Here is a 72,089-nt window from a genome sequence, read left to right as displayed (position 1 = left end):
GAGGTATGATATTTTTTGTTTTCAAAACCCCATTTTTTCACCCCCTTGGCCAATGGTTGGTGATATCAAAAAACTTTACTTAAATAAGTTTTAGGTCCTTATCCAAAGAATAGTAGGAACTTTAAACGAATTCGATATTCTACTTAATAAGAAAGTTATAGCAATATCTTGTTTTTTTCGTAAAGCCCTCCCATTTCCACCCACATGGTCCGATTTTTCCCATTAACGAACTCGATCGAGATTTTGGGTCGTTATATTATATGTATCAATTTGAAAGTGATTGGCGCATAAATTACGGCAGTTATCGTGTCCACAAGAAAGGGAAATATATATAAATATATAAATACATATATATATATATATATATATATATATATATATATATATATATATATATATATATATAAATGTATATATAAACTTTTGAACTGACGGTGGTTTTGGGGTCTGGGGTTCTGAAACGCGAAGATATATCGAAATTTTCCGGAAGTCGAATCATGGTACCCGTTACAGTAGGTAGCTTTCTTATGAAATCTACCGAAAAATCGTAAGAATTATATCAAATTATAAATAAAAGTTTTGTTTTTCACGTTGCTTGTGATAAATGCAATTTTAACATTCATCACAGATAATATAATTATCAATTACATAGTAAATATAAAAAAATCAAGTTATCAATGAGAAGTCTAATCAGTCTTTTCCAACGAATATTCTTATTATTGTTACTGTTCCCTCAATTATTAATTCATTTCTAACAAAGTAATTATTTCTAACTTCTACTTACGCTAAGTTAATATTATTTATTTATCTCGTGTTTTGGAGGTGTTTTTATGGCATATATATTTTTTCAATTATTAAAAATGTAGTTTTTCCGCCATTTTGGGGTTTTAAACTTTTTTTATTTTCCTAAGGTGTACGCTGCAATCTGTTCAACTAGTAAACAATAAGCAATCCCCCACGATCCACTGAGATAAAGGTGATATGTATGACATTTAAATGAGGAGTAATCTACCGATATCCACTGTAAACCGAGTACATCCGACATCCACTGTTTAGTATTCAAATCCGTATAAAAGCATTTAACTTTTACTAGGATTTGAATGTGTGGATGTTTTCTCCCGGTGAGGGATGGACTGCGTGTGCCTGGTATTTTATAAGGATGCTACAGCATCAGGATATTCGTCTGGCTATCGGGGGCGTGGACGTTAGGCAGGTGAAGAAGGCCAAGTACCTTGGGGTCTGGATGGACAGTAATCGTTCATTCGGGCCCCACGTCCAAGAGGTATCATCGAAGGGCGAGCGTCTACTGACGGCTATCTCTCGCCTAATGGCCAATACAGCAGGGCCAACTGAGAAGAAGAGAAAGGTCATCGCGACGACGGTGACTTCGGTGTTGCTCTACGCGGCCCCTGCGTGGAGCAGGGCCATGTCTGTGGACAAGTACAGGAAGCAACTGGTGTCGATACATAGGAGGCTGCTCCTGCGCACAGCCAGTGCGTATAGAACAGTCTCCTATGATGCAATCTGTGTCGTCGCGGGATCCCCGCCAATAGACCTACTAGTAGAGGAGAGGTGTCTGCGGTTTGGCGGGGTCTCAAAAGAAGAGGCGAGGACACAGATTCTAGATCGGTGGCAGGAGCGCTGGGAGGTGAGTCAGGCGGGCCAGTGGACCCGGCGTCTGATCCCGGACGTGAGAACCTGGGTGGGGAGGCGTCATGGAGAAGTAAATTATTTCCTCACCCAGTTACTCACGGGCCACGGCGGTTTCAACAGTTACCTGCACAGGTTTCGGCGAAGAAGATCAGCAATGTGCAGGTACTGTGATGAAGAGGACACAGTCGAGCACACTTGGTTCGATTGTGTCCGGTGGGACGCCGAAAGGAGACGGGTAGCGGCGTTCTCACCCGACGATGTGGTCAGACGCATGGTCCGGTCCAGAGAAGAATGGCAACAGATGGAGAGTCTGGCTCACCACATTCTGCATTTGAAGGCCACAGAAGAACCCCCTCGAATGCGGGCACACCTCTAAGTGCACCGCAGACTGGTCGGTATCGCAAGTAGTAGGTTAGTCATATTTATTGTAGTCATAGTTATTAATTTAATGGTTAAAAAAAAAAAAAATTATGTGCTTAGAATTAGGATTTTTTGTATATGTATTAGGATTTAATATATATGTTAAGTCGTTCTGGTCCGGCATGTGTAGAGTTGCCGGACCTTTGAAAAGATTTAGATACTTCCTGGGTGCGGGATGACGGGAGTGTCATCCCAATGGGAAAAAAAAAAAAAAAAATTATATGCTTAGAATTAGGATTTTTTGTATATGTATTAGGATTTATTATATATGTTAAGTCGTTCTGGTCCGGCATGTGTAGAGTTGCCGGACCTTTGGAAAAGACTTAGATACTTCCTGGGTGCGGGATGACGGGAGTGTCATCCCAATGGGAAAAAAAAAAAAAAAAAAAAAAAAAAAATTATGTGCTTAGAATTAGGATTTTTTGTATATGTATTAGGATTTATTATATATGTTAAGTCGTTCTGGTTCGGCATGTGTAGAGTTGCCGGACCTTTGGAAAAGACTTAGATACTTCCTGGGTGCGGGATGACGGGAGTGTCATCCCAATGGGAAAAAAAAAAAAAAAAAATTTATATATATTAATAAAAAAAAAAAAAAAAATAAAAAAAATAATAAAGCCTCAAAAGATTCTGGAGGCTGGGTTGAAGCGTGGCGACGTGTAGGGCCAAGGGAGGTAGCCTTAATGCCTAGGGTGTTCTGGCTCCACTGGCAAGTGTAGTGGGGTCGGGGCTCCCCGATGATGGCATCATGGACCCTCAGGTATGTGAGGAACGCGTGGGGGTAGCGGTACGCGGAAGGCGTGCCGGCTACATGTAGGTTAGGGACGGGGAGGGTAGCCCCATTGAAGAGGGGGGAGTTAGCTGCCAAAATGAGGTGGTTGGCTCACCCCGAAGAGGCTTTGGGGACCCCGGCGGGAGATCCTCCGTAAGGAGGCAGTTAGGGTGGGCAGAGACTGCTGCCACGGCACTGCAAGGCGACCATGCTATGTCTTAACAGGCGGAGGCTGGTTGCCTTCGGGTGCTTAACAAGTTATAACAAAAAAAAAAAAAAAAAAAAAGGATGCTACAGCAGAAACTAATAGAGGCGGACCATCAGGAGGACAAGGAGAGGTCAATTGAGGACGGCGATGGGCGCCAGTCTTCGTAGGCGGGTGGCGGAGGTGCCTTGGCATTGTCGTCATCAACGGCTCCCGCGGGACGCGTTGCTGTTGTCTGAGGCCGGCATAGCTATAGTGTATATATTCTGAGGTGTATGTGTTATTAATTATTATTAATTCTGAGCTGTGTATATTATTAGTAAATATTCAGTGTAAACAATGTCTGAATGTGTTATGTAAATATTGATTTGAATGAGAAGTGTACCAGTGACGCGGGTGGTGCTGATGTTATGCTTTTACTTCAATTCCAGCACCACCCTGCGTGAGGGAGTGAGTTTTTAGTGGGTCCCACCTCATAGGCGGTGAAGCCCCAACACCCAGTATGTGCTGGCTGCTGGGCAAATTTTCCCACTTCCTACGGAAAAAAAAAAGATTTGAATCTTAGAAACTTCAACTCAAAAATCAGCTGTTAAACAACTGATTTTCAACGACGCATTAACCACTGACCAGCCCGATTATGTCTTACACTTGATTTACAAAATTGATATTTATATATTTTATGTATTGTGTAAAGCTTACATTAGTGCATTTGAAACAACTTGACAGCTTAACACCGTTATTGCGTAATGACTATTACAAAATTTTATATTACAAATTTTTATTGTTAATTCTTTAGATAAGGAATGATTTTGTATAAATTCAGTTATAAATTAAAGTCGTTATTATATCATAAAAAAATTTTAGCCGCGGGTTTCCGTCATGGAGTTATTTTTATCAATCTATGAATGAAGCAGTCAAGAAATAAATAGAACAGAAATTTTATTTAATGAAACTTCATCATAAACTAACATTTAATTGATTGGCTTAGGCCTGTAGTATAATGGCAAAGTTTTTTTTTTTTTTAACAGCTATTTCTATAATTAATTATTAATAATTAAATTGTTTGTTATTATTACACGCGTGCGCGCGCGCGCACGCACACACACACACACACACACACACACACACACACAAAGTGGTAAAGGTATGATTTTCTACAACCATCTAAATTTTCTCTTAAAATAACCTTGACTTTGAATTCTCTTAAACCAATCTCCACTTTAATTTTCATCTTTTCTTTCCACTGAGAATTTTCTTAGAATAATTTCTATGAACCGCAGCCCATTAAATCCTTTACCTCAGATAAGTAAATATTACTCTGACCTTTGAAATTAACGACCAGTTTTCAACTACTTAAATACTTACACAGAAATCTAATAATACTAACAAACACAAACAGAATAAAAATAAGAGGAAGCAAGAATAATTAGTTGCATTATACTGTAAGGAGGAACAAGAGAACGTAGTAGGAAAATAAAAATAGTAGTTGGAAGATCGATAGAGATGTTAAAAAAGTTTAATTATAATAAACAAACTAAATAAGGTAACAACAACAAAATGTTTATTTGGAATGGATTTAAAAAAATATAACCGATCCTGGAATAATTAACAGAATTTTTACAGAAAATATGGGATAACTTGTTACAGATAAAGGTGATATAAACTATACTGATAACTATCATAAACAAGAAGGAATGTTTAAACCTTTTTGAGAACATACTAATTTTAAAAATTTTAGATGCAAAAGATGGCTACTTAAAAACAGAGCATTAATGGTTAAAAAAGGAATTTGTAACACGTGTTCAATTTTCCAAGTACAAATTAGCAGGACGGGTTAAAGCTGAAAGACCTAAAATTTATTGTAACAATTTATTAACATTAAAGAGATTTTTAATTATTTAATTTTTCATTTTTTTTCTAGCAATTAATGTTCCATTTCAGATAACTTTCCTGTTCGGATCACATCAAAACAAAAGGTTATAAATATGCGTTATGAGCAAATTTTTTTCATTCCCTCGACCCAACCGACACATTTTGCAGATGCATTTGCATTTTTGTTTAAATTTGTTTTCCCTAAGTAGGCAAATTAGGCAAGTACCGGCGGACGCCGTCTCAGTGACGCACAAGCTTAGGAGGATTGCACGGAAGGACTATGGGATGTCTGGCCGTCAAATCTACATGGTATACCGAGGTATCTTCGAAAGCATGACCTCTTATGCGGTACCTGTTTGGGCGCATAGGTTGGATATGAATAAAGCACTTATTCAAAATTTAAGGAGTGCCCAGCGCAGAGCCTTAATTGTATGCACTGGTGTTTTTAAAACAACCTCCTACGAGGCTACCACCGTACTGGGAAAGACTCTCCCAATCGATTTAGTGGTGAAAGTTTGGGCAGCCATGTGGAGATTGCGAAGAGGCCGGGAGGCCGAGGTATTTAGAATGCGGTTTCGGGCCGGGCCAGTACCGGAACGGAACGGTGATCACAATGCACCGGATCAAAATTTCATTCAGTTGCCCATCTCCCGCCTACGGAAGAGACTGCAGAGCCTCGCAGTGGAAGCATGGCAGCTGGAATGGGACACTACGACTAAAGGAAGATCCCTGAACAAGTTTATACGGGATCTGGGGGGGATGGTATGCCTCGAGTTCGTTTTTATGGCCAACGGGTGCCCAGGTGCTCACCAACCATGTTAATTTGAACCAATATTTGTTTCGTTTCTGCCTGGCAGCTGATGAGCTGTGCGTCTGCAGGGAGGTCCAATCAAATGAACACCTGATGTTTGACTGCCCTGCTGTTGGAGGGCAAGAGACCGGGCCGTCCTGGAACTCAGGGATCAAGGGGAAAATTGACCACTCACAAGCGGCGAGTCAATATGGCGAGAGCCACATAGCAGTTGCTATGTTCAACCGACATCAGTACTTTACTTAAGGGAAAGACTCCTACCGCACTGCTGTCGGAAGCTAACCTAGAGATATATGGCTGACCACCAGCTAATTAATGCTCCAAGCCCTTTAATAGTTGACAGGTATTTGCTTGCATTCAGCGGTCTAGGCGTGGCAGTGAATTGCTGTCTTTGACGAGATAAATTTAATTATTGATTGTCATATACTCGTATGTTTTAGTAGTTGACGCGGTGTGCCTACCCATTTTAGTGATATGAAAAGTGGGCGGTGGGACACGCAAGCGAGTGGTGTATGATACCATGCTTTTTCCGCTCACGCTTTTAGGTTAGCTCTATTCAGGACACTGATCGCTAAACTGTTTCGAGGCTCCGTCGCCATTTCTGGCACAGACAATCGGTCTTATGCTTTAGCGCGACCGAATGGGGTGGTGGCGAGAGAAATGCTAAGCAAACCAAATCCCAAAGTAGTTTTGGAAAATAAGTATGTCGAAAAATACATGTGAATAAAAGTTCTTGTTTAATTTTGTAATCTTGGCCTATGTATTGTAAGCTTATACCTCCAAAATTTATGTATAGGTGGCCAGTTATGTTTTGGAAGAATAATCGTTTGCAACGAATGACGTTTGTCTTAATGTACCGTAAATTTTTTCTTATTTAGCATCAAAGTAAAATTTATAATCTTCCCAAAAGTCCTATTTTTTAGAAGTTACTTATAGTAAAAAACGTATTCTTTACGTACTTATCTTTTCTTGCCGTTACGGAATTAATTTACACAAATATTGTGATTAATATGTGTATTTAAATATCTGATTGTTGCTTATAATATCGATAACAAAATTTTAAGATAAAATTGTTTCATAATAGTTAATTTTTTATTCGGGCGGATTTTGTTAAATGGAATGTGTATAATTTTATTTAAGATAACACGAAATATTTTGATTGGCTTATCTTTTCTCTATGAAGCAGCCTTTACCTTCTTTACTTTTTACTCATGTTTGAAAGCGCATTGCACAATTTTAATTGTTAAGAAAAATATATTATTCCATATAATGTATTTATTAATACTTTTTTTATTACTGTGTTTTATTGCGAACTCATTTGTAAGTATTTATCATTAATTTTATTACTTTTATTCATTTACTAGAATTTTGTTTAATACTTCTGTACATTATTTTTACTTCCTTGTTCGAAGTAAAGGAAGTGATCGCGAAATATTTAGGTTTTCAGATTTCAACGGAAATATCGATTTTGATCATCTCTGAATCCATTTTGATTAGTTTCGGCGTGACGTCTGTACGTACGTACGTATGCACGTATTTATCTCACAACTCAAAAACGATTAGCCGTAGAATGTTGAAATTTTGGATTTAGGACTGCTGTAACATCTAGTTGTGCACCTTCCCGTTTGATTGCAATCTACTGCACCAAAAGTGTCCAAAAAAAGCCTAAAATCCCCAAAATCTGGATTTTGGAGTTTTTCTTAAGTGCAGTAATTGAGAACTTTTCAACGATACATCATAAGTGGTACTTATTTTCATTTCATTGGTTTCAGAGTTATAGCCAAATAAAACTTTAATTAACGAAATATTTGGATCTTACAAGGGAAGGACACATCGGTTCAAATCCAATTTCGTTTCCTTTTTTTAATTTAAATGTATTGATTTATTAATATTAACCTCTCATTTAAAATTATTAATATTAATTATTAATATTAATAGAATAATTTTGTTTGTGATTGTAGGGAAAAGACATCGAAACGTTTGCTTTAGGAAAAAGCGATTACACTGCTGTTGTTGAATCTCCTGCTTTTGTTGATAAGTCCTTGATGATAAAACAATTTTTCAGCAATAATTTTATATTAATAACAGCGCCTCAGCGCTTTGGGAAAAGTACCAATATGGACATGATAAGACGTTTCTGTGAGATTGCGGTGGACCAAAATGGAACAAGGGTACCAAAAAGTGAGAATAAAAATTACAGAATCTTTACAAATAAGTATGAAAAAAATAACAGTTACGACTATTTAGATGTGTATAAGGATAATGCATTTTTTAAAGAACATTTCGGACAACATCCGGTTATCTATGTAGACTTTAAGCTGTTAAGTGGGAAAAGTTGGGAGAACTTTATGAGAAGTTTTAGAAGTATGGTGAAAATAACGTATTCTTTGCACAAATACTTACTGATTACTAATTGTTTGAATGAAAAGGAAAAAAGTACATTTAACAGTTATTATTTTCCTGATCTAAATGTTAGTCTAAATTCTGTCTTCTTAGAATGTGATATGGTAATGTCTTTAAAATTATTATCAGAGTACCTTTATTTACATTTTAATAGAAGGGTAATTGTGCTCATAGACGATTACGATGCTCCAATTCAACAAACCATAATTAATGATGGAAAGGATGTAGACAAAATTATTTCTTTCCTTTCAAAATTTACTTCGACATTGTTAAAATCTAATCAGTACGTAGAAAAGGCGCTTCTTAACGCTTGTGTAAGGCTGTCGAGATTTTCCATAATAGAAGCAAATATCATCTGTTTTCTTTTTACCGAGAAACATCCGTACAATAATTATTATGGATTTACTGAAAATGAAGTAAAAAGTTTGACAAAAAAATTTGATATTTATAGTAATATGAAGAAACTTCAAACATGGTATGGCGGCTACAGCATACCTAATAGTAAACTTAAGCTATATGCATATTCTGTTGGTAACTTCTTATGTTTAAAAGAATTTAAGAATTACTGGATCAGGTCGGACTCTATAGAAAATTTAAAGTACATATTTTTAAACGAAATTATCATAAGGAAAATGCGTAATCTTTTTAAATATAGAACTGTTGAAATAGGAACTACATATAAGATTACAGATACAGAAATTATAATGTTAAGTAAGGCGGTTAACAAAAAAAAGGATGGTATGTTTAGTATCGAAGAAACACATTTATTATTAAATTTTTTATTAGATTTAGGGTATTTAACAGCAACTAAAATAAATTATAATAATATGGGTTATAGAGTTACAGTAAAAATTCCTAATAAGGAAATAAAAGAGGAATTATTCAAAAAAATATTCTCCGTGGAATACTTTAAAAGAAAATTAAATTTAACTAATAAGGAAGTCCGTCAATATGTTTATTCATTATATGAACTGGGAGAAAGTAGCAGAAGCTACATAGAATTAGGTAAATGTATATTAAACTTGTTTAATCATATCGACATGCCTGAGCAAGAAGCAGAAATTCAGGAAGCGATGGCTGCTTTCCCACGTTCTTATAGTAGAGAATTTATAAAAGTTGTAGCGCAGATAAAAATAAAAGTTAATGATACAACAAGAAGAAAATCAAAGAAGAGTAATAAAACAGTTATTGTGCCTGTGTTGGATTACATTGACATGATAATTATAAGGAAAGACTTTACAGGAATAATACTTGATCTTAATTATTTCAGTACGGGTTCCAAATCAAAATTTTCTCTTTACACAGGCCTCGAAAAAATCATTAATAGAAAATATTTCAAAAGTTTTAATACTGCTAGGTACACTATTCGTAATAAGATATATGTAGGAGTTACAATAAAACAAGAAGGTTCAAAAACTGGAAAGCTACAATGTATAGTTACTGCTTTATATAATAGTAATGATTTGAAGGACAATCAAACATATATAATAGTTTAAAAGAGCATTGTGTAGCTTTTAATTATTAATTACTGTTGATCAGTTAACCCACCGGGTTGGTCTAGTGGTGAACTCATCATCACAAACCAGCTGATTTTAAAGTCAAGAGTTCTAAGGTTCAAATCCTAGTAAAGCCAGTTACTTCTATATGGATTTGAATACTAGATTGTGGCTACTGGTGTTCTTTGGTGATTGGATTTAAATTAACCACACATCTCAGGAATGGTCGATCTGAGAATGTACAAGACTGCACTTCAATTACATTCATGCTTAACATCCTCAGTCATCCTCTGAATTAATACCTTACAGTGATTCCAAAGGCTAAACAGAAAAAGAGATAGGTCTGGTGTTGATCAGTCAATTTAGCAAATCATTGAAGATCTTAAAGTGTGTTAGTAATTTTGTTATATTCTCCAGAGTAATAGTGGAATATTTTGTTATCAATTTTATGTTCTATTAAAAACAGACGTAAAAAGTTAGTTTTTTAAGTATTGTTTAACATGTTAACAAAAGGTAATTTTTCTCTTTGTTAGAAGAGAAATTGCAATAGAAGAAAAGTTTCTATTTGATAAATAGTAACAAAATATACAATGAGATTTGTTTCATACAGAATAGGAATAATTTTGCATACAGTTAGCAATAATGTAAGTTTGGATAGATAGTATATAGCAACAATGCTTAGTATAGTATATGTGATTTTTCTAGATTAGTTTGTAGAAATTCTGGTTGTGTGATCGTTGTTTAATATCTTTTTCTTGACCTTAAGTTACCATTAAAGGTTATTATTTTAGTGAATAGTTAAAAATAATTTATCATGCTTGTGTGTGATTGATTTTAAATTGTCATTTTATTTTAGGTAAATATTTTAACTTTTGACAATTAATTCATAAAGTATCAATTAAATTTTCACAACTATTTTAAATGTTTGATTACATTTCACAAAGGAACTTATTAGATCACACGTAGATAATTTTCCTTTAATATAATTTTGCTCTAAAAATTTCATCTTGTCTTCCTTTGTTTTAAGTTCCCTTTTTTTATTATATGAATATAATACATCTTGTAGTAAAATTTTATATACTTTAAATGCTTTTACAATTTTTTATGCAGTTCTAATAATTGTGATAAATCTGCTTTTCCCAATATCTTAATAACAATATATTAATAACAGATAGGATTGCTGTAAAAGGAAAAAAGTGAATTTTTTAATATTTCCTCTTTTGCAACAATTAAAGTTTTTTGTGTGATTTTTTGTGTTTAATTACTTTGTTTACATGCAGCTTAATATTTAACTTTTTATCTATTATGCAACCTAGATACTTGAAGGAGTCAACAGTTGTAACTGTTAGACTGATACATTTCTTGTCAGTCGCAGTCATAATTATATATTCAAATTCTTTAATTATCATAATCTTTAGAAAAATATGTATATTGTGTCTTACTTACGGTTACATTTAGTTTACTGGCTTGTTGCCAAACTTCAATACTATTTAAATCATTTATTGTTATAGAAAATAAGTTTTTGTCTGCTTTAATAATTAAAGCTATATCGTCTACAAAAAGTACAATTTTCCCATTTAAATTTAAATTTGTAATATCATTTATATATATATTAAATAATAAGAGCCTTAAACAGGATCTCTATGGAATTCTGAAGGTTATTGTTTTTCCATTTTTATACATTATTTTTAATTCTAGTGTTATAATACCTTTCATTAAATAAATGTAAATAAATTCCAAGCAATTCCTTTAATACCTTTCCAGTTTATCTGTTATATAGAAAAATTGACTGTACCAAATGCTTTTTGAAGAAAAAAAAAATTACAAGCATTTTTGAACTGATTTTTGAAATTAATGAATCTTTTGTATGTGATTTTTCTCTAAAACCGAATTGAGATTGCTTCTTCTTCCTTTATTCCTTAAAATGCAATTTAAATTAATTTAAATCATAATATTTTAATTTTGGACTGATAGAATACAATTAAAGAGATGTATTTTATGATGGAATACATAATATAATTTATGAACTTTTTTTCAGTTAAATTTTTATAGAAATAAATAGTCCAACTACACAGAATTCTTAGTAAACTGACTAACTATGCACACTTTTTATTGGGCTTATTTGTTGAAATCCGTTAAAATTCAATAAAATCTTACAAATACTGCAATGATAAAACAGAATCAAAAAATAACATTTTAGGAAAAAAAATCATCTTTAACAAAAACATTTTTGATTTGCATCATTAAGTAATTTATCTAAAAAGTTCTATAAGCATACAAAATTTTGTTTTCTGAATTTCCAAAATGGCTAAAGCTGGATTTAAAAAAAAAGAAGTAGCAGCAAATTACTCTATAAGTTTTGTATATTTTATTATTTTTTATGGTCTTTTTTATTTTATGTAATTAAAATTATTATTTTATATTATGCTCAGCATAATTTTTACTTTTGTTCTTAAGTGTTTCATTCATATGTTTTATGTTACCATACATGTATAATATGATTAAGCTGTAAAAATTATGAAAAATTTAAGTGTGATATACAAAATATATGATAAATAGAAAAAATATAAAAGTAAAAAAATAACACACAAAACAAAAAAAAACAAACCATAATTAAAATATTATATTATGTAACATTAACACATTACACCAGTGGTTCCCAAACTTTTCCAAGTCATGGCGCCCTTTTCCAATTAAAATTTTTCCATGACACTCTACCCTAAGTAGAAGTATGACTACTCATAAGAGATAAAAATAAATAAAGCTCATGAATCTTCATTATTTTTTTACTTTATTAACATTAAATTAATAATTATAAATTTCTTGTTTCAATTAATTATGAATCTTTTACAATATTTCATGGCTGCAGCTCCTCGGAGTGCCACGGCGCACAATTTGGGAATTCTGTAATCAGTTATAGAATTTTTAATAATAAGATTATTTAAGTGTTTTAATGTTACTCATTAAGTAAAAATAAATTATAGAATAAAAATTTACTTTTCTTCATGCACAATTTGTACATGTATTTTGCAATTCTAAATGGTTTGATGTCAAATTGATGAATCAATTACATCACAGAGTTGTTCCATTAGTTTGTCAGTAATTACACTGAAAGTTGTCATAGATAATTTATCATCAGGTATTCTTATGTTTTCAATAAATATTCCACAGAAAAGTTGATAAAATCTTCACTACATCCATACCCATGGTCTTTGAAATACCAGATGCTAAAAAACATTTTAAATAATTAGGTGAGATTAGTATAAAACATTTCTCACTACAGGAATAATTAAATCAATGTTAAAATTACTCAATTAACTATTAACATGAAAAATATAAAAAGCTAACTAGAGTGATATGGTTAACAATATTGGAAAATATTTCATATAAATTCATTTTAGTACTTAATTAGAATATTGCTGACATATTAAGCAGCAAGATAAATAAATAACTTGATCCACCAAATACTGAATAAAATTAAATTAGGAAGGATGACACTTACGTTATATCATTATGTAGCACACTGAAAGCACACAAGTGTACTTTCACGATTTTCTCGCATCTTCAGTTGATACAATCTTTTTATTTTTTACATAAAATTAAATATTGTAAATACACACCATTAACAAAATAAATTCTTCATAAATACAATAAAACATAAGCAACAATAATATGAAATTTGTGTTATTTTTTTATCAGGTTACAAATTATCTTCTTTACTACATATTGAAGGGTTACTTAAAATGATCATTAAAATTAATATTATTACTAGCATGTTATCATGCCAGTGGGTCATGTAGTTGAAAAATATAATAAACTAGTTCTGATTTTAATAGAAAAATGAAGAAAAAAATTATAACAGTTTTTTCACATCTAAAATTTAAAAAAAACAAATAAGAACTTTTCAAAAATTAAACAAAAATATAGCATCATCAGAATTTTAATATGCAACGTGTTTGTTTTTTAAATGGAAAGGAAAGAAATGAGAGTAGTATATTTCTAACAAAGATATAAAAATGTTTAATACCATCTTATGTACTATGATGATTAAACTTATATATATATATATTTATCAAATATTTTATCTTTCAAATATAAAAGTGTAAATAATAATGTACCTTAAGAATGCATGTGTAATAGTTTCTTTTTTTACAAAATACAGAAACCCACTAGGCAATTTATTTTGCTTATATCAAAGCCTACACAGTATAAGAAAGAGGTGATGAGACCCTATTTTGCAGATTGAAAACCCCTGTATCAAATATCTCCTGCATCAAGATGAATTTTATTTAAGTGTTCTTGTCAACTAATTACCAATTTTGTCAATTTGTTACTGTTTAGTCTTTGAGATTGGTTAGAGTTATTCATTTTATATTCCATAGAGTGATTTTTTGAATAGTTGTGTCAAGTCCAGTGTGTCCAGTTGCTTGTAAAGTTTGTCAGTGTTACCTCCTGTAGTTTGGCACTTCAAATCATTCACGATATTGAATTTTGTTGTTTTATACATTCAAATACTAAGTTGATTTTTCTCCCTAGGCCAATAATAACAATACATATAAAAAATAGGGATTATAAATTCTGCTGTATTATTTGAAACACTAGTATAAAATATTGTTTTCTGTGCTCGCAAGTGACTGATCAATGGTAGAGGATCTATGTTTCAACTCCAAACTAAAAATTAATTTATAATATGTATAGTGTTTTTCAATTATCCAAACACAATTAAAAATACCTTTACTTGCTCTTTCTTTCAGATTTATTTCCCTTCTATTTCAGATTTCCCTTCTAAGTAGTAATATAACAGCTAATATCTAATGTTTATGTACATCAAAGAGCTCTTACACTAAAGGTGTACAATAACAGCTTCTGGAAGAAAATTACTCAGTCAAAAGCTTATTGTATATAATCAATGCATTATAATTTTACTATTAGATCAAATAATTTACTTGTATGTACACATCCTTGTGTAAAAAATTTATTTCCACACCAAGCATCTCTTATGGAATTTATTGTGTTAGGAAATAAATAAGCTCATAATTATAAAATAAGCTTATTATTATGCATTGTAATTTGTGTAAAAAAGTAAAAAAAAAAAAGTGTTATTAATTGTAACAATAAAATGTTTGGTGTTCTTAGAGATTAAAAAGGCACTATTCTATAAGAATTAATCTTTTAATAATGCTTTTTTTTAATCTGTCTCTTTATTTTAAAACTTTTTTGTGCATATGATAAATAATGAAAAAAAGTAACCAGAAATTTTAAGTGAAACTAAAATCCATTGGTTTATTTTTTAAAAATAGAGTAAAAATAAAATTACACTGATAAAAACGATATAAAATCCATGTAGGTAATTTCAGTTCTTTGAATGACTGAATCCAGCAGTAGGCACAGAGTGTGTGATACCACAAATTTAATGCCTACCATCATTTAGAATGTATAATGAATTAATCATATGAAAATCTAAAGAATCCAAAATATTTTGAATTTTTACTCTCCTTCAATAGTTGATGAAGTTCAACTAGGTGAACTTTTGTATTGTATTAGACTTTTAATAAATACATTTATAAATGTTAAAACAAAAAACATACGACAAAAGAAAGTAGAAATACGGATAAACTGAAAAGGTTCTTTCACATTCTAAATTAAATGATTTATCTAAAATAGAAAATAAAAAAAAAAAAACATGTAATGTAATAAATATTTCGTTAAATCTTGTGTTTGCCTACTGACATAATGTGAAAGAACAATATTTAATATAACAGGCAAACCAAAGTAAAACTTTACATCTTTCCAAATTAATTAAAATTTCTTGGCATATTTATAATATAGTATATTTTACAGGAATATTTTGCTTAAAGTACTTTTAAGCAGTTAAAGGAAATTAATTTATAATGACAAACCAAACCCAATTGTGCAATAAAACTTCTAAAACCATCCTCCAGGGATGGTGCTACTATTCTCATACTACAATAGCTGATATTACTGCATATATTTTTTTTTAACCAGGTAGATAAACTGAGAATGTGGTTAAAGCGTGTGTGTGATTTGAACTGCATCTGTTTATTTAGTTAAATGATTTTGTGTATTTTTGTATTTTTATTTACTTTATAATGTTGAAGTGTATAAAATGTTTTTTTTTTTTTCAACTACATTATAACAGTACATATCTGCCTAATAATAGAAAATTACCAGCAGTAACATCAACTACTACTAGTGCAAAAATCAGTAGCAAGTCATAAGCATAATCACAAAGATGACTGAAAATTTTTTGAAGTAAGTTTTTAAAATTTTTTTATTACACTGATTCAATTTGTCATATATTTTAAATTAACGTAATCTCTGACCATCAATGACAAGAACATTACAAAATATAAGTTAAAGAAAGTGTTAAGAACATAAAAGGATATTCCATTTTATTTCATCCTTGATAATAATGATGTGATGGATTTTCATTAACATACTGATTTGTTGACATGTACTGAGTAATTAGTTAGGTTTCAAATGCAATAGCTGCTACTTATAGCCTTTGAAGACACAAATCAACAACGGAAAAAATGTGAAGATTTTTTTATATTTTGTCTTGGAAGATAGTAAAGGAAAGTAAGAGGAAATGAAACTGTAACTTAAAATATTAAAGCAGGCTATATTGTACTTTGCAGACATTTGCTGTTTCTCCTTTTTGTAGCAAGATGTGATAGCAACCTTTCCCTTCATTGAGTGAAGGGAAAGGATTTACTTTAAAACCTTTGTGAAGCCAAGTTTCGCCAAAAGGATACTTGGGAGAGAGCTGAATTTTCCTTGCATTTCAAAAGTTATGCCTTTCAGTAAACATTTATAAAATCACAGTTGTATAATTTTTGTTTGGATTAAAAGTTACTTAACTGTTCTAGACCTTCCAGATAAACTATTTTTAATTCAGTTGCATTAGATTACCATCTGACTTCTATTTTTAATTTAAATTAATTAAATAGATTTCAATCACAGTTTCAATATTGATGTTAACACAAAAATTATGTAAAAAAAAATACATATCCTATAATAGTTATCAAAATAAATTAAAATAACTTTAAAAATAATTTTATTATTAAACTTATTTTAAATAGTATAAAATATTTACTGATCAACAAAATGGATTGAACATATTAAAAGAAGGAATGGAAAAGGATGATCGAGAGAAGTTGAAGAACCTCATAATAAAAATAAAGAAATAAAGTTACATACGTAAATTAATAATTATTACTAATAGAGACAAATGATGTACATATAAAAAACGTTTTGTATTAAAATCGATGAAGTACTTTGAGGAGATAGGTAAACAAGTAGATAGATGCTTATTTACTTTAGTACTTAAACTGTATAAATACTAAAGAATAGTACTAATAAAATATAAATCAAATTCTTTATCATACAGGAGTTTACCACCTAAATGATTATAGATCGTTACTGTATGTAGGTCTGATGAAAACATAAAGAAAAAAAAACACAATTACAATCATTAAATAAATGGTAAAAGATTTAAATCATTATTTAAAAAATTAAACATAATCACAAAAGTTGTAAAATTGTAAAACTTTTGTTTACTACAAAAGTTGTAAAATGTGATCTTAGTATAAAAACAAAATTTATAATATTTATCTAAATTTTAACATTTTTATTCTACAACCTACTTTTAACAATCAGGAAACAATGAGATGATTTTAATTGGTTAATGGCTATTAGGTGACCATATTTTCACCATGTTAATTTGAATAACTTTGATATACCTTTTATAAAAAAAGTACAAATAATCATATTAATTTTTTCTTTAATCAAAACCTAAAGAACAGTTTATATCCGGAATAACAGTGCAAGGTGAAAACATAAAGATGCTATGATTTGCTAATGATATAATAATATTAGCTGAGGGTAAAAAAAGATTTAGAAGAAATAATGAATGGCATGAATGAAATCCTACACAAGAATTACCGCATGAAAATAAACAAGAACAAAATGAAAGTAATGAAATGTAGAAGAAATAAAGTAGATGTACGACTGAATAAAAATAATTTGAGAAAAGACTATGGAGGTAGAAAAATTTTGTTATTTGGGAAGTAGAATTACTAAAGATGGACAAAGCAGGAGCAATATAAAATGCCGAATAGCACAGATGAAATGAGCTTTCAGTCAGAAATACAATTTGCTTACATCAAAAATTAATTTAAAACATTTTTGAAAGTATATGCTTGGAGCGTAGCTTTATATGAAAGTGAAACTTGGACAATCAGAATACATGAGAAGAAAAGATTAGAAGCTTCAGATATGTGTAGCTGTAGGAATGTTAAAAATTAGGTGGGTGATTAATTTGACAAATGAAGAGGTGTTGCTGCAAATTGGTGATGAAAGAAGCATTTGAAAAAATATAGTTAAAGAAGAGACAGACTTATAGGCCATTTCTTACAGCTTCCTCGAATAGTCACTTTGATACTGTAGCGACAGGTAGATGGGAAAAATTGTGCAGGCGGCCAACGTTTGGAATATGTAAAACAAATTGTTAAGGATGTAGGATGTATGGGCTGTACAAAAATGAAACAACTGGCACTAGATAGGGAATCTTGGAAAGCTGCATCAAACCGGTCAAATGACTGAAGAAAAAAAAATTAAACCTAGCCCCTTTGTTTACAATTTAAGGAGAAGAATTTTTAATATACAGAAATATATACATATATTATAATATTTTTAGAAAATATTAACATTTTTGAATAAAATATGAAAGAAGAACAAATTAGAATTAGCATATGGAATTATATGTTTTTATACCAACAATGTCTGTATGGGTGTTAGAAATAAATGAATACTGTCTGCCTGTAACAGGTTCTAGAGGTGAAACCGAATCTAAAACAAACAATGTTCACTTATATTTCTGGAAAGGATCCTCATTGAAATTACACTTAGGAATAATTCCTATGAGGATAAAAAATTCAAATAGTAAAGAAATTTACAATGCATTAGTTACAATGTACAAAGTATTACTACCAAAATTATGAACACTCTATTCTCCATCATTCTAATTCAGACTGATAAAATTATATAATTATGACAATGTTAATAATTAAATTAGTAACAGTAAACGCAAAATGAAATAATATTATTGTGATCACATTTAGTGATGTCAAAATACCAAATGTGTACATATCCCATATATTATATTAACTTTATTTACTATTAACTATATATGTGGGCTGGTATTTAATTGTACTTCCCTATTGTGTTTTTGTCTTTTGCAATTATTGACATGTTTATTAAATGGGATATTATTCAACAATGATCTAACTCTAGGTAATATCATAAGTACATTTACTGGAATAAACCTCTGTCTACTTCTCTTCAATTTAAAGGTGGATATGTAATGTAATGTAATGTAAAAATGGAAAGGCAACACATGTAATGCTTGCACCACATGCAGGATTATGTGTCATAATCCCACAGATTATGGAATACTACTCATATATGTGCTTTTCATAATCATTAGCAAATCATTGTACGATAAAATCTTGTCTTATTAAAATGGGATCCCTATAGCAAAACTGGAATCGACCAAGTAGCCCAAACCGTTACTCAATTTATTTTCAATCGAAAACACACCAGAATTTGACCATATTTGACTAATCTAATCAATCAGTATCGAAACTACACAGCTAAGGGCAAGTGAAGTTGAAGGTAAACATTTTAGTAGTAACATTACGTTGAAGTTGTTATTATTTAACCGAAATAATAACGTCATTCCATCTATCCTCACTACTCTATCTCTTCATATAAATGGTGTACTTGCATTGAGAAATTGTTTCACAATTCTTTATCATCTATAAATACCAGTGTGTTATTAATTAAAATTAAAGCGCATTAGTTTTATTAGAAATTATTTAAATACAGAAACAGATTTCTCAAAAACTAGTTTTTGAAAATGTATCTGAACAATCCACGTACTATGTTGGCTTTTATAAGATGTAGTGAATCCTTGAATATAAAAATTTTTAAATGATCTGGGTTTTCTTTGAATTACCTGTATACATATATTACCTATATTGTTCTGAATCTCTTAAAATAAAAATTACTACTGGCTTTCTTTCAACGGGAGAATTGTAGGATTATTTGAGCCTTAATCCAATGAATGATTGTGTAATATTTATTAGAGATTCTGCTAACTCAATATTCTAATGAGTTACCAATAAAAAATTTCATATAAGCCAAAATACGAAACAATGAAAAACAGATTATATTAATGAATTGTTTATATATAGAAGAGTGTAATGAAAAACCGACTGATGCATTGTGCAAATAATTTTCATTATCATTTACACTTTTTTTTTTACTTTTAAGACCATAATGGATCACTTTAGTTCACTTTTTTTGGTGAGTTCTTTCTTTTCTTGCTGATTTGTTGTTTTTCAGTTTTTTTTTTTGCCAGTAATTTCTAAGGGTTTCAGATCTTCTTGCCCTTTCTTGTTCAGAGTACACCTGGCTTATTGTTTTCTTGGGTTTTGATAGGAATCTTGTTTCTTTATTTTTTAATTTCTCATAGTTTCCGGTTTTCGTTTTTAGGTTTTCACGGGTTATGTCTAATTCCTCCATGTATTTCTGTACTTCGTGTAACCAGTTCGGTCTGCTTTTCTTGTTCCAGAAAAGTTCGATTATCCGTCTGATAAGTCTGGTCTCTTCCATTCTGAAAATATGTCCTAGAAAGAAAATTCTCTTCTTTCTAAATTTATTAGTTATCGGGATGATCGTTTTGTAAATCTCTTCGTTTGGAATAATTCTCCAAATCCCGTCTTTTTAATGTTTCTCCTGAAGCATCGTCATAGAATCTGTCTTTCAATCTTTTCCAGTTTGTCGGTAAACCTTGTCTGGTACCGTTCAAATATGGTTTCGCATCCGTAAAGTATTTCTGGTTGGATAACTGAGTTATAATGTCTTATTTTTGTGTTTATGGACATGCATTTTTGTTATAGATGTTTTGTGTTTTTATTGTGGCTTTAATGAGTTTATTTATTCTTTCATTCCAGTCTGAATTTTCTTGGAGGTTGTGTGTGATGTTTTCTCCAAATATTTAAAGTTTTCAACTAGTTCTATATCATTATTGTTTATCTTTACTTTGCTTATGCATAGTGGGTCTCTCACCATAATTTTGGTTTTTTCGTATGAAATGTTTAGACCAATTTTTCCTGCTATCTCTTCCAGTGTTGACAGTTGGTATCTGGCCTCTTCTATATTTTGTAATAGTAGGGCTAAATCGTCCGCAAAAGCCTAGGCAATTTACTGAGATACCTTTTCCTATTTTAACGTTGTCTTTATTTAATTTTTTCCAATCAAGGGCACAGTTGAATAAAAGCAGTGACAGTCCATCTCCTTGTCTCAGTCCTGTTTTGATGTCGAATGGATCAGATATTCCTCCCCTGAATTTAACCTTAGATTTGGTATCCGTTAGTGTTAGTCCGATGATTTTGACTAGTTTTGGGTGAAGCCCTAAATTTCTCAGGATTTTTAGCAGGGATTCTCGATGTACACAATCAAATGCTTTCTTGAAATCAATAAAAGTCACTACCAGTTGTTTATTCCTTAGTTTATGATACCTTATAATTAATTTTAAATTTAGAATTTGTTCTGGGCTGCCTCGCCATGGTCTAAATCCCCCTTGGTATTAGCCTAGTTCTTGTTCCAGTTGGTCTTTGATTCTGTTGTAAATTATTCTTGATAGAATTTTGTAAGTGCAATCTAGTAAGGAAATTCCCCTATAGTTGTCAGGGTTGGTTTTATCACCTTTTTTATGTAAAGGGTGAATTATTGCGGTTTTCCATTCTTCCGGAAATTCCTCTTTGTGCCATATTTTTACCATTTCTTTGTGGAGACTTCTGTGTATTTTTTCTGACGCGTTCTTCCATAATTCTGCAGTAAGGAAATTTTCTCCACTTGCTTTGTTGTTTTTCGTTTGCTTCAGAGCTATCTTTACTTCTGCTAATGTTGGTGGAAGGATGTTTTCTCTTGGTGTTTATTTCCAGAAGTTCTTTTGGTTCTTCACAATTCAGAAGTTATCTAAAGCTTTCTCTCATGATGTTGGCATTTTCTTTATCAGCATGTGCCAGATTTCCTTCTGAATTTCTTAACATTAGTGTTGGGGCATTAAATGTAGTGTTCTTAAGTTTAACGTTTTTGTAATATTGTCTTGTACTATTTTTATGGAAGTCTTTCTCAATCTGTTCTAGTAATTTCTTGTGATACTCTTTCTTTTGATTTCGGATTATTTTTTGAGCGAGTTTTCTTTGCATTCTTAGTTTTTATTCGTTCTCTTCTGTCTTTCTTGATTGGAAGATCAACCAAGCCTTGTGTCTGTTTGCCAGTCCTTGATCACAGATAATGTATCACCACTGGTGTTTCCTTTTTTTATCTGGCGGTGCAATTTCTGATGCTATTTCTTTTAGTTTTTCCACCAGGGCTTCTAGTTTGTTTTCATTCCCTAGTTGGTCTGTTTTTTCGGTATATGTGACATTTCCTGTAATTTACACTTTAATGTATGAAATTTTCTATTTGTTCTTTGATAATTTTTGTTCATGTGTAGTTCAGCAAGTCACATGAATATAATTTCATTTTGTATTAATTTCTAACGAAAAAAGGATGAAGCACGGGTTTGTTTGTTGTTCACATTTTTATTTTAGCTGCTATTGGCCCAAAGCGAACCAATATTGGTGTGCCGGGCGGCTGCGCGCAGCGCACGAACGATTCATCTGTTCGAAAGATTTATACTTCTTGATACGAACGATTTATCTAAAATTATATTTGTGTTTTGGGGATAAAAAAGGAAAACATCGGGGTTAGAGTTGTGTTAAAAAATAACTACTAGGTAAAAATGTTCAAGATTTTGAAACTTTTCGTTGTAAAAGTTTTTTTTATTGTTAGTATGCTAAATTCATGAACGTTATTTAGTTACAATTGTCAAAAACATTTAACAAAAATCTTGTTTAATGAGAAATAAATTATATAACATTTTTGGGGCGGGCCATAGACCCTTTCTTTTCTTTCTTTTTTCCTGTTTAGCCTCCGGTAATTATCTTTCAGATAATACTTAAGAGGATGATATGTATGAATGTAAATGAAGTGTAGTTTTGTACAGTCTCAGTTCGACCATTCCTGAGATGTGTGGTTAATTGAAATCCAACCACCAAAGAACACCGGTATTCATGATCTAGTATTCAAATCCGTATAAAAAGAACTGCCTTTTTTAGGACTTTAACGCTGGAACGCTCGACTTCCAAATCAGCTGATTTGGGAAGACGCGTTCACCACTAGACCAACCCGGTTAGTTGGACCCTTGACACGCCTTTTTCCTAGTGAACTATTAAAATATATTAATCATTACATCAGTTGTTTACAGCCATGCCCAAATAAATATTAATATTTTAAAAGAGGTTCAATATAATAATCATCAAAAATGATACAACACACTATGTATGATAATACAATACACTTAGGTTGTAATTTTGTTTTTTAGTTTTACAACCATAGTGTATTGTACTTACTAGTTGCCTAAATTCTAAAAGTGTCACTAGAAAAAATTATAACAATCTGATCGTTTAACTTTCTCTTAGTATGAACACTCATGATTTATTTATTCTTTCAAACATACAATAAACCGTACAATGATAACAAACTGGTATTAATTACTATTGATAATTAAAAATTGTTTTTATTTATTTCGCTATTTTAGATAATATTATGTTACTATGTTAAATTACGATACGCAAAACAATACTTTTGATATCATAAACATTTATCATTACTATGTCTTTTTAATAAATAATAAAACAATTATTATTGCTTATTCTTGTTTAATAAGAATACAGAGCACAATATAAAAATCATAAACTACAGTGTATGTAAAATCTAAAGGCGGGTCCTCCCTACAAGCTACCTCTATTTACTACTTTACACCACTCCTATAACTCGGCTTGTGGAACACATGCTATTGGTTGCCACAAAAGTAAGACCTCCAAAATGACACAGACTTGTATTTATTTTTTATTATTATTTATTCTACTATATTCATTTATTTTTGCTTTAAATTTGTCGTTCAATTATTATTTCATCTGTTATTTATTTATTCTATTGTATTTATTTATTTGAGCTACATAAATTATTTTATATGAAATCATTTTATGTTTTACGTTTATTATATTAAGTTCGTTGGGAATTAATATCTCTGTAGTATTCATAATGTTTTCATAATAAATTTAATAATAATTATAATTACATTACTTTTATTCACGTTTTTTTTTTTAACAATTTATTTATGTATTTTTTTGTACAATTTCAAATTTTTGTTTTGTAGTTTTATAGGCCTGTAAAGCTCAAAAGAATATTAATTATTGGTCCACAGGTGCAATTTAGAAATCATTTTCGTAAATAACTATGCCAAATCATAGAAAATCGTAACATTATAACCTATAATAAATAAACACCTCCTTTCATATATTTTTATATTACATCTTTGTTACTATTTATTTACAGCAAAACCTTAGTTTAATATACTTGAAAAAAAACGTATACTTTCAAGAAATAAATTATTTTACATACATCTTGAACAAAATATTGGCATAAATAATTTTATTTGTAATAAAAAATTAACATTACTAATTTCATTACTGTAATAATGATCTTTTAATTAGAAACGGTGCTAGTCATTGCAAATTGATTGATGTGACTTCTGGAATACACTACTTTGGCTCTTGGGGTGAGAAGTCGCTCAGTGATGTTAAGAGCAGTGGAGGGGATGCCATAGCGTACTTCGGACCCGCCTTAAGATATTACGTAGACTTCTAGACTAGCCAACCCGGTTGGTCTAGTGGTTAACTTGTCATCGCAAATCAGCTGATTTCGAGTTTCGTAGTCAATCAGCTGAGTTGTAAGGTTCAAATCCTAGTAAAGGCAGTTAATTTTATACGTATTTGAATACTAGATCATGGATACCAGTGTTCTTTGGTGGTTGGGTTTCAATTAACTACACATCTCAGTTATGGTCGACCTGAGATTGTACAAGACTGTACATTTACATTGATACATATCATCCTCTGAAGTAATACCTTACGGTGGTTCCGAAAGCTAAACAGAAACAAGAAGTATATTACGTACACTATAGTAGTACTGATGAGTATCATATTTTATAACAATGACTTAATGCATGACCTTAATATATAATAATTATTTTATCTTTTATGGTGTATTTTTTACTTAGTACATAATGTTAGTGTAATTTACGTTATATATTATTATCATTTGTTGAAAGTTAATTATATTTGTTTAAATGTTTGCTTTGTATTTTGTTTCTTCATTTAAATGGCATTAATAAATTACTGTAATTTTATACATATTGCAAACAATAAACAGTTGACAGTGAACTGCATCAAATGTTGCTTAGCACTTGTTTTTTTAACCAGCATTTTATCTGAAACAGGTTTGAGGTTTTTATCTTAGCAAGATGTTTTTATATCTTTGGTGATCAGTTACACTCTGTAAATTTAAATTAATTACTCATAAATTACCATTATTACTTAGTTGAACATTAATATATATAATATTCACTGTTTTGCATAAACAATAACAATTAAAAAATGTTTTACACATGTCAAAACATTGTGCTCCCACAACAAATTAAATTTTTTATTTTTCGGTCCATTTCTAACTTATTTGAATACTTTCATCAGTAAAGAAACGTATTAGATATTTTACTTAAATCTTTACTTCCCGTACATCAAATTATTGTACATCTATAAAAATGTAAAGTATGCAATCAAGTCAAATTTTGCATGTTGGTAGTTTTTGAACATCTCAAAATAATATAATTAAAATACACAATTTTAGAATTGTACATTCTGTAAGGGTGTATAAATGTATATATGCTGGCCTAATTTTACTTGATATCTTTAAACTATATGATCCTCAAATTGGCACGATTTTTGTATACGGGGCATTGATGCCATTTAAATTTTGATTACAGTTGGTTAAGGGGCCAGGGAAATGCATACCTTAAGAGCCCTATGCTTCAAAATATTACTCAGAGTAGGTAAATGTTTTCATATAGTTTAATGCTCCTTATAGGCAGCTGACACTTCTGATATTGGTAAGTCTTTCTTTTTCGTCAAAAAATCCCTTTTTTTGTCACTTCTGGATTCAAAGTCACATTCTTGTACTAATTAGTTGATCTCACTACATTAGTAAATTTGTCTAATTATTTGTGAAATTTCATTCAGAACTGAGAATAGTAAGCATATTCTTTTCCCTTAATTCATAAGTTATCACTTTGTTTGTTACTTTCAAGCTGAATTAACAGTTTTTATGAAATTTTTTTATGATCCAAGAATATAATTGTTACCACATATATACATAAGTTAATATCGGCGGACGAACACGGTATAGCAACTAAGATGTGAACTGGCGCACAGTATACGGACGCGCTGATACAAGCATCACTACCGCCGCGCAGTTTTCCCACCATAGCGGAGTTGCGGCAGCACCACTCTCAGGCTCCAATAAAAAAGCGTGCACGAGAGTGAATTTTCAATTCATCGTTGACCACAACCTGGAGAAAACCAAAAAGAAGAAGATGGAAGAAATTCCCTGGCCGCCTCAACGTGGGACCTCCGGCGGATGCCAACTTCCCCGCTGGAGCAGCAGGCCTGGCCGGCCCACCGAGGGAGCCGCTGGACGCGGAAGCTACCTTCCTGCTCCAGCTCCAGCTCACAGAGTTTCAGTCGTCCTGGCAGATTGAAACTTCCCCAGCGTGGGATCGCTCGGGGAGAACCGCCTAGGCCGCGCCGGCGAAGGACGACAGATACCGCCACGCTGCAGTGGGGACCCAACTGCCGCTGAGGGAAAGCCCGGTCGGACTTCAATGCACGAGCCGCAACTCCCCGACTTCGCCGGAGATCAGCTTCCAGGATGTTTTTAAAATAATCATAAAAAATTGAATATTTACTTTAAAAAAGTTTTATTGGTACTGAAACACTTGTTAAATCAAAGCATTTGTTACTTACTCATGAACGAAAAATTATGTCCGGCAAGTGATGTCCATTTTGGGCAATACATTGTTGTAGCCTTTAACGGTAACTGGACTCAATTCTTTGCAGCATGTCTACATCAATCTGGGTGACGTGACCTTTAGGTCCTCCAATGTACGCGGTTTATTGCCGTACACACGCGATTTCAAAAACCTCCACAGAAAAAAACCACAACTACTCAAGTCGGGGGACCGAGAGAGCCAAGGAATGTCGCCGAATCTGGAAACGATCCGTCCCGGAAACAAGTTACGGAGAACAGCCATCGTTGCCCTCGCTGTGTGCGCTGTAGCTCCATCCTGCTGGAATAACACATTTTGAAAATCGATTCCCCGGTTTCGTAACTCAGGGATGAAAAACGTATTCAACATCGCAATGTAACGATCAGCTGTTACAGTTACGGCAGCGTCATTTTCTTCAAAAAAATATGGTCCAATAACACCGCCCTTCCTATTGCACACCAGACAGTCACCTTTGGGCTATGAAGTGGTCTCTCGTGAAGCTGATGTGGGTTTCTTTCTGCCCAATACCGGCAATTCTGTTTGTTGAAGAAGCCATTCAGATGAAAATAGGCTCAGTCACTCATTAACAATAACAAATTTTCATTTTCTTCAAAAATGGTAAGCATTTGTCGACAAAATTGTAATCGCTGCGTGAAATCTTGCTCGTTTAACTGCTGCACGACGGCTATCTTGTAAGGATGGAAATGCAGGCCTGTATGCAGAATTCGTCTTACCGTACTTGTGCTGATTTGAAGCGCTGCTGAATGCCTCTGAATAGAGCGGCATGGGCTTCTGACAATGGCTTCCCTTACTCGTTCGATGTTCTCCGGAGTGCTAGCAGTTCGTCAGGGACCCAGTGGTTTTTTTCTTCAATATTGAACCACTTGTTCGAAGGTTGTTTACCCATCGCAATATTGTGTTACGAGAAGGGACACTTGCATTACGATGGATATTAAACTGACGGCGGAAATCTCGCTGAACAACAGTTACGGATTCGTCATTTCGCACAAACTGTCATACACGTACAGGCGTTGTTCTGGCATCCATGGCTCCAACTCAATGACTAAAATGTAAATGCTATGAACAAAGGAAACGTCAGACACCAGCCACGTGCCCCTCTCACCACGAACGCCCGAGTACAACCCGCTTCAAAAACATCCGGATCCCGTGAATGACCCTGTAGTTAATGAACCTGTTTAACCTCATCATCAAAAGTATTTTTTTATGAAAAAAAACTTTCATCTGGCAGGCCAGTTGTTTTATTGTCAAACTGCGTTTGATCCATAGTAAAGGTCTGGTATTTTTCTTAATTTTTCACAGTTGTAAGAAAAATATAAGTTCTTGAATCAAAATTGAAAAAAAATAAAGTTCTTCAATCTTCACTGTAAAAATGAATCATTTAATAATCCTGACATTATCAAATTACCCAAATATAATATCAAAAATATTACACAAGTACTGTGGAACTTCATTGTTGGTAGGACCACTTTGAAAAATTGGAAATTCAACTGTTGTATTAGGTCGTAGTAACCTAAACTGGAAAAAAAATACTACAATTAAATAAATAAATATTTTAATAAATTTGAGGTTAAAAAAAGTAATAAATAATTGTAATATTTATTTACATGTTTTTTTATCACAGCAACTTAGCACACCAACATAATATTAGTGAACTTCGATTTTTTATTTTATTTTTTTAAATTTAAGTAACTTTTATCAAAAACTTTTGATTCAGTCAGTGTATTTGTTTTTTTCCAACTTCTTTTTTTTCATAAGCAAACTCATTATTAATGGGTTAAACAAATGGGGTGAAAAAAGTGGTTAAACAATGAGAAAAATACATTATGAAAAAATACTTCTGTACACATTAGATTTCAATAACTGTACTGTAGATATTGTAGGTAGTGTTATGGCATCAAGATTGACAGTGTTCTAACCAGTTATTATTAGCAGAATAATTATCTGGACAGCATGTTAGCAAACTCCCTAAAAAGCTGTAGCGATAAAAATTTAACAAATTTCCATAATTCTTTTATGATTAAACAACAGCCACCTTTCGCAACTGTTAGACTTTTTTTCTATTCTTACTATAATTATTTTAAGTCTCCAGTGATAGCTTGCATACAGGCACTGTTCAACTGCAGCATCCCCTATTTCCACTTGATATTATCGATAACATTTAATATAGTGAGTCCTTTTTTCTTTAATTCTATCCCTCAGTTTACGAAAAAAACACAAAAATCTTTGTATGGAACTATGTGCTTCACAGTTCCAGCGGCGTGATGTTTGGCTGTTGTGCACTGTGGACATAGGAAGCTGCTGCAAGTGAGTGAGAGCACTGTCACACTCCCGCAATGCCGACCCTGGCGTGCTGGTGGAAGGTAGTTTTTTCTTTACTACATGTTTGTATGGAATATGAAAACAGTTTAGTTGTTTTCCACTAGTGATCAGAAGATGGCGGAGACCAAGAGCTCTTTGATTGCCAAATCTGTCAAAAAACATGCTGGAAGGGCGAAAGAAAAGATAATTAGTAAATACTAATTATGCATTTGTTTCTGTGTATATAGTAATTTAAATTAAGCACCATTGGACTATAGTGTTTTCATGTGGACATTTTATTAAGTCACTAAAAATAAGTTATTAACTTATAACTAAGTTATATAATAATACTAAGAAATATCTGTATTGATATTTTATTTATTTGATAAAACCATGTATCATATTCTCGAATGTTACAAAGTGTAGAATTAAATTATTATCCTGCTTACACCTATTCTATTTGATTAATTTTTTTTTCGGCTCTTTTATTTTTCAGAAAACTTTAACTGTGGCCTAGAAAAGGCCAGAAAAAATTTTCTGGAGCAGCCCCCCCCACTAATTTTAGCTACGAGCCACCACTGCTGGTCTCAAACTTTATTACAAGTTAGACCAAAGCTAATTTATCTGAAAAAAATCTAAGTAAGGAAAATATTTTTGATTTCATGTTTTAATATACTGCTAATGCTTCAACAATTTAGTTCATAGATTTTTGAAGTGGAGCCTATCAACTGTTAATTTGATATTCAAGATTAATGTTTGTTTCTAATACAATAAATACAGATGTAGTAAAGAATCATAATAAATTGAATAATTAACTAAATATCTGCCAAGTTCTATAACCAAATATGTAATTAATTAATAATATTAAAAAAAAAAAGATAGAACAAACTCATTTGTCAAACACAGTTTATTTTTAAAAAAAAACAATGGTTTAGTATAAAAATAAATTAATAAATATACAATAATTGTTAAAAAGGAAATTTAGATTCAAAATGCCAAAAATACTTTCATGAATGACAATTCACTAGTTTAATCTATTTTTCACAAATATAATTAAGTTTTAAAAAATGGTCAGTGTCTCTCCCATTGCAACTGTTGTAGAATGCAAAGTCAGATTCATTCAGCATACCTGCAGAAGTTTTTTAACAAACCTGGTAGAGATTTTTACCAATTCTAACTCTGCTTCCATGTAAAGTAGAAATTGAGTCTCGTTGCAGATTATTTAGCAATATTACATTAAGGAAAGACATGTAATATGTATAATTATATATAAAATTCTTTTCTTAAATGAACACTGAAAACTATAAAAGTTATTTCTACTGGTGGTATAAAAAAAAAAAAAAAAAAAAAAAACTGCTAACAAAAAGAAATATCAAAGTAGCTGGGGAAAAATGAAATTAAAACTGAAAGACTAGCTTAGTTTGTATAAGATTATAAATTTTATTGAGAAAACCTTTTTTTAAACAAACTTGTTCATATATTAATACTATTTTAAAGCTAAAATTCTCTGTTTATTCACTTGCAACAATGCATTCATTTTACTATTAATTTTTTGTTTCAATTATTATCCTATTTATGATTCCTTAATAAAATTTAAAAAAAAAAAAAAAAAACATGCAGTAATTTAAACCCTTAACGGCCAAAAATAACCAAATCTCCGAAAAGTTATGATGGTGATAAAAAAACTAAGACATAAAAATTTTATAGATTATATGTTACATTCATACACTAAAAATAAAGTGGATTGAATGTATATCTACTACAACTAGAAAATAGAGACTTATGGCAGAATAATCTAAAGAAATTAATAATGACAGAAGGTTAGTGAGCTTTAAATTAAAACATTTATGCTTCGAGGCACCTTCTTACACATTTTAATAATGGAGGGCTATGTTAGAACTGAAAGGAAGGATAAAGAATATTTTAAGAAAGTAAAGTGCATAGAATATTTAAAAATTAGACCGTGAACAGATAACATAAAGGAATGGACAATAGCAGAAATCAGTCTAACTACTACTGTAATCAAAATCATCAGTTTTGTTTGTTGACCTAAAAACAGAAAACTTAAAAATGTTTCCCTTTTTTTTTCATAAAGTAAAGCAGAAAAGTAAAAGTATAAAAATACTAATGATTATTTTAAGAAGAAACTAAAATCACTTATGGAAATAACCACTGGAATATTGGCATTAGTAGCTATCTAACAGAGGCTTAGATGATAAAAGCGATACATATGAAATAACTGAGGGCTTTAAGGTAACTTTTGGCTCAAAAAATTAGGAACAGCCAGAAGGGAATAACTAGAATCAAACTGATAACTAAGTTTTCTAACTAATTTTCATACCAAAATATACTAATCAGAATAACAGGAGATATGTTTTTACAATATAACAATTTAAGAATAAACTAATACGACAAAATGTGAATTTAATTTTTAACTTAAAAAATCTTATGCTTCAGCTATGAAAAAAAATTATACTACCACCTGAGGAACTTCTACAAAATAAATTGAAAATCATAAAATTGAATCATATGGTAAAGAGCAATACTTAAAAAATTGAATTTAATACTTCCTCTTTTTTGAAATTCTTAAAGAATGTAGTTTTTTTTTTGTAATGTCCTCCAAAACAAATTGTACGGCTAACTAACACTAACTGTAGTGACAGGCATAAAAAAATAATCTTTAATAAGAAAATTAATCTCAAGTACAGAGAAATTTAAAAGAATGTGAAAATTAATAAAATGACGGGAAATATGAATGCAGAGCAAAAAAAGAACTACTTTTCCACAAATTTTTTTGTGGATGTATAAAAGTATAAATGTTTAATGAGAATTTAGAATTAAAACATGAATTTTATAATATATAATAGAATAAAGACATGTTAGTAATACAGAAAATATTTTTTATTAGTCTTTGTATCAATTTCTTATATCATGTTGCAATACAGGAAATTCCATTCTAGTGACAAAATATTTATAGGTAATTACATAATTGAAAACTATTTAAAAAAAAAAAAAAAAAAATCACTAATGAATTTCATACTGATTGATTAACTTAATAAAAATACTGGCAACTGTCTTATCTATCCTAATTAATATTGATTAAATTATACTATTAGTAAGAAGATAACATGAAATTTTATAATGAATGTGTCAGTCAGTCCTAAATTAACAAATAAACAAAATATAATTGTTAATACAATATAAAATAAATGTAAATAAACACTAATATTACAAATCCTATTTAACTAGAGAGCATGTTAAGTGAATAAATTTTTATCTCCTCATAACATTTAAAAAATTCATTTATAAAAGAAAATTGTTTAAATTGCAGAAGGGAGTTAAAAACCTTTTAAAACAAAAACAAATAAATTATGCATACAATACATTAAGAAAAAATGGCATTAAACATATCTTAAGTACATTAAAATAAAGACAAACTCTTAATGATACAACTTACAAATCAAATTAAAATATGAACATATTTTACAGTAAACAAGATATACAGTCCAAACAAAGGTATTTAAAAATAATAAACTACTTAGTAATAAGTAAATAATATAATTTTATAAATAATAAAAAAATTATATTATACAAACATTAATTTAATGAATCTAATCTATTTTTAATATATTTGAAAACAATTAAATTGTGTAATTAACCTTTTATTAATAATGAATATAAAGAAAAATGGCAGGTTAATTGAGATAAAATGATAGGATGCACGAATAAGTTCTTTCTCCTACAACACATAATATATAAAATTATTATATAACATACAATCAGACAAAAAATTGCAAGAATCAGTGTCTCTTAACTACTTTTTAAAATTCAATCTATACAATTTTGATTTCCATAAAGAAATAACTTTATAAATTATATAAAACTGATTAAAATTAAAACTGATTAAGGAAAATTATTTTATAAGAACATTTAATGTTTAATTATTCATGAATAAATAATCACTTAAGTAATAACCAAGCCTTACAGAGTTTTTATCAATAAAATGCTATATTTTACATATTTACTATTAACTATTTTTTTTTTAGAAAACTCAGGCAAATCCATTCTTCTCATTTAACTAGGTGTTTTTTGTGGCATTTATTGTTTATAATAGTTTTCATTTTAGTTACAGTATTTACAGTACTGTATTTTACCTAGAAATATAATTTATAATTTACATTAATAATATATTATTACATAACAGTAAATAATACATTTAACAATATAAAAAATTGGTTACGTAAAAATAATATAAATACGAATATATGACGTAAAAATATGACAGTGAATAAAATTATTTTCTTAAAAATTTGTGCTTCATATAACTACAGTTATATTTGATTCATAATACAAAATCACATTAAAAAATCAGACATTAATAAGTCGTCTTATAAATATGTTTTATGCTAAGCAAATTTTTATACATACAAGAAACTGAAATATAAGGCACATTATATTGTATAAATTGAATTTTTTTAAAAAACTAATTTCTTTTTATTAAAATATAGTCAATATGCGATTATAAATTGTAATAATAATCATATATTTAGGTTGGACACTTACTGACAAATACCATTTGTACAATTATAACTGTAAATCATTTGACATTTTATCACTATTTACTTTTTAAATACTAATGTTTATAAAACAACAAAACTATCACAACATAATTAACACTTTTGCAATAAAAAAACTTAATTGTTACTACTATAATAAAATAAGAATAAGTAAAAATGATCGGTTGTATATTAAGTAAATGGTGCAATAAAAAAACTTAATTGTTACTACTATAATAAAATAAGAATAAGTAAAAATGATCGGTTGTATATTAAGTAAATGTTTATTGATAAACCTGAATATTTCTTTAAAAAAATTATTACATTCTGAAAAACAAAAAACAAGTTTATAAAAAATAAAAAAAACCACTAACTACTTATTACATTAAATCATATACAAATGCTTATAAAATATTTTCAATGAAAAAGGTAACTAGTAAATATAACATTTAAAAATGTACATACCTTTTTAATACAGGAATCCCTAGCTTATGGCTGCTTAGAAATACTTGGACAATGTTTTTTTTATGACCACAAACAAGCAAAATTATATCATTTTTATCAGAATGACATATGATACAACAAACTTACAAAACATCAGACCTTTACCGAATCACTGTCTTGGTTGATTCAAATCAAAACAGTGATTCAAAAGCCAGCATATGTTAACTTTTGTACCAACGGAACAACCAAATTATTATTACATCTACCAGCTGACTGTTTCTATATTAAAAAAAATTACTCAAGCTAGGTAAAAAAGGATGGATCAATTAAAAAAAATCTCACAATTAGTCATTCAATCACTAACTTTAACAATAAGTGATCTGGCAACCTAAGGGTCCAAGGTAGTTGTATTTTTGTATGTTCATTCAAACACTTATGCAAATTTATGGAAAAATTTCAAGCTCCACAACACTAAACCATAATAGTTGTGATACATATTTAACAGTATCAACTGAAATTTATTCAAATAGATATCAACATTATTCCTGTAAAATAAAGGTAGTTAAGAATTCTAAATGAGGACACGCCAATTGTTTGACTGATCCTGATATAATTAAACTGCCAGATAGGATAATTGTGTTGAAATTGACAACTACGTATCTGTGAAAAAGTTAAAAATTGCTTGTTGCAAGTAAAAAAAAATTAAAATCATCAAGCTTTTATTTGGTTTAGACTATTCAAGAAAAAAATAAAAAAAACTTTTGTAGTGTTACTCAAGTTAATCGTATAATATTAAAAATTATATGAGTGTTAGTTTTACGATAGAAAATAACAGAATTAGTCTAGAAAAGTAAAAATATCATGACTCTGGATGGATCGGCTGCGGTTAATGCATTTCAAGCATTTTGAACTAAGACAGAAGCTACAGATTATCCGGCAGCCTAAACAAAAAAATTAACGAATACGTAATTATATATATGTATGTGTGTGTGTGTGTGCATGCGTGCGCAATTTGGATTTAATTATTCAAACATTGCATAAATGATCCAGTCTCAATAGAGGTGATGCTTAACATTATAAAATGACAATTATAGCAGCTGTCAGTAGCTATATCAAAGCAAAGATTCAGACTAAATCTGATTCTATTTCGAATAAATTCAATCAGAATTTATTATTAAAATTGTAATTGTGTAAGAAAAAATCTTTAAAAAGAAGTTGAACTTAACCATTTTTTTGTTTTCTTTTCAGGGGGTTACGGAGGCCTGACTTTACTATACAGGCATTTCAATCATTATGTTGCCAATGGACAAATGCAACAGAGTCCCTGAATTGGTTAACAGGCAACCTTCCATCAGCTAAAACAAAATGCAACTAGCTCTTTGACCAAGATCACACATCCTTAGTGAGGAAGATGGGCAGGAGGATCAGACCTAAAATCACATAACTGATAGTCAGAAAAAAGGGACCAAACATAAGGGTAAGTAGTGAGAAAGGGATGATCTACCCCATAGAGATAGTTTAACATGCACGTAAAATAAAATTTTCTAAACTTACTTTTCAAACAAATCAGCATAGCTAAGCAAAGGATTCCTGTACACTACATAAGTATAATACATACAAAATAAATAATGTTATACTAAGAAACTTCGTACAAAACAACAATCCTTTTTGGCATAAAAAATTAACTTAGTATCATCTTTATATAAAAGAGCAACTGTCAGGATTTTTGGGAACTTAATAGTATCAGTTTTTTGAATAGCCTTATGTATATCCCAAAATTCAACATGAGTTGAGCCTACTCCTTCTCTATTAAATTCTGTACTTATTGTTATCAAAACACTTGAAAACATGGCTATAGGTGATCCTTCTAGCGTCAAACAAAAAAGTGTTTCATCTGTAATCGGATTAATTATTTGAAACAAATCATCTAAAGTGACACCAATTAATTTTGCATTTCCATTTGCATTTAGAAATATTATACCATGATCATTTAATAACAGCTTTCCATTATTTTTATCAAAAAGATAAAAATAATGAAATTCAAATCTTAGAACCAAATAGCTTTCATTAGTTTCCATCGTACATATCCTTGATGAAGAAGTAAATGAGTTATTTTCTAAAGTTTCAAAAAATAGTATACTTTTACTCTTTACAGAATAAGCTTGCACTGACCATTTTTTTACATGAAACGGACCACGCTGCACTGGTAAATTACCATATTCTGCTACTAAAATGTACAAAACATCATTTTTACTATGCAAATTAAATATAAAACTGTTTGTCAGATCTATATCAAAAATAACATCTGGTTCTTCCAGATCACACTTAATGTTGTAAACATGTATAGTCGGAGAATAAAATGTTCCAAAAATTAAATATGATTCATTAAAATGGAAAACAATTTCATCATCCAAATTCTCTTTGCTCTCCTTAACTAAAAAGCTTCTAGCATCAGAATCCATTTGCATTAAAGTGGGTATATCAACGTTAATAACTGATGATGCATTTACGATTTTAACACGATAAAGGTCAAGATAATCATCAGATTCAATCTTATAAATCTGAAGTAAATTTTCCTGAATTAATATCAAATATTCATTAATTATTTGTATGTAATCCACTGCACTAGTAAGAACACAGTTTTTAATTAATAATAATTTACCACCTTTCCTTAAGTCAAACAATTTAAAGGTACCATTATCAAATCCAAAAGCCAAAAGATTATGGCCATCAGAAGATACATAGGTAATATTACAACTTAAATCATTACCAAATGGACGAACAATAAAATCTGTTACTTTACCTAGACGCCAATTTTTCTGGAGCTGATTTTTAAGCACAAAATGTTTTTTCCATTCTCCCATATTATTAAATGCATCTATTTCACTCTGTGAAATAAAAGAAAAATGTTTTAAAAATTCCTTTAATCTGCCACAATCTGACCAATTATTTTCTAAACATAGATCTTTCCATAAAGATTCATTATTAGCAGCAATGTTCCACTTCTGACTCACCAAACAGCATGACAACAAATCACTCAATTTAAGATATGACAGTACCTGTTCAAATACTTCCGTAGGCAATGTTTTAACTGGATCCATTATTGATCTGAAAAAAATTAAATAAGAATTGTTTAGGAGACCTTAAATGAATAAACGCAAAGAAAATTAACATTTATTAAAAAATAAAACATGAAAATAAATATACTTGTACACACACATTTATTTATTAAAATGTCACTAGTTCATCTGATCCCTTCAAGGTGGGTCATCTAGAAAAATGTTGTATCAATTTCAGCAAATTTCTTTTTTAAACTTTAGATATTTGGCAGTAACAAAAAAATAAATAAATAAATAATTTTCTAATTTACATTTGATATAGCTTTTTTACCTGTTTATAAATTCAGTAATAATTATGTTAAAAAAACTTTTCAGTACAGAACAACAATCACCAGACAAAAACTAAATATATAATATTTTGTTAAAGTAATAATAATATTAAAAAAAATACAGTAAATTCAATGTAAATACACTTTTGTCCTTAATCCTGACATCTGGATTGATCTTATTTCTCAGAAGTTCTGACAAGATACTCTTTCAAGCATCTAAAATTAGAAAAGCTTGTTACTTTTTTGTGATATGCCAACCCCATGAATTTAAAGAATTCCAGTGTCTTAGTAATATGTTAGTATAATTTGAGAGTAATTAATATGAAAATATTTCACCTTCTAAATTTCAGGGAAATATAATAAAAAAATTACTTATGGATTAAGCTTAGTTAACTGTTTAGACACCAAAACAACTTTCCTGTTGTCTGCCTTCTTTTTATATTATCTGTTTCAAATAGTTAAATAATAAACCTTATGTCAAATAATCTAATACACTAGCAAAACAATATTTCTAAAAGAGTAACAGCATAATCTTTCCTTGAGAAGAGTTCTCACAATTCATTTTCAATTAATCATTTTTTATTTGTGTGATATTTGCATTTACATATACTTTCAAACATTCTTTAATTCCTTCCAACACAATGTTGAGAATGAACAAAAGTACCTTGCTGCACAGAATATTTATTTCACCATAAATCTATTTGAAATTTCAACATTACATTAACGTGACTTAAAAATTAAAATATAAAAAATATTAGAATAGTCATAAACACAAAAAAAAAATAAGGTGGTCCAAATTTTGAACCACCATGCTGGTTCATGTACTTATTGCATATTTGTTACTTCCTGTTGTGGAAATCTAAGAAACATGTCTTATTATTTTCTAGGCAAAATGCAACTTCTCAAACTGTACACAGCCAAACTTGTCCACTCAATTCATATGTAGATTGTAGACTGGTATAGCAGGAGGACAAGGAACTTTTGTCTCTAAACCATCCTCGTCTTTCCTTATAACAAATATTGTTACTTGAAGATCATGAAAATTTGTAATCAGATGAACAGTTCGTTTGTCTTTCCATTTAACGGCTGCTAATCCAGCACCAGTGCTTTACCATTCATATTCACCTGGACATCAGCTTATAATCTTTAAATTTTGGCAGAATTTTCATATTTGGATTGACTGTGCCACATGCGACGAAACCTCTGTTTCAACTGAACTTGTAAGTCATGGCTGTTAAAAAAAGTAATGAAAATATAATGTATGATACTTATTTTCAAATTCATTTAAAAGTCTTAAAATTACTGATGGTCCTAGGTTAAGTGTTTCACTCAGTGTAGATTTCACTCGTCCAGAAGTATCCAGATTTGACTGCTAAGACCCAGACCTTATAGCCATGTTTCATTATTTCAGTAAACTATAATCTTATCACTGATCTGAATCAGTGAATTCAGATCTAAGATACTGAATCAGTATCTTATCACTGATAGCTGAAATTATTGAAATATTGAAGGGTTTCTTGAAATTAGCAGATACTATAACTGGAATGGCCTCTATTTATATAGTTTATTGTATGAACTATCTGATCTTGATGGAATTTGGCTGTCATTAAGATGAATATTGCCAAGTAACCAATCAAATCAATTAACAGGCATGAGCTGACTTATATAAGAATCATGCACGTCTAAATCTGATAACCAATAATCTCTATAACTCAGAAGAGGTTTGATATCCATAAGAATATTCATACCTGTAAAAGTTTTAATTTCAGCTTTTGAAGTGTGTTTGAAATGACCTGGATTTCTTTTATGCAGAGATTGTTGAAATGCATATAAGTTAGTTTGATACACTATGTTTTCACTCACTTTGTCAGTAATAAATAAGTAAAATAATTCTATTGTTTGGTGTATTATTGTTTGGTTTATTGTTGGCATTTCTTTATGGCAACAATGCTTGGATCTGGTCCAGTAAAATTATTGAAAGAAGCACATGATCTGATATTTATTATTTCCCCAGTTAACATGTATACTTTATGAAAAGAAACCTGGATGTCAATGTTTGGTTGTATTGAATTCTTACATTTGGCCAAACAAGCAATAGGCTGTGGGTCACTGTAATTAATTGCAGGCTGAGGATTGGCGAATCTAGTAGTAGGCTGCCGGTCACAAACTTGTGATAGGCTGCTGATATTCATTAAGAGATGGCCTATGAGAGATGGCCAAATTGTGTTGTCAAGATAATAGAGGTGTGTTTGCTGTTCATTAGTGGAAGACTGTTCACAACTTACACTTGGATCAGATATCAGTAAAATATTATTTAATTCATAAATGTCTTTGTCTGAAGTCATTGATAATTCAAATGCTTCTGGGTCAAAATTATCTTCAATGTCACTTATGGAATTTGTATTTGAAGGTATATCATTGTTCAAATCTTCATAGATTTTGTTCTTTGTAGTTAGTTTTTATACCTATCTACATGTTTACTCATTGTAATATACCTAACCAAACTTTCACGGCACACACAAACTAGCACGGTGGTACAAAATTTGGACACTCACATAGTCAGAAGAAAAAGTTCAAGCACATTTCAAGTATTTGATGGACACCAGAAAAAAGATAAATAATTGAACTTTAATATTAATATAATTTCAACTGTAACAGACTAAATAAATCTTACTAAACAATACCAACATATGTAGCAATATTGTAATACAACACGACTGGTATACACACATTCTATCAGGTTGTTTACATCGAGCAAACAAAGCAAACAGGTGTGCCAGGCATGTACATTGGTTCAAAAATATCATATAATATAATCAGTACAAAGTAGTTCATAATCTAAATCAACATGCCAAAATGATATTTACAAAAAAGAAGTGATCTATATTTTGAATCACCATGCAAGTTACTGCTGAAAAATAGCGGTCTATTATTTTAACCGCATGCTGGAAAGAGTTAACAGGTTTTTGAATGGCATGTGTTTCAATACTGGTAGATGTCAGTTACAGATGCATCACTTTGGGCATCCAACCACCAGCAAATTGCTTTCAAAGTGTAGAAAAAATATCTGAACTATAGCTGAATATACATTTACTGATTATATATATATATATATATATATAAAATCAGTTACAGGGTTTGAAAACAAACCTCAAACTGAAAACTTGAACATGTATATATTTTTTTTTGCTAAGTTTTATCTCTTGGCACTTATTACTATTCAAATTTATGTGGATGTGTGCTGCGACTTTTAAAAATAGCTAACCATGACACAAGTTTCATCTCTAGGATCAACATGCATAAAAGAGTAATCCAATGCAACTGCAGTGCAACACAAAAAGAGTGCTTATTATTATTTTCAATACAAAGGGCACTGTTCACCAAAAAATTGTTCTTTAAGCCACTGTGAATTCTGGCTTTCACTACCATGATTTGAGATGTGTGAAACATGTTAAAAGCTCAAAACTCAGGAAAAACCAAAACTTAACTGTTGCATTAACTAACAGACCCACTCACAAATCAAAATTGTGCATTTTTTTTAACACAAACAAGGTAATTATACCACACCCTTTGTACTTTCCTGACATAGTCCTGCTGTGAATTAAAATAAAACTCCAAGGCAAATAGTTTTGACATCACATATGAGTTTGAAGCATATATCATAAACAATGCAGATAGCCTTTACAAAAAGGACTTTCAGAACTTTTTAGGCATGAAAAAGCCATTGATATTACTCTACATATTCCCAAGGAAACTGTTTAACAAAATAACAGGAATTTTTAAAATAAGATAAGCTTATGTTTTTTATATCTATCACAAGAACTCACTGATATAACTTTTTGTTATATAGATAGGTAGGTATTGGGATAAAATACACATAATAGACAAAATACCTTTCTTCACAATAACAGTACTATTTTATTCAAGTTTGATCCTATTGTATTAATTGGAAAATGACCTTTTCCACTATGGGACTGCACAGCTTAAACTTTTTCCAATAATGAAATAAACTAGTTTTGTTATTTTAATACTTGACTTCTATAGAAAAAAAGTTTAAGCCAAGCAGTCCTATAGTGGAAAACATCAAAGGACCTTTTCCACTACGAGACTGCACAGCTTAAGCTGTTTTCAATAATGAATGAATGAGTTAAGTATTCACTGTAAATGTCACTTTTGTTATAAATAGGTTGTATATAATTTGTACATTTAACATTAATTAGATAAGGTTAAAAAAAAAAATTCATCAACATACTGAATTCATCAATATGTACTGAATCAACATAATCTAACCAAACAAAACTTACGCTTGCCCGTCAACTAATTTATAGGTATGTTTTGATTACTTAAATAATAAATTCAGTAACTGCTGCTTATAGTAAAGCTGTTATTTTAATACCAGACTTACATTAAAAAAAAGTTTAAGCCCTGCAGTCCTAGAAAAGCTAAAAAAAAAAAATACTATTAAATTATCACATCATGAGATCAGCTAGCTATCTCTTAAGTTAATGTTCAAAATGAAATGGTCATAGAAGTGTATACATCTATGAATATGTAGGCATGTTTTGCCACAGATTACAATACAAGGGTGTACATTATTTTAGCATTAAAAAGAGAAGGGTGTTAAAATCGGTCCCAAGATCATGTTGTAAAGAATGCTTTTATCATATGTTTCTGAATTATCTGCATTATGTACAACTGCTTTTTATTATTTATAAAAATATTTAAAATTACAAAATACAGTAATAAAATGAAATGAGAAACTGAATTCTGCATTCACTGACATTAGGGGTATTTTTACTTACAATATGTAAAATTTTAATCTTACCCTATGATGCTACAGACAGAAAATATGATTTATTACTTGTTCACAGCAATAACAAATTTACAATATTACAAGTCAGGTTTTTAAAAATGGATTAGCAGCTATCATATTAGCCAAAGAAGGCTAAAATGTTTCACGATTGCTTTAAAACTATTTTAAAACACAAAAACAATACTAGCAATTTGGTATTTATTAAATTTATTTACAATGATAAAATTCTTAACTGTATTTTTATAATTCTTTTCATTACAATAATTTACGAGATAATTTAACCCGATTCAATCAAATACAAAAGTGTAAATTTAAGGGTTATAACGAAATTTGAGGTGTTAATTTTGTTAGTTAATGTTGAATAGTTTTTTTAAAGAATACATTTATAGTTCTTCAACAAGGAGACAATTTGGTTTGATAAAAACTGATTATTGTATACAATTTTCTCCTTTTGTCACTTTGACGTTGTTGCTAGCGTTATTTACGGAGCTTATTTTGGCAAAGGAGTTATGTCATAGTTTATTTTAGAAAATAAGTGCAAAGAAATATAGCACATTTTAAATTAGTAAAAAATACTTACAAGTCATAGTACTCTCTCAATTAGGAATTTCATAAAGTTGACAAAAAATATAAATCAACATAAACCAAATACACTACGTTAGTTCACAACAAACAACAGACGAATTAATTACAACAGCTGCTCGCTTTTCATACTCAATCGCAGGGATTCTGGGTAAAGTCAGCTGATTACTGCTTGCTATTATTGTTAAAGTATTGCTATCTAGCGATAAGAGAAGCAACTTTTGTATTTTTGCTTAACTTATTAATGACGTTTAAAAGAGAAACGTATATCGTAAAAAGAGTTAAATAACTAGATTCAAACGAAGAACAGATCTAATAAATTAACAGTATCAGTTATTTGTTAAGAAAGCATTACTCCGAGGATAATCTCTTTTTAATATCCATATTTTTAATAATGTTACAAGAAGCATTAGTAAATGAAAATTATAGTACGCTATCGTAAGTAATAATATTTATTGGAAAAGATTTATTTTTTAAATTGGGATTAAATGTTGACAACTTAGAATTTACAATTAGAAAATTTTAATTTACTTGTTTCTCAGAAAATATTCGAAAGAAAGATTAGCCATGCTGTTGTTTTGTGTAACAGTCTGTTTTATAAAACAAAGTAGCCGTACTTTAAACTTAGTATAGTGTGATACTTGACACAAATACCATTTTGTTTGTGTTTATGAAGTTGAGTCCAAACATAATGCTATATCCATTTGCCAATGTTTAGCACTAGATGTGCCATACATGTACAATTTTTTTTTTTTGGACATGTGGTGATATTCTGAGAACGATATAAGTTTAATTTCAGCTCTACTCAGATAAAAAAAGTAATTGTAGGTCAACAATTACTAGTCTTTAATTCAGGAACTACTTTTAAAAAAATACTCTTTTTGGCATTTTTATTTCATTAAAATGTTTTTAGTATATAAATACTAATATTTACACAACCTTCACCACTGGTGAATTCAGAAAAAGGATTACGACTTGCAATCATGTACAGGTGGACAGTATGAGATCGGTGGGACCACTTGTGTACATAATATGATAAATAATACTACTTTTTATATAATCATCACACTTATAAACAAACTTACACTTCAAACCTCATTTTACTTTTTTTTCAAATATGAAACAACAATCTTGCAAAAATTCTGGGTAATTCTGTATTCAAAATAGAAACATATACACTTAAAAAAAAAAATGGAAGAAAATTAGTCGAAACTGGAAACGTTTTTACAGCACGCACACTATAAATATACAGGTATTCTGCATAATACTATATTAGTTAACATACCCAACTTTATAACTGATAGCTATGATAAAAACCTCAATACAATACAGATTTGTCTTGTGAGAAGATGTCTTTCTTTTTTCTGTTTAGCCTCCAGAACCACTGTAAGGTATTACTTCAGAGGATGAGTGAACAGTTACGGTCTACGTGTCCAGTATACCTGATGAAGTACTTAGTGCAGTCATTACAGTTTTAATTTTATAATTCTGGATTCTTGAGTTCATCATTGTGTTGGTTTGTCATATGATCTTTGGTACTTTCTCTATTAATTTAAAAGTGAAAATTTTTTGACATTTTTATATAACTTCTTGCAACATTTTTTGTTGAATAATTTTGTAGCAACAGGTTAATTATCTGCTAACATTTCTATTTAGAAACAATAATTTTCATTTGTGGTAATGTTTTCTTTGGGGAAGAGAAACATACACAGTATCAAATTGGATAGCATTAACTGTATCGTGTTTTAAGTACAGATGGCTAAAAGTGTTAAACATAACATGTGTTTTTTAACAATGTACTGTTTAGTTTTCATTTTGAAACTGTAATTTTCTCTTATTCATGGTGAGTTCAAAATTATTGTAGATTAAAAACAATCAGAATTTTAATAACATAAAATTTAATTGCTCTATTTACTAATTCATGACTCATTATTTAAAGTGAAGTTGAACTTTGCACTAGGGGAAATATATCTGTTTAGCCTGGAGGTAAAGAACACCACCTCCATTTTTAAAATTTAAAAAAATTAAATTTTAGGCAATCCTAAAATCACTGGCAATATGCTTGCTTTTTTCCGGGGATTCTTGAATCACCGGACGTTTCGTGTTCGTGTAGACGATTCACTTTCAGACAGTGTCGTCTCAGAAAATGGGGTAGTGTATTAAGTGCCACCTTGTTTTCTGTGGCCATAAACAGCATTACCACTTGTGTACAGGCTTCTGTCTCTTGTCTTTTCGTTGATGATTTTGTTATTTACGTTGCGAGCCGCTCTACACCCACTGCGGAGCGACTGATGCAGAACACTATATTTCGCCTTGAGGCTTGGTCAGGGACTACTGGTTTCACATTTTCACCCGACAAGACGAAATGTGTAGTCTTTTCTCGGCTACAGAACCCTTCTAATCCGCGGGTTTTTCTGAACAGGGAGCTTATTGCTGTCTCTACTTACGTCAGGTTTCTGGGTTTGCTTTTTGATGGCCGCCTTACTTGGGTCACACATATGAGGGATTTGAGGACAAAGTGTTCCAAACTTTTGGATATGATGCGGGTTCTAAGTAACACCAACTGGGGGGCCGATCGGTCGTGTATGTTACGTTTTTACTACTCCTTTGTTCGTTCCCGTTTGGATTATGGTTGTCACCTATTCCTCAGCTCGTCAAACCGTACTTAAGATGCTGGACGGTGTGCATCATTCTTTTCTTCGGGTTGTCATGGGTGCATTTAGATCAAGCCCTATCGCAAGTTTACTTGTAGACAGTGGTGAGCCATCACTTTGGGACAGACGAGCCCAGCTTTTGTTATCTTATTTTGCCAGTCTCAGCGGCCAGCCAAATCACCCACCTTTTGACCCAGTTCTTAAGAATCCTAATTTGAGGAAGTATGAGGACCGTCCACGTTGTACACGACGTCTACGGCGTATGAGTGTTGGCACTCCCTCGTTCTTTCCATCATGTCCGTGCTTGAATCCCCCGTGGAGAATAAACCATGTAAATTTTACGTTTGATCTTACAACGTATGATAAACAATCAATGCCACCTATTGTTTACCAGCAGGTGTTCCATTTTCTCCTCACCAAGTCGAACCCAGACGTGGTGGTATACACTGATGGGTCGAAGCATGACGGTAACGTTGGTTGTGCTTTTGTTTTCAATGAACAGACTTATATGTTTGGCCTACCCGGTGTTACGAGTGTGTTCACCGTGGAACTACTCACTGTGGATAGAGCTCTAAGTATCGTTGGCCCTAAATATAGGAACATTCTTATTTGCAGTGACTCGTACAGTGCTCTCCTGGCGTTGGTAAACCTTTATTCCGGACATCCTGTCGTCGTTGGCATTTATGATAAAATCACTGAGTTAGAAAAACGAAACAAGGGGGTAGGTTTTTGCTGGATCCCTAGCCACGTTGGGATTCTTGGTAATGAGAGGGCGGATTCTACTATATTAATCATATAAAACAATCACTGCAAGCAAGCTGGCAAAGCGGCTGGACGGCTGTCGTCGATAGTAAACTTCGACGGATAAAGACTCAGTGTTGCCGTGGGGCTCCTCTTGCAGGAACTCTCGTCATGAGGAAGTGGTCCTCTGCCGGTTACGGTTACGAGGATCACACACGAATATCTAATGTCAGGAGGAGACCCACCCCTGTGCACACGATGCAACTGCCACATGACTGTGCACCACATTCTCGTGGACTGCGTATGTTATGCGGCATTGTGTCGTCATTGCTTATTTATAAATTTTTGTTTTGAATTAAAAAAAAAGAAATGGGAATGTGTCATACCTCTACATCCTTAAAAATGTTTTTTATGAATTCTATCATCATGTTCAGAGATTTGTGAAAGAAAGGCAGTAAATTTGAAGAAAATTACATTTTATTTAGAAAAAAAAAAATATTTTATTAAAAATATCGTTCATAAAAGATAATAAATGCAACACACCTCCTGTTACAATGAAAAGAAAAAGGCAATTTTAAAAGACAAGACTGATACAACAAAAATTTACAAAGAACTAAATAATATCATTTCTTCAGTAGTAATAATATTTATTGTACAATAAAAATTCACAAAACATGAAAATTAATTATAAAATAGCAGAAAATCTGCAACATATTCAAATACAATTTTATAAAACTAATAGTTTAAATCTTTCATTAAAAATAATTTCTTCCTGTAGTCTTCATCACTTTGTTCTTCAGGGAAATCATTTACTTCACTGTAGTTACATATATTTTTATAAAACAGATGACACTGTGATTGTAAATATTTAAGTAGAATTAACAGGTCTTTGTATTTTAATTGTGATATTGGATCTGGATCGACTCTAATGACATCAAGTACATCTGGAAACTTGACATGGTTTTTCTCAAATTTTTTTATAAATTAATCAAAATAAATTCTTTGTCAACATCTTCATATTTATAAAATAATTCATCAATATTTTCTTGCTGAACTTTAATATGAACAAACTGTGACAGCAGAATTGGCAGCTTATTAAAAACTTGTGTAAATAAACAGATATATTACTCACTGTACAGGATTTAAAATTATTGAAATCATGTAATTCCATTTTGCAAAGATACTTTTTTGAACATTGGCAAACCAGCTGCTGTAAAAATTCATTATTTCTTCTTGTTTCATCAGCGCATGAAAATTTTCTGCTTCCATGTGCATATGACCTTTTAATGAGAATTTATGACTAATACACTTTATCTGTGGATATAGATAAACAATATAGGAAAACACATAACCAAATTTTTGTTCTAGCCATAGCAATTGTCTGACCATAATACTATTTCTTCAGTTTTTGAATTGAATTTTTGAATCCAAGAAGCTATTTAATTCTCATCATGTCATAAATTGTGAAATTAATGTCCGCAACTTCCTGCAGTAGAAACTTTTAGATGTTTGTTAACAGAGGTGTTGGTAAACAATTTTGTAAATCAGCTGTCAACACATTTACTGTTCTTTGCATCTTGAGTATCTTTACTGTTTGGTCATACCACTTCTATGATTCCTTAAGGTGCAATTCATAATTACTTTAAATATTTTACCATCTGAAGTTAATTCACCCGTTAATTTTGCTAGATACGAATCATAGGTATCGCAGGTATATGTAGACCGCAGGTATGCAGGTTATGTAAAACCACTTTTTTGATGCAGCTCTCCAAGATTCCCTATCTAGTGCTAGTCGTTTCATTTCAGTATACCCTCTACATCCTACATCCCTAACAATTTGTTTTACATATTCCAAACGTGGTTTCAGTATACCCTCTACATCCTACATCCCTAACAATTTGTTTTACATATTCCAAACGTGGCCTGCCTACACAATTTTTCCCTTCTATCTGTCCTTCCAATATTAAAGTGACTATTCCAGGATGCCTTAGTATGTTGCCTATAAGTCTGTCTCTTCTTTTAACAATATTTTTCCAAATGCTTCTTTCTTCATTATTTGCCGCAACACCTCTTCATTTGTCACTTTATCCACCCATCTGATTTTTAACATTCTCCTATAGCACCACATTTCAAAAGCTTCTAATCTTTTCTTCTCAGATACTCCGATTGTCCAAGTTTCACTTCCATATACACATATGGTAATACACATATGGAGGCATAATTTCTTTTGCAGCCACTTTGCCCTTTTTATTTGATTGCTTTCACCAGATAAGTACTTCTGTTTGCTAATATTACAAGTCTCTGTTCAATATTTGTCTGTCATTTTTGACCTTGGTGTTCAGTCACTGTTTTACTTATATCTTTCAAATAGGTTAATGTGTTTCCTTCCCTGAAGTATTTTCAGTCAATTAAATACAAGTCTTTTCTAGCAAATGTGACACTGTAACTTAAAATTTTGAGAGAAACTGGGATAAGCTGAGGTTTCCTCATGGGCTTGTTCATTTGAAAATAAAGGATATGGTTCATTTACATTAATTTTCTACAGCAACGTTTTTACCTGTTTTTGCACAATTATAGTTTCAATAAACCGAAACCTTAATATTTGTGCAGCTAGCCGAAAAATTAAGTATTTTAACATGTTTGTTAATTAAAATTAACAATTTCAAAATACAAAATATTGAAAGCTTTCAAAAAACAAGAATAATTAATAAGATTGAACAGCATTTACAGTAAGATTCTTCCCAAATGCCAGGATAAAATTACCCAAAAAAAGCAGGAATTAAAGCAGGAGTATATATTATTGTTATTATAACCAGCTGTGACACACAGTATGGATAATGTGAATGTTATAATGTAATTTCTATAAAAAAATTTCCTCTGGTTTCTTTATTTACTTACCAATGATTCTGAGCATATATTTAATATTTTGTTTAAAAGCTGATTTTTCAATTAAATTTATTCAACAATCAATTTCATTATAAGCTGCATATTACTGGCCTTGTAATTAGCCATATTACCTTGGCCTTGTAACAGGTCAAAGCTGGAACAGGAGACCTAATCTTTGAGTGTAAGCCAAAGTACAGTTGCAATTAGCACGTAAAACATCATGTTGAGCAGTCCAGTGGAACTCTGACTTCAAAACTACTTAAAATATTCTAGTGAAAAAATACGAGCATTAGGAAATATTAGCACATTTAAGAGTTTCTTTGAACAGCTATTGAAACATTTATGTTAATGAAAGACTAAACCTAAGAGTAGATAAATGTTACTCACTTTCGTCCTGATTTGATGTTACTTCATTTATTATTAACCAGGGCATAACTTTTTCAGCCCATGATGTTTCAACTGTTTTATCTTTTTTAAAATATTTTAAACACTAATTAAAAACTATTATTTTAACAAAACATATCTCATTCAAGAGAATAAATATTATTATTAGTAATAATAATAATAATTAATAAATAATAATAATGGTGAAACATTTATTTAAAAAAACTTCTATAAAATTATTACAATTGTGAATGTTAGAAAGTTTAGATAGGCACTAATATGAAATGAATACCATTATAGTTGACTTAAAATTAATTACTTTATTTAATATGATTGTAAAATATTTTGAAATACAACAATATTGTATGCTATAAAATTCATTCTTCTATCATATGCCACCTTGTGACTCATCTCACACTAGCCACATCAAAATTATAGATACAAATTAGAGGTATAAAACACCATCTGCACTTGATGTAATTAGACTAATTGTTCTAAGAGGTATACAATGATATCTGCACTTGGTGTTTACCTCAGTAAAATTTGTACTTTTAGTCATTTTAAAAGTAGCAATCTCATTTATTATTCTCAACTGGAAATAGTGTTATATACCTCTGGAAAGAGTGGTATACAAAATACTATATGAATCAAAAATAGTATATGAATCATTGAAACCCATTTTCGACAAAAATGGCAATGGTGTCCTTCACCTCCAGGCTACAAAGCTGGTAATCCTGGTATTTTTTTGTACACCTGTCATAAATGGAACGAGAACCTGCTTTATCCCAAGTATATCATCTTTTCTGCAATCATTCAACGTAGCAAACCATAGCGTATTTGAACTTTGGTACATGTTTTGTTGTGATAATTTGAATCCATCAATTTTTTATGAGTGATGACAATTCTTTCTTCTGATTCACTATTGAATTTTAACTACAAATGGATTCTAACTATTTCATGAGATTTTTATTTATTTTATTTCTCACACTGAGTTGAGGTAGTATGTACCAGGCATTGTTTCACAGAAAAAATGTTACAAAATGAGATAATAATTAGACTTGCTTACTTTGAGAATAATGATGCCCATCTTACAACCATTCCCACTGGTGAACAGACTGGTAAGAGCTGAATATTCACTTTATTTTGGTGGATTTATGAAGAGTGAATCGGAGAAGAGAAGTTAATTTAGCAATACAGGGGAAATGTAGAAGATAAAGGCCATAGAGGAAGTCAGACTAAAATGTATAAAACAGATAATTGAAGATGTAATTTGCTAAATTTTCTAAAAAAGCAACATAGTTAAGTTACAGTTTTAAAATCAGCAAAGAACCTAACAAAAGAAATAATAGCATCAAACTAATTGATTAATAACTCCAAAAAAATTATGTAGGCCATTTACCAATATCTTAATAAAAAAGACAGTTGGAAACACCATTTTACTATTAATTTTCCCCCTACTAAGCCAGACATGGGAAGTATCTTATTCTTGAGAAAAAAAGATTCTAGCAAAAAACTGTCTATGCTGCTTTTATTGTAAAATTTTTCTTTTCAATATTTCAGGACAGGCTTGCCCTATTCAGTTTTATCCGACAGTGGTAAAAGTTCTTGGTATGATTCCAAGTACACCTAAATTTACAATTCCTCTCTACAACAATAATCCAGGAGTTGCTGCTATCACTGCAGATTGTTACCACAAGTACTATTTATTTTTGAAAAAAATTAAGAAATAGAAATGATTACATAAAAACAACTCGATGGGGAAAGTAAAATCAAATGGGGGATAACATTTTTTTATTACAGGTCTTTATTTTAGTGAAGGGTAGAAATTAATCATTTCATTGACCAAAATAAAAATAAGATCTGTTTGGTTATATTTGAAAGATTCATTTTTCATATGTAAAAAAAAAAAAATACTGATTTCTTTAAAGACAGTCAGCAACTATTATTAGAAACAATTTAATTTCATAAACATAACTGATTTTTTAAATATTTAGACCTCATCCTCATCTCTTTGTTCCAAGTGGTTGGGGGGGGGGGGTTGCTTATTGATCCCTAGTTTAACACATTGCAACATACACATTTTGAAATAAAAGATTCTCATTACCCTGATGTTTCTGGTTCAAATCTGGCTACTGCCTTTTCAGTATATTTTATAATATCTTTGTAGGATACTGAAATAAATATACTTATATGTAATATCTGAAAATTTTGTTTTGTGGCTGTGTACTTTTTTATCTGATTAATGATTTTAGAAAAATGAAAAAAATGTTTTGGTAATGAAATCATGTCTGCACCTTCTATAATACATATTCTAGACAATCATTTCTAATTTCTATTTTATTTTTTTGAGTTTTCTTTATAACACTAATTTTTTTTCAGCCTTACTAATAGGAAATGATTAGATTAATCCAAACACATGATCTCTCTTTTTTGTGGGCTTTTCAAAATTTTATTTTCCTAAAATTTCATTTTCTGAATATTTATTTAGGTAGATGGTATTTCTCAGTCCCCATAGTTACTAAAAGGAATAACTAAGCAAAATAAAGTTTCTGTTTTTAAGATAGAGTAAAAATAAAATGTAAACCATATTCTATGAATAGTATTTGTAGAAAAATTTTCAGTAAAACTAAAAATGTAAAGACAATATTTATCATGATATAAAAAAAAATAACTTTTTTTAATTTGACAAGCTTTTTTTTCTTATATCTGTAGGCCGAAAGTATTTTTGTTTGTCCACGTATATTTTTATTTTATTAATTGTGTTGAGGGTTTATACATAATAAATTAATTTTCTTAAACACTTATACAGTGAGATTTCTATATATATATATATATATTTTTTTTTTTTAATGTTAAAATACCATCAAAAATTAAATACTACCTTTTTTCAAATTTAATTTTGTAATACAAAATAAATTATAATACGATTTAACTAATGTGTGATTAATTTTCCCATATCACTTTATTCGTTTTTCAGGTATTAATGATACTATATTTGCGAATTAAAAATGGTAATCTGTAATAGCTGTATAGTAGTATGCTGGAATGGAGAATAATAACAATAACAACAACAGTAATATTAACCTTAGATTACAATCATATTTTAACAATAATATTAACCTTAAAGATGTCTGCTGGATCGGATCCTCTGTACGCCTGATCTGAAGTTCGTCGTGTCCTAAAGTTAGCTGAGTCAATTCGGTATGTCAAGTTCGGTGGGTCACGTCCGGTGGGTCCAGTCCACTACGCAGTCCGCACTCCAGTCCACACTCCATTCCAGGGTCAAGTCCGGTGGGTCACGTCCGGTGGCTCAAGTTCGGTGGGTAAAGTCCAGTAATTCACTTTCCGTATGTCATTTACAGGATCTGTACGGCTGATTAGGTCTTCTATCTCCCATCTGTACGGCTGATTGGGTCTTCTATCTCCCACCTGTACGCCTGATTAGGTCTTCTAAATCCTATCAGATGGGTCGGGTCCTCTCCAAAAGACAAAACTGTCTGAAAATAAAACATAAAAGGTCATCAGTATTCCGTTATCAGTTTGTATAAAAAGTTAATCTTAATTTTTATTTCATATTACGTTAAGTTAAAATAAATGTTTCAGTTGTTTCGATGGTATTTTAACATTTCATACTAATGTATTAGATTTAATAAAGTATATATTAAAAAAATGACGGAAAACACATGTAATTATTAATTTATTATGTACGTCCCCAACACATTTAATAAAATATTTTATGAACTTGGTTTGATAAAATTTAATTGTAATTGATTGGATTTGTAGGAACAAACATAAGTTAACAACATTACCAGTTCTCGGGCGAACCTAGTCGGTTAAAAAATTGGGATTACCTTTATTTATATATATATATATATATATATATATACCGTTATGAATATTATCAAAGAAATTGATAATTCTATTATTAATTGAAGAAATATGTTTATAAGATGTCTTGTTATACATCATCAGTTATACATCTTTCATCTGCAAAAAACAAATTTAAAAACACATTAAAATAATACAGATTATTTTATAATTGTAATTAAAATTACGATTATATAAAAGACAAATAAATATTACCCAGATATATTTTTTACAATATAGACAAAATTAAAATATTTAAAAATGTTAGCTATGCAATTTATTATTCAATTGCCCTTTTTTTAAAAATAGGATAAATAGTCTATATTTCGTAGTAGTAAGAGCCCTTACTACTATGTGCGAGCGCTGGGATGTCGGTATAGCGGATCAGATCAAACTCAGGCAGGATCAATGATCCTGGGCATATCCAACCGCCTCTTCGCCTGCACCATGCGACATATTGAATGGCGTCACTTTATTCATGGAAACTTTTACGATTTCTGTGGCAGAGAATCCACATAAAAATGCCCATCTAGGAGAGCCAGAGCCTTTGGTGCGTTGAGTTTGGCGATATAGTATTTGGTGATAAAGAGGAAAGAAGAAGATCCTAAAATCTCGATCACAGAAGCTGCAGGAGGACTTGTTAAAGAGGCAAAGAATTTTGCTGTGGAACTGTTCGTTGAAACCGTTAATGACCTACAATCATCGCCGCTACTCAAGGCCAAGAAGATAGGACGTATAAACTTTTAGGTGTTACCGCATGGTATGCTAAATACCTTCAAGGGAGTAGTTGTGTAAAGGGATTTGTTGAACACCACAGAAGACGAAATTGTAGAGGAACTCTTACGGACAAGAAATTGTTGCATGTCGTCGACTGAACACACGATGCAACGGAGAAGTATGAGGAAAAAGATGTTTGCCCACTTATCACTATTGTGGTGTTTTGGATATCAGAAATTCGAACATACAGCGGCGTGATGCACTAGGATCTATCCTTGTGGTGACCCATTATATCCAGATGACCCGTGCAAGGATCCACCGGTTTGTGTCAACTGCCATGGGCATCACTCTGCGAGATCGCGGAACTGTACAATTTACAAGAAGGAATTCGCTATCCAAGAGATAAAGACTGTTTAAAACGTCAACTATATCGAAGCTAGAAAAGTCACCGAATGTTGCGTCTTATGCTCAAGTTGTTGCAGCTCCGGCAGATTACTTTAAACTAAAAGTCACAATCTCTGAACTGGCACCAGATCTAGCAAACATGTTGAAACGTATCATCAATGACAAATTGAAACATTGTCCTTTACAGAAATTATTCCAAAACCAACACATCAAAAAAGCGGATGTCTCCAAACAGAAGTTGTTCTAGACCTGAGAATGAGCTCTCGACCGGTCAAAATGTAAGGAAAGTAAACTAAACAGCACAAGTCGTTTAAACATAATGCACCGACGGTAAACGTTGAAATAGAGAAAATCCCCATTCATGGAATCAGGAAAGAAGACGACGTGATGATGAAGAAAGAGTGATGGACAAACATCAATGGAGCCCCGGAAAGCTCGGTGGCCCCTAAAAGAAAGGACGAGCTTTTTAGCCGCCCAATACAATGCTTACCGCACCATCTTGCTCACTGGCTCAGTATCATCTAATGCCGGCAGTAAAGTATCCTCCGATATATAAGCAAGATGGATTGGAAGATTCCATTTCAGAAGGCTCAGACAGCCTGAAACACTATGGAATCAGAAGTGGAGGCCAGCAGCAGGATGGAGAAAAGAAGCAAATAAGGATGGCCTAAAGGTAAATCTAGGCAGTAGATGTGCGTGTAATAAGTTTTATAAGTTCTGATTAATTTCATGAAAGGATGACTTTTTAATAATTGAAGGAGTTTAAGGCAGTTTTGATAAATTTTAAATTTCTTTATAGATGAAATATATTTCATACTGGCAGAGCTCTATATACCCTCTAGATATCGTGTTTAAGGAATTAATGTCCTATGACAAATCTAGTTTTTGTATAATCTGTTTGAGAAGACTAGTTTCTTCGGACTACGTCGCTAATTATTTTAACAGGAAGGGAAAGAATTTTTTATGTTCTTTGTTTTTCGGGGAAAAGCTAATGACCACGGCAGTTGATGCTCGTATTCCCGGAAAAAAGTTATTTAGTTACACTTTTGTATTTCGTTAATTTTTTAGTTTTATTAATTTTTTCAGATTTGGCAAATTATTCTCTGTTAAAGTATATATATAAAAGAATTTTACCACTATTTAAAATTATAATGATATCTTATTTATATCTAAGATATATTTTAATAATGATAATATATATAAACTAATATATATGTTATGTAATTACAAAACCACTTAGATTCAAAATTTTCAGTTTTTACACTTTTGCATTTACAGTTTACCATCTTGTACATGCACCGCAAATATCATACGATTTAAAACCAGACAGATCCTTAAAAAATTATGTATAAAATCGCCGGTTTGTTGCAAAACCAGATAACTTTACAGTTAACCTTGAATCACAGATGATATCGCATGGCTCGAACCCTTGTTGAGGTTGTGTAATTTATTGAGCTGAAAGTTGCAAAGGTGTATTCTTAGAGTCCAGCAGTGGCGGCTCGTACCTAAAATTAGTGGGAATGCTGCTCCAGAAAATTTTTTTCTGCGCCTTTTTTAGACCATGGTAAAGTTTTCTGTAAAATAAAAGAACCGATAAAAAATTAATCAAATACAATAACTGGAAGCAGGATAATCTAATTCTACATTTTTTATCACATTCAAGAATAAGGTACACAATGTGCTTAAATAGTCTGTTTAGCCGAATAAATAATAAAATGTTAAAACGATAACTTAAAATGTTAAAATCACTATATTCCAGTGGTGCTTAATTTAAATTTCTATGCACACAGAAACAAAAACAATTAGTTTATACTAATTACTTTCTCATTTGCCCTTCGAGCTGTTTTTGTACAGATTTGGCAATCAAAGAGCCCTTGCTTTCCGCCATCTTCTGATCGATCACTACTGAAACAACTTTCATATTTCTTCCACCGATTAAACTAGAAAAGGAAACGAACAAGGAACGTTCTATACACACGCGGAGTAAAAAAAGTTACCCTTCGCCAGCACGCCTAGGTCGGCATTGCGGGAGCGACAGTGCTCTCTCTACCATGTAGCCTTGCATGAAGCTTCCTATGTGCGCATGCGCACAACACCCAAACACCACACCGCTGGAACTGTGAAGCGCACAGGTCCATACAAAAAGATCTTTGTATCTTTTTCATAAACTGGGGGATGACTATTGACATTAAGCTTATACAGTGCCTATACGCCAGCCGCCACTGGTGTCCACGTTTTGATATAAAAAGTATTAGAATTATAGATATAAGAAGTGGTTATTTTAATAATAATAGTTAATAATTGAACTGGAGTATTATTCTGAAGTAGTTATTTAAAGAAAAAAGCTAAAAACGAAAGAGTATGGAAACGAAATATGGAAAAAAGACAAAGCTGTTTGTGATTTTAGGATTTTTTCTTTTTAAAAAGGTGTAGATCTACAGTTAAGAAATCAGTTTTACAACATTAATTTTTATTACCGAAATTATCTTAACGCAGGTTTTTTACTGTTAGATGCATAGCCTAATTTTACAACTTACTCGTGTAGGCCTATGCTATTATTTTTTTATGTTTGGTTATTCTCTATAAGGCTACTAGTGCTGTACAATTTAATATTCCTTTGTTATTCATATTGATAAACGTTTGATTTAAGAATACATTTTCAGGTTTTTAAATATGCCTACATGTTTTATATTTTTCTAAAGGTTTTGCAAATGAATAAAGCCCAAGGTTTTTTCACAAATAGGGAGCTCCCGGAATGCACAGAAGAATAACTTCTGTGCATATTTTATTTTTAAAGTTCGTAAGAAGAAATATATGCCACTGGCATATTTTATTATTAAATATGCCAGAAGACCTTTCTTGATACACCATTGCTATCAAAAAATACTGTTACTAATGTTATTTACATTATAATAATGCTTCATAATAATTAAAGAATGACGGTCAAAGAAAGTTTTTTCGTCATATTTTTAGAACGCGGTTCAACATTGGTTTTAGTAAGCCATGGGTTGACAAATTTTCAACCTGTATTTCTTTGAAGGAAACAATAAAACGGGTGAAAAATATATCATATTAAAGCGACTTCTTGTAGGAAAAGATCGTTATCGACTGAAATACAAAGGCTTTTACTATATATTGAAAAAAGAAAGGGAGAATCTTTTTAACTATTTGTTTTGATTGCCAAAAAAATCAGGCTCTGCCACCCATCCCTGATAAGATTGCTTATTACTCGAGACCATTATACAATTGTAAGAAAATGTCTTCATCTATGAATGGAATGAAAAAGGATCTAACTTAATAACCAGCATTGTATCACTGCTTAACAAAACTTCAAATTCCAGAGTTTATTACAGAAATTCGCTTTACCTGTGACGTTTGTGGTGAGGGGGCAAAAAAGAACACAACCGTGGTTGGAATATAGTTTTTGAATTTTGCCCCCAAAAATGTGAAACAATTGCTAGTAGTTTTCCATGTAGTTGGCCACTCGTTTCTGCCAGAGTTTTCAGTCGCACTGGAAAATGAATTAAAGCTAAGAGTGTTATATTGTTAACCCTGCGTAGTAGATGTTATTTTTTAATATTTTGGAACTGTAGTCTCATTAAAAGTTAGCACCATATTTGATTGGAAGAGTATTGTCCAAATAGTAATTAAACCTCTCGGGAAGTGACATTTTAGATTTAACCCTTCAAAAAGATTAAAATTCAGAAGGAACAAGAAAGGTAATAATATACTAATACGTGGTGAGGTCAATTGCCGTAATGACATTAGAAAATTTCAAAGTATTTGCGAACCTGGAAAAGTCATTAAAAGTGTCCCTCAGCCAAATATGATCGAAAAGGGAAGATGCTAATTTCTAAAAATAAAAGATGTGAAGAAATTACTATCAAAGCATTTCGGGGAAACATGGCAAAATGTAATCTGTTTAACATTTTATAAGAAATTATTTGACGGTTTAAAGAAACGGCAATAGAAACTAATTCATTAAACTTAATAGTGTGAAAAAGCAGAAGAAATTCCAAATATATTTGTATAAAATTTTATTGCATTGGACATTTTTACCTCAGTTTTATTTTATTTCAGTTTTTAAATAAAATCTATTACACAAGAACCAAAATTTGTCTTTAATTTTGTTATAACTTGAGATATGCAACATAAAAAGCTTGAAATATCCATGCAAATATACATGAAAAATGTTTAAAATATGCATGTCAAATATGAAAAAGAGACAAAATATGCAACTTTGAATAATAAAAAAATAGTAATTTGATTTTTTTATTTCAAAATCAGCTAATAGTTAGCAAGTAGTTGAATAACATATCGATAATTAACAAGTTGAAATTCGATAATTAACAATTATTTAACGTTTTGTTACTTTTGTAAACGTAAACAATCAGGTACTGTTCCAAATGTTTGGTAGTAAGATTATTGGGCCTTCGATCAGTCAAATATTTTTGTAAGTGGAAAAGGATCGCTCCACATCCACTGAACTAACTGGGCAGTATTTGAATTTGGGAGGTATGTTAGCACTTATTGTTTCTGGCAAAAGTTCTCCCGTCCCATTAATAAAACTATTAATTTAACGCAAAGGTTCAAAGCCTGGGTTATTGTTCAAAATGTTTTCAAATTTTTCTTTACGATTACACGGGAATACTGGCAATGCGGAGTTCATCTGGCGGATTTTGTTCATTAACTGAATAGATTCAGTCAACGCCAAACCTTGAGTTTCAAGTTTTTTAATATTCGCAGGTATGAGGGAAAAGTAAATGCTAATCACAGCTACGTTTTTTTTTTTACACTAGAATCGTTAAATGCTTCCTTGGAGTGACAAACTGCCATTGCCTCTGCTCTATCGAAGTAGTTTACTACACCTTTGATGGCCTCGAAATTTTCATTGTAAAACAGCACAGCTTCAATCCATACTCCCCATGGAGTTACCACTGGTTTAGGAGATAAAGGCACATTTGGCAGTTTTTCTTTATAGGCCTTATTGCGAGCAGGTATCTTAAGAAACACTCTTTGATGATGAAACCAGTTTATTTACATTCCCAACCGTGGATCGTACTTCTTCAGCAAGTCGATGCATTCCATGAGCAAAGCACGTTACATGAATCAGATTCGGATAAAATACTTGGAGAGCTTTGGCTGCTTTGATCATATAGAGAGCAGCATCTGAGAGAAATATAAACAGTCTTTCATCTGCAGAACATTCTGGAAATATTTTTTGAATATCCTCATTCACGAATCTGGCGATCGTAGAATGATTTGTCTTTTCTAAGTGTTTGGAGGCCACCAAATAGGTAAAAGAGACCTCAAGTTTTAATGCACCGACAAATAAATTCGCAATGTAACGGCCACAAGTATCGGTAGTTTTGTCAGCTGAGATCTAAATAATGCTATCCTTCAGTTCATTTCTTCCAGAATACGCAGGTAAATTGCTTGTATGTAATTTTTACGCAATGTTGATTCATCTGGTATATTTTGATTCAAGCAATATTTTCGCATAAAATCTTTGAAGGTAGAATTTGTAAGTTTGTGAAGAGGAATATTACCTTTAAGTAATGCTTCACATAAATCCATGCTGAAGTGGTTTTTTTGTTTACCTTTGGAAGTGAAATTACTGCTACTTGCCGCTGTTACAAGTTGTTGTCGTGGACCTTTCTTTTGCAATCCTGCAATATGAACATTTTTCTTGACATGCTGGTCTATTTGAAACTTTTTTGTGCACGAAATATTTTTCTCGCAAACTCGACAATATAAAACATATCCGTCGTATGTAAATATTCCAGGATAGTTAGCTATCCACGAAGAGACACTATTTTTCGGGAAGCATGGTACACATTAAACTTTACACATATAAAAAACTAAACTGATGAATTAACGCGTCAACAATAAAATGAGTAATGTAATTGCCTAGTGGGAGGAGTGCTGACCCACCGGGTTGGTCTAGTGGTAAACGCGTCTTCCCAAATCAGCTGATTTGGAAGTCGAGAGTTCCAGCGTTCAAGTCCTAGTAAAGCTAGTTATTTTTACACGGATTTACATACTAGATCGTGGATACCGGTGTTCTTTGGTGGTTGGATTAACCACACACCTCAGAAATGGTCGAACTGAGACTGTACAAGACTACACTTTATTTACACTCATACATATCATCCTCATTCATCCTCTGAAGAATTATCTAAACGGTAGTTACCGGAGGCTAAACAGGAAAAAAAAAAATAGAGTGCTGCAGTAGGCGTGCGCGACGCAGAATGTCCTTGTCCTTGTCGTCCGTCCTTGTCTCACTGAGTTTGTGTTTTACTTGGCCTCATAATATTATCCTAACAAAACAATAGACGCGCGGCTGCGAAGTGCGCTGTAAGAACTGCGCCGCTAATAGGTTTGGCCGGCTACAACTGAAGACTTCATTTTTATCGGTAGGTACCCTACCGAAAAATATTGTAAATATAGCGAAAATATGCATCATCACTAGATTTTCAGGAAAATATGTAATAACCGGTGAGAATGGGCTTAATATGCAAATGCATATAATTCGGTCTCTAATTACAGCTAGCAGAAATAATCATACGTTTTATATAATTATTATGGCTTTAAGTTTATTTCAAAACCAGATAATCCAGATTGGATTATTGCAATAACAGATACATCCACATGAAGTTTGTAAAATATCTCTTAAACTACCCTAACTATTTTTCAAATAAATCGCAACGTTGTATCATTTTATAATTTTGAAAGAACAATTTTTCGGCTTTCTTGAAAAATTTACATTTTTCGATTTATCTGATTTTGAAACTAGACGATTTATATATAATTATTTTTTTCTATTTAACACAATATACATATATATTATTAAAAACATATAATTTTAATTGTCTTACCATACATTTGTAATAGGAATTTCCTGCATGTTCTGTCGCATAAACGTATCAGCGTCATCAGGGAATTAAAATATCCACCATTAAGTTTCGTCAGTCTTACTAACAAAAAACACATCACACCACAATATTATATATTAAAGTACGTATTTAAAAGAAGCACGCAAGCAAATTGCTGAGTTACCCGGTCAAGTCTAGGCCTGAACTGATTAAATTCCATTAATTTATCTTTTATTCCCAATGCAGAAAACATGTTAACACATGCAATGTTTATTTGCTCATTATGACTTTTGAACTGAGCAATTTTTTATTTTTGTATATTTGTAAATTTTCCACACATTCATACTGCAGCCTTTTTCGTACAACAAATGTATGGTAAGAGGAGAATTAAAATTAGATATATGTTTTTAGTAAAAAAGTAAAAAATATTTACATCATACGATAAAATATGATAAGTTATATATATATTGTAACAATACTGATATAACGGACCTGAGTAACGTATTCCTGCCAATTAAGAAGAAAGTAGTAGAAAATACAATAATGGGAGGAATCCAGAAAGGGGTTAAAAATAACTTTTTTAGTAAAGGTAACAGGTCCGTTTAACAATCGCCCTTTGTAATACTGCCTACTGACACACCTAAACAAATGTTCCGTGAGAGAAGTTACCGGACCAGGTTAGGAATGCATGGGAATAAAAGGGCTCGGTCGATCATTCTCACGCTCAACTGTGGTCTGGTCCTGCAGGTAAAGAAGATAGGAGTATAAATATTCCGGGAAAGACCAATTGACAGTTAGTCTAAGCGAGACGTTATGTTGTGAGTTTGCGAGGTGCCAATCAGCGAGAGTATTCCGCGAGGAGGTCACTAAAGGAGCAAATTTGTAGTGAATTAAGTTCGACGCTATTAGTGTGATGTTACAAGTAGTTCTAGTACATGAAAACAAGAAATGGTTCGGTGAGTACTGTTAGACTACAAGAGGAAGAGATAATGTACTGTTATTAACGATCTCGCCTGAAGACCGTTAACTCGTTGCGGTAGATTTTAAAGCGAGGTTGGAATGTATACTCATAGGTGATGAATTGAAACAACGCCTTTGTTGCTTGTTGAATTATTTAATTTGTTGTCGTCTTTACATTTCGATAACTTAGAATTGAACTCAATAAAGCAAATAATGTAACGTATATGATTAAACTGAATAACATAAGTATAAGACTAATATAAGCGTTCATCCGAACATGTCCATCCGAACTGAATGAGCAAACGACTGCTCTGGGTCAGATTCGAGCGCCGAATGAGTAGAAGGTCGCTACATCATAATGACCACCCCTTGCGGTATTGTGACATAGGACATCGTGTATTCAGATCGCCTGATCAAGCTTGTCGGAGAGCCCTAGCCCTCGCTAAGTAGCAGGTATCTACGGCACAGGTGGGACTGATCAGTACCAAATTTCATTTATAAGTTGTTAGGGTAGTTTTATTCCTTAAAAGCAAAGGCATTTGCAGTGATAAAACTTTATATTTGTCTTATCTATTGTACTATTGTTGTTAGTATAAGACTAGTGGTGAGTGGTGAAAAGTGTTAATACTAGCGGTCATGCTAATGTATTTTATCAATAGGACTGAATTATATTTAACTAAAATAAATAGTGACCATTTTTTAATTTCTGTTTTCTATATAATCACTGTTTATTATTATTATTATTGTGATTATTTTTATTATTGATTGTCTTGTTTTACTTATGCTTTTAAACCAATAAATTGTAATTGTATAAACATTTTAAATTGTTCATATCTCAATATCCTGATAGAGCCGCGAACATGCGACGATATATATATATATATATATATAATAGAGTTATAATTATTAAACTAGATTTTCACCTTACGTTATTTTAATCCAGTTTCCAAAATATAAAATGTGGAAAATATATAAAATAATTTATATTATCCGCTATTTACTCATCTATCCACTACTATTGCTCATTGCATTTATAACATCTTTTGAGTTTATATTCAGTATCTCTATAAATTGTGTACTCATGTCTTCTAATTTCAAGATTTTGTAATGAATGCGAATTTTTACTTTTTATCATAATTCTAGAATGATTGCTATGAAACAGAATTTATAGTAATTTCATTGTTGCTTTAATTTTTAACTTTCTATACGTTAATTTTTATAAAGTTATTTTTACTTACAGTGTACAGATTTTTACTGGTGTTCATATTAAGAACTTGCCCTTGATGATTGCAGCCTTGGTTAATGATGTAAACCAAATACTGAAAACTTTGAAGTGCACCAGTTACGAAAAAGTTTTAAGATATGGTTATTTTTTAAATAAAAAAGATTTAAAATGTTAATATAAAATATTATTTCCCGATACAAAATATTATTTTCTCCTAAAACTGATAAAATGTTTTAATTTATTGAACTATATTAGGTGTGATGAAGATTGGATTTATTTTCCCAACAGTAGAGAAGAAATAAATGAAGCACAAGAAAAGTGATTAATTCATTTTAAAATTCTTACCCTTATAGGGAGTGTGTGAGTTCATAAAAATATGTTGAGCGATGGATGTAGTGGTTAGTGTTTTGGCTTCTAAATCAGCTGGTTATTGTGGTTTAATTCCTGGTGATATTTTTTTCACCTATTATTTCATACACCTTATTTTTCTTCTTAGAATATTCGCATTACTTGTCATAAATCACAGTACTAAAATGAATGAAAATACAGTAGCCTTTGGGGATTATTATTTAAATAGCCAAGAATGTTAATGTCTATACACTCACTTTTGCTTTTATAGTTTTAAAAAATTTTAATACGTATTCCACAAAATACATGCTTATCAAATAACTTATACGCCAGTTTTAGCCTTTGTTTCTTTTAAATTCATGAAATATTTCTATAAATATTTAAAATTAACATTATTTTTTGTTTGTGTGTTTTATGGGCATCGACTGCTAAGGTCATTAGCCCATGTCACATTCTTAAAAAGAGATTAGTATCAGCATCAGGATCGTCATATGTAAGGCCCTTACATTTTTGTTTAAAAGAAAAATATACACAAAACATTAATTCACAACAATAAACACTTATGGGGTGTAAAGGGCCCCGATCTTAAAATTTGTAAATAACACAAAGTATGCAAAGCATATCCAGGAGCAGACATTGAGAGTGACCATAATTTAGTGATAATGAAATGTTGATTGAGGTTTATAAACCTGAAGAAAAGGTTTCAGATGAATTGGAGGAATGTAGAGAAGTTTGAGGAAGAGGAGGTAAAGAATATTTTTGAGGAGGACATCACAAGAGGTCTGAGTAAAAAAGATGTAGAAAATATAAAATAAGAGTGGGAGAATGTTAAAAAGGAAATTCTTAAATAAGCAGAAGTGGACATAGGTGGAACAAAGGGAACTGGTAGAAAACCTTGGATATCAGAGGATATATTGCAACTGATGGATGAATGTAGAAAATATAAGAATGCTATTGATGAAGGTAAAAGGAACTACTGACAATTAAGGAATATTATAAACTAGAAGTGAAAATTAGCAAAAGAGAGTAGATTAAAGAAAATGTTCAGAAATGGAAAGAGAAATGATCATTGGTAAAACAGATGGAGTATACAGGAAAGTTAAGGAGAATTTTGTGGTACATAAGTTAAAATCTAATAACTTGATAAATAAAGATGGTACACTGATATATAATACGAAAGGCAAAGTCGATAGGTGGGTAGAATACATTGAAGAGTAATATGGAGAAAATTAATTAGAAAATGGTGTTATAGAGGAAGAAGAGGAATTCTAAGAGGATGAAAGGGGATGGAAGGGGAGAAAAAATACCGAGATCTGAATTTAAGAGAGCATTAAAAGATTTGAATGACAGAAAGGCTTCTGGAATAGACGGAATGACTGTAGAATTACTGTGCAGTGCAGGTGAGGAAGTGATTGATAGATTATACAAACTGGTGTGTAATAATTATGAAAAAGGGGAAGTTACGTCAGACTTCAAAAAGAGTTTTATAGTAATGACACAAAAGAAAGCAGGAGCAGATAAATGTGAAGAATACAGAACAATTAGAGTAACTAGCCATGCATAAAAAATCTTAACTAGAATTCTGTACAGATGAATTGAGAGGAGAGTAGAAGAAGACCAATTTAGTTTCAGGAAAAGTATAGTGACAAGGGAAGGAATTTTAGCATTCAGATTAACAGTAGAAGGAAGATTAAAGAAAAAAACCAACATACTTGGTATTTATAGACCTAGAAAAGGCATTTGATAACATAGACTGGAATAAAATGTTCAGCATTTTAAAAAATTTAGGGCTCAAGTATAGAAATAGAACAATTGCTAACATTTACAGGACCCAAACTGCAACAGTAATAAAAGAGCATATGAAAGAAGCCACAATAAAAAAGCAAGTTCGACAAGGATGTACCTTATCCTCATTACTTTTTAATCTTTATATCTTATTAGCAGTTAATAATGTTAAAGAACAGTTTAAATCCAGAGTAAAAGTGCAAGGTGAAAAAGTAAAGATGCTACAGATTGCTGATGATATAGTAATTCAAGCTGAGAGTAAAAAAGATTTAGAAGAAACAATGAACGTTATGGATGAAGTCCTACACAAAAACTACCACATGAAAATAAACAAGAACGAAATGAAATGTAGAAGAAATAATGTAGATGGATCACTGAGTATAAAAATAGGAAGAGAAAAGACTATGGAGGTAGAAGAATTTTGTTAATTGGAAGTAGAATTATTAAAGATGGATGAAGCAGGAGTGATATAAAATGCCAAATAGCACAGGTGAAACAAGCTTTCAGTGAGTAATATAATTTGCTTAATCAAAAATTAATTTAAACATCAGGAAAACATTTTTTAAAGTATATGTTTGGAGCGTAGCTTTATATGGAAGTGAAACTTGGATTATCGGAGAACCTGAAAAGAAAAGTTTAGAAGCTTTTGAAATGTGTTGCTATAGGAGAATGTTAAAAATCGATGGGTGGATAAAGTGACAAATGAAGAGGTGTTGTGGCAAGTTGATGAAGAAAGAACCATTTGGAAAAATATAGTTAAAAGAAGAGATAGCCTTACAAGCCACATCTTAAGGCATCCTGGAATATTCGCCTGAAATCTTGGAGAACTGCATCAAACTAATTAAATGGCTGAAGACAAAAAAGCTCTGATAAATTGAACCTTGACAGGTTTATGTATGGATAAAAATTTAAAAGAAGTGCTCCTAACTGAAGTCGCAATAGAAGTGATTTAAAATATCAGATAGTTGCTATGTTATTGATGTTTTGAATATGTTGCAGACGAATATATGATGCTATGATATATATATATATATATATATATATATATATATATAATCTCCTGGTATGCTTATTGTGACCATTTATCTCAACATAAAAACATTGATAATAATAACATATACATTAAAAACAACACCTTATAAACAAAATAAAAATATCCCATAACATTCAGTTACTGGAGCATTCACCATTCTTAAAAAATAAATTGAAGCACAAGAATGCACCTCAGAGATCATAAACATTATTGCAAAACTAAATTAATTCACATTCTAACATAAATATTTCAACCAGATGGCTTTTCTATGAATTCTCCTACTTTCAGCATCCTTCTGAAATTTCACATATTCACCTACAACAAACAAGCTCAAAAATGGCATAGATATATAAATATGTTGTTAGCACAATCTTAGTGTACCAATTTAATACAAGCTATCACTAGGCTACTATTAACATACATAAACAAACTACACACACAAATTAAAATTTGTAGCTCAATACTAATACAATAAAAAAATCTATGTGGCAGAGTGGTCGCTTTTTTGCCTTTCATCCAAAGGTCCTGGGTTCAAATCCCAGTTAGGCATGGCATTTTTCATATGTTATAAAATTTCTATTTCATATTCCCATTTACAATCTTCCAGCGTATATGGTTAATTAATCATCCCAAAAAAATAAATAAATAAATAAATTTTGTTAACCACACCAAAAAACATTCCAAAAAAATATTCAATAAAACATATTCCATATTCCAAAAAACATCCAACAATTAGTTTAAAAATGTACAGCAAACCAATAATGATTGACATTCTTCTTATATACAATACTTCAAACTATCCTCTTTCACATAAAATATCTGATTTTGAAAAGATTAATACAAGCAAGGATTACCATACTCTGTCATTAACATTATAAGTCTTAATATATTATAAAAAAGAAAATGAAGCAGGAGAATCTTGATTATTGTGCATTTTATATTACATAAGAATATAGGGTTTATTCTTTTTATATCACACACTGTCATCTTTATGTATATTACACAAGAATAAAGGATTTAATCCATGCCAACACAGGTTGTTCATACCTATGTACACACATATTCTGGAAACTTCTTTGGTTTTTTTTTGTGGAGTAAGGGGATTGTGAAATAACCAATATCAACATTTTTGATCGATTTATATACTTTCCCTTTATAGCTACAGATGCAAAAGAACCAGGAAAGTAAATAGTAGAGCCATTATAGCTTATTCAGTTAGAGCCATTCATTATATCCTAACTTCCAGGTTCCATCCTCATTGATAGGACCATATATTTTACTTTTAAATACCAGTTGCAACTTTATTTGTGCTGTATTTAGCATCTATACCTTGCTACCACAAGTTACCACCAGTCTTATTGATGTTTTATTCATCTTCATTTTAGAATTAAGGGGAACATTCTTGATTTTAAATGTTTAATATTTGCAAAATGTACTTTGTTACTCAGCACTATTTGTTTTTTGAATTCCTTGAGAAACTTTATTGTCCTGGGTGAGTTCTGTACCAAAATAAGTAAAATATTCTCTACCCACTCAAGGTATGACCATTGATTTGTACTTCACACTTCATTGACCTATTGCTGTACCTGTCCTTCTCATATATTTATCTTCCCCTCATTCACATCTAGATCCATATTTCAGGTTCATTTTTTCACTACCATTCCATTTACTTTATTATCCTAATTAAAGTAAGCATAAAGCATGTTCAAGATACTAATGTAAAAAATAAAAATATATAAACTTATTATTTTTATTGATTTTCTTTCAGTTTCAATTTTACTTTTACTGTTCTTATTCTTACTTTATGTAAGACTTTTGATATCCCAGTATGCCTTGTAGATGTACCAGAAGAATCACAGGATAACCCTTCAAACTTTTCCTGTTTTTCATAAAAAGCGAAAAGACTTAAACTTTAGTGAAAAGCTTCGGCTTAAGTGAAAAGTGAAAGTCTTAGCCTTTAACGTAAAAGATGTTTCAGGGAAAACATAACAAATGTGTTGAAGTATCTACTAAATAATCACTTTCAGTCATTTTATCAGTATGTGGACATTTTTACCCCAGGTGGTAGTAACATATGTTTTTCTTTCTTAGCTGACAATTCACTACATAAGCTTAAAACATGTGCTTGGAAATCTATGATGGAACTTTTGTAGTATATGGAAAATGCCAAGCATTGACTGAGATTTGAACCCAGCACCTTTCAGATGAAAATCTGAGATAATACCATTCCACAATGGTTGTTGGAGAGGGGTAAGTTAAACTTATGAGACAACAAAAATGACTTCTTCCAGGAATTAGTGTTCCTTAATGAACCCTCTTATCTATCTCCAGGATTGGGTGTTATGGAATAACCCAAACTACTCTGGTAAAAATAAAACCATAAAATCATCAATATAAACATTCTATCAGAACTCCCACTGGAGGATAATGATGGTAATAAATCTGATGATGGTTTTCCTCTGATAAGAAAATGGAATGAAAAAGCAAATTAAAAAATAAGTTAGAATACTTACTATATTGACACTGAATGGAAATTATTAAAGTGTTAATAGTGATTAAAAAATTACACATGTTTAGTGTAAAATGAAATTAAAAAGGAGGAGTGGACAGGCATAATCATTGTAATTTAAAACATTCACAGATACCTAGTAGATAACTAATGGTTAGAGAAACATGAAACTGAATTTTTCTTGGTGATTAACACATATTAAATTTTTTGAGTGATTGACTTTTTTGATTAGTAATAATCTTTATTTATTATTTGTATATACATTTTATTACAATCCTCTGACAATCAGTGTGTTTGTAACTTTTTATGATCTCCAATTCTTTTATGATTACTTCCTATTATTGTTGTTTTTATTTTCTTTATGACCTTTTAAGTACAGAAAAAGAAAATTCATCAGCTTTTAGCTGCAAAATTTTCAGTATAGTAGTTCTAACTTTTACTCATTTTTATTTTACTGCAATATTTTTACCAAACTATTTGATACCAGTTATTTGTTGCCATAATTTTTTTTTGTTATTCACCAGGTACCAGAGGGAGCATCCAGTGATAATTCATAAGTGGGCTACTTGCTGATTTTCACTCACAAGTGACTGGCAGATTTTATTTGCTAGTTACATTCTGATGATTAAAAAAAAAAAATTGTTTAATTTTGCTATTTGTTACTCCATCATATTATTAGCAGTTTGTTATAAGCAGTAGTTAACTGATGTTCACTGCTATCAATTACACTGGTCAACATAAAATTTGGAACTAAAAAGGGAGTAGGTGTTGTATTTTATATGCTGAATCTGAATATATATTCTGAAACAATCCATCATATAACATTTTAAGTTACAACCCCTTAAATTTATTTGTTCCATCATTCATGGAACAAACAATACAAATAAGTTAGTACGTCTGTATGTTTGCTTCCTCACATCGATTTATATTGTGATGTATGCTGTAGACCTATATTTAATACATAACAGTTGAATGATATCATTTCATTTCAAGCCAGACATATCTATACATGTCAATGAGTGAAGTAATGTGTAATTCAACGTGATGAAACTTTCTTCAGTATAAGTTCAGCTCATGGTACGACTTGCTATGTTATTTAATTGTGATAGTGGTTATATCATACACATATTATAAAGATTGTTTCATAAATGATGCCATAAATTTAGAGAAAGATTTTTATGACAACAACTTTTGGTATTATTTTATTGAACATTAAGATTTGTTAAGTTATGTGTGCGTGTGTTTTGTTTGTATTTTATTGCAATCCATGGTGAAACAATTTTATGAAGTATTCTAAGTAATTAAGCATTTATAAATTAAAAATTAATTACTTTTATAACTAAGTAGGTACTTCTGTAATATTTCAGTTTACTTTCATTCATTAGAACATTTTAAATTTCATAATGAATAAAAATTGGGATTGCAAAAATTTTCCAAAATATTATTTATTACGTTTGAGGGGAGAGGTCACCACGAAAAGTCAACGAAAACCAGTATTGAATCTGTTGAAAAATGCTTACAAACATTATTTTGACTGTCCCTTGGGAGACCAAGGTAAATTCTGAACTCCACATGTAGCACCCATCAAGTGCTACGTTAACTAACTCGGTGGTTAAAAGGAAAAAATCAGCATTTGCCTTTTGGCGTACCTATGGATTGGTGAGAGACTACTAACCATTATGATGACTGCTATTTTTTCTTAACAAATGTTAGTGGTTTCAATTCAAATAATAATAGCAGTATTGCATATCTAAATGTTCATTCAGCTATGAGACCAGTACTTGATGGTGTTGATTTACTGATTCCTATCACTTCAACTTCTTGGAAAGAAGTTTCTGATTGCCCAGAAGGCTCAACCAATGAATCCTCATCTTTAATAGATATTAATTACATTCCAGAAGAATCAAATATTTAACCTTGCCTTATCATACAAGCAGAACTGAGCAACCTTATTTGTGACTTGTATTTGTCGAGACAACATGTAGAACTCCTAGGTTCACATTTTAAAGAATGGAATTTATTAAACAAGGATACTAAAATTTCAGTATACAGAAATTGAAATAAAAATTTACTGAAGTACTTTAGAAGAGATGGTTTAATTTGTTCCTGTCATGATGTTAGGGGGCTAATGTATGAACTAGACATTGAATTTGTTATTCATGATCAGCATTTATTTATAGACTCATCAAAATAAATTTAACGGCAGCAGTGCTGCTGCATAACTGAAATAAGTTTTGTTGTATACTGGTGGTAACATGTGCTGTAGGAATGAAAGAAACATGAAAGTATGTCAAAGATTTTAAAAGTTGTTAACCATGATGAACACTCATGGCAAATTACTGCTGACGTGAAAGCAATAGGGCTTCTTCTTCTCGGTCTCAGAGTGGCTTTACAAAATACATGTGTTTGTGGGATAGTCAGGCTAAAGATAAACACTATGCAGTTAAAGACTAGCCAAAAAGAAATCAGTTTACCCCCGGAAAGGAAAGTGTTCTCAGTATTCTCCATGTCGAAACAGATCGTATTATTTTACCACCTCTACACATAAAACTAGGCCTGATGAAAAATTTTATGAAAGCATTAGAAAAAGATGGAGATGACTTTAAATATTTAGGTGAGGTTTTTTCATGATTAAGTGAAGCCAAATTAAAAGAGGGAATGTTCATCAGGCCACAAATAAGAAAATTAATTTGTGGAATTATATTTGACAGCAAACTGAATCCTAAAGAACTAGCGGCATGGAAGTCATTCAAATGTGTTGTTAATGGTTTTCTTGGAAACAAAAAAGTTGAAAACCATGACCATCTTATAAATAAACTATTAATGAACTACAAAAATTTAGGCTGCAGAATGTCATGGAAAATTCATTTTTTACATTCTCATTTG

The 72,089-nt window shown here is 31.0% G+C and overlaps 1 protein-coding gene across 1 annotated transcript; it reads right to left on the bottom strand.

Annotated features, from left to right (window-relative positions):
* Positions 1 to 33,703: 33,703 nt before the first annotated feature.
* Positions 33,704 to 42,951, bottom strand: LOC142318742 (uncharacterized). The gene is made up of 2 exons (XM_075355150.1): positions 42,813 to 42,951; positions 33,704 to 37,139 (listed from the first exon to the last, which is right to left on the bottom strand). The coding sequence occupies exon 2, from the start codon at positions 37,130 to 37,132 to the stop codon at positions 35,663 to 35,665; it is 1,470 nt and encodes a 489-aa protein (XP_075211265.1). The 5' UTR covers positions 37,133 to 37,139; positions 42,813 to 42,951; the 3' UTR covers positions 33,704 to 35,662.
* Positions 42,952 to 72,089: the final 29,138 nt, after the last annotated feature.

The sequence above is a fragment of the Lycorma delicatula genome, chromosome 2, assembly GCF_047948215.1.
Source record: "Lycorma delicatula isolate Av1 chromosome 2, ASM4794821v1, whole genome shotgun sequence".
NCBI lineage: Eukaryota > Metazoa > Arthropoda > Insecta > Hemiptera > Fulgoridae > Lycorma > Lycorma delicatula.
This window is presented reverse-complemented; position numbering and strand designations above follow the sequence as displayed.

Excerpts from the sequence above, each read along its gene's own strand:
- LOC142318742 (XM_075355150.1), bottom strand. The coding sequence starts at position 37,132 with ATGGATCCAGTTAAAACATTGCCTACGGAAGTATTTGAACAGGTACTG.